General features: G+C 35.3%; 2 protein-coding genes across 3 annotated transcripts in view; one reads left to right on the top strand and one right to left on the bottom strand.

Annotated features, from left to right (window-relative positions):
• Positions 1-22,421, bottom strand: part of Tmx3 (Thioredoxin-related transmembrane protein 3) — a 234,963-nt gene extending 212,542 nt beyond the window's left edge. Inside the window, exons 1-2 of one of the 2 annotated variants that reach the window (XM_089100129.1) lie at positions 22,263-22,421; positions 522-570 (exon numbers count right to left, since the gene is read on the bottom strand). In XM_089100129.1, coding sequence (XP_088956255.1) covers positions 522-570; positions 22,263-22,302 — 89 coding nt within the window. In that variant the 5' untranslated portion in view covers positions 22,303-22,421. The remainder of the gene's footprint in view (positions 1-521; positions 571-22,262) is intronic. The other variant, XM_089100130.1, reaches the window with a different exon arrangement.
• A 15,587-nt stretch (positions 22,422-38,008) lies between these two features.
• mRpS21 (mitochondrial ribosomal protein S21) lies at positions 38,009-60,769 on the top strand. Its single transcript, XM_089100232.1, has 3 exons — positions 38,009-38,167; positions 55,311-55,377; positions 60,570-60,769. The coding sequence occupies exons 1-3, from the start codon at positions 38,070-38,072 to the stop codon at positions 60,681-60,683; spliced, it is 279 nt and encodes a 92-aa protein (XP_088956358.1). The 5' UTR covers positions 38,009-38,069; the 3' UTR covers positions 60,684-60,769.
• The last annotated feature ends 11,320 nt before the right edge of the window (positions 60,770-72,089 follow it).

Genomic DNA, 72,089 nt, shown 5'->3' with positions numbered 1-72,089 from the left:
TAAACCTTACAAAAAGAATATTTGTCAAACTTAGAACACAAAAATAAAAAAAGTCAACATGAGAATTTGTAAAATAGGGCAGTAATTATAGGTTTTACTTCCCACCTCATTTAAACTTTCCTACAAAACCTGCGTAACTTTAAACCTTATACTTTGGTCCCAAAGGTCTATATTATTACCCCTATCCTTGAAACGTTACTGATAAATTTTCAATTATGTGCTGATCATAGCTTGAACTTTCATCTCTATTACACGTTTTAGAACTCTGAATACTTTAATTTTAGTGATTTTTGAGGATGGTTTTATGGATTGTATACTAGTCCTATTTAAATGTGAAAGATTATACTTAATGTAAGGCAGCTTAAACACTTAACATTATCCTGTAAAGACTATACTTAACATTATTTAACCATACTGTAAATAAAAAAAAATGATTCAAGCAGTACTTTATGAGGAATCATAGGCTAAATTCTTCAAAAAGAAATTCCATTTTATAAGAATCTAATATCCAAAATACTTACGAATCACCAAGCTCCAAAACTTTAGTAGAACCAAGGGCTGAGGTATAGCCTGAAAAAGATATAAAAGGTTATATCATTGATAAAAGGATCTTATCACTAGAAAAAGGGCAGCAATCCCCAAGATAAAAAAAAAATTCTATAACACTCTTAGTATCAGTAGTATAACAATGACAACATGGAGTTTCAAGTTGGTACTGTCCATTAATAGCAGTGACCTGATTAAGTAGGCTATTACAATATTGGATTCTACTTTTATTTTTTTTTTACAACATTTCAATATTCAGTCAAAATTTTCGATCAGTAATAGTTTTGTCCAATGGAATTTTAACAGTAGTTTTACTTATGAATTAGGGACAGACGGGGAGGAGGATTACTAATCAGACATCAGAGTTTCTTCCAAAAATTACTTTCCTCATTAAGCTCCACTTGGAAGTTTTGCCAACATTGCCTAAACTAGTCTCAAATTTGTTTTCTGCATTGGGGCCAACCTGGTCAACAAACATGCGACCATTATTTTCAAGCCAATAGTAAAGTGCTGGCTGATCAGATGTTGTGTCTTAACTATTTCGAAAGAAACGTTTTGGGTCCATTTATGGATTAAGCAAATTACTTAAATTTTTTTTCTGTGAATAAATATCCCATTGACCAAATAACTTGTGCATGTAAGTTTCATGTGTTTCAGAAAAAAAAAATTATTGTTCTTTTCTGGACAAAACTATTTTTAGGAGAAAAAGAAATGTTTTTTGCATTCTTTTCCCTTTCCCTAAACATAATATTTAAAGTCACCTCGCCCTTCCTTGAATTTTTTCCTCAATCAAAGTTCCTCTGGAGCTAACAGTCCCAAAACTTTTAGGAGGATTGGAGACACGTGTGTATTGGCCTTCCACATCTGCTGTTTCAACATAAAACATAAAGTCCTCTTGCCTCCGCCTGCCCAAACAACACTCTGAAAATTTCTACTTAATTCTCTGAAGCCTTTCCTTAGATATAGCATATATGTAATTTTGATAGCCTATATACATGGTTTTGTTCTAATTACCTCTGCCTCTCCCTCCAAATCAAAATTCAAGGTCCAGCCTCCCCCCCCCCCCCCAACACTCCTTGGGGAATCAAAATCGATCCCCAAAGCCATACTCAGGATACTACATATATGACGTTTTAATCACCTAGCAATACATAGTATATACGGATCTTAACAAAGAATATATATTGGTTAGCCTATACTTAACCAAGAACAGAGTACAAGTCCAATAAGAATATGTAGTGCAAAAACATTTAGGTAGACAAAGAACCTTTTTAACTCCCTCCCACCCTCTTCTTTCTCGTCTCTCAAGTAAAAATTTGAGGTACACCAGGCCTCCCTAACCAACCCTGATAGTTTCATATTGATACCCCAATCCATTCCCAAGATATTGCAGATACCCTATTTTGATAACCTGGTACTACACACTATCTTCTGATTTACCTTACCATTTAGACATGAATAGATTCTGATTGTCACAGGGGGTTGTGCAAAAACGTTTAAGTAGATCAGAGAGATAAGGCTTTCAGCCGTTGAACCCCCCCCCCCCTCCCCCACCCGAAAAACAAAATATATAAATATAATCTATTTCCAGTAAAATACAAATAATATCCTGGCTTTCAGAGACCTTAGAGGAAGGGGGAGTAGCCCAACTTTTATTTGTAGTAATTTATGTTCGTCCCATGTTTTGTTTAGGGTTCAACCCAATTTGGGCTTATTTATGGTTCATTTATTCACTCAAACGAATTTCTATTAGTTTTAAGTTTGAATCAGTATATGAATTTACTTTCGCTTGCTTTAGGTTTTAAAATTTTCTTTGATTTTTTTTTAAACACTTAATTTAATTCAATTTATAATGGCTCTTTGCTTGGCAGAGATTCATTATTGGTTAATTGTAAGAATATATGTGAAGAATTTTTGGTTTTCTGCTTAAGAACTAAATATTGGAAATAAAATTAATTTTTTGGCAAAATCATAATATTCAGTCATATCTTTTTAAAATAAATCCTTAATAATATATTTACTCCTAAATCTGGGGTGCAGATATGCTATATTAACCACCTAGGTAGGTGTATTGTCTAATAATTTATCTCAACCCCTCCTCCAAAGTCAAAATTTCAAGCCAACCTGGGCCCTCACTATTCTCTAAAAGTTTAAAATCAATCCCCCTTGTCTTTCCAAGATATTGTTGTTGGTCCTCAAGTGAAAGAGAAAATGCTTAAAATCAATTTAGATATTCTGGTTTCAAACAGTGTCTTTGGATTTACATTGCTACATTGCTACTTCACCAGGAAAATATTTCAAGGAGGCACACTTGTGCCTCTATAAAGAGTCGACCCACCACACGGTTAAGCGATTTCAGGTCCGCGAGGTCGCAGAGAGACGGTGGTAATCGCATTTTGTAGCCCAAGCTCAAACTAAGAAACTTGCAAAATTTCATCCTCCTCCGACTTTATCTTCATGGGGTAAACTGGGCCGGAAGTTTCGACCCTCCCACCACAGCCCCCCTTTAACGTTGTCCGATTGGGCTGAGGTTAAGCTTTAGAGGTTAAGCTTTCCTAAGGCCCGGGAGCTTATCCTCGAAATTTCAGCTCAATCTGATCACTCCTTCCCTATTTTCAAAAAACCAAATATAGTCACTTAAAATTCATCATTTCTTTTTTTTTCTTATCCACGCCTACAGGCCACAGTTGGCAACTGATCCGGGTGAATGAGGACTTATCGAAGCAGAATTTGACCTGTTAGGGCGTTTTGATATTTTCAGACCGAAAAAATTATCCCCCGAATTTACATTTACGAAAAACCTCGTTTTCCTATAAGAACCCGCTATAACCGGGCTCTTATCGTTTTCCTATAAGAGCCCGCGAAAACGCAGGCTCGTTTTCCTATAAGAGCCCGCAAGCCCGCAAGCTGTCAAATCAGCTAACAGTTAGTCAAGCAATAATAAGTAATAAACTGTACAAAAACGTGCAGAAATTATTTGAAAAAAACTATGTTTTCTAAAGAATTAAAGAGGCTGAGTTACAAGGTCGAACCTTAAAACGTACAGGGATTAGAAGGCACAGTTGGGGGCTGCCGCCCCCAAACCCCCGCTTTCGCAGCCTTTAAATAAAAAAAAATTCTTTAAACTGAAAGTAAGGAGCGACATTAAATCTTAAAACGAACAGAAATTATTCTATATATGAAAGGGGCTGTGCCCTCCTCAACGCCTCGCTCTTTACGCTAAAGTTTGACTTTCTCACAACTCTTTTTTTAAACAATAAAAACTTTAGCGTAAAGAGCGAGGCGTTGAGGAGGGCACAGCCCCTTTCATACACGGAATAATTTCTGTTCGTTTTAAGATTTAATGTCGCTCCTTACTTTCAGTTTAAAGAAATTTTTTTTTTATTTAAAGGCTGCAAAAGCGGGGGGTTTTGGGGGCGGCAGCCCCCCAACTGTGCCTCCTAATCCCTGTACGTTTTAAGGTTCGACCTTGTAACTCAGCCTCTTTAACTCTTTAGAAAACGTAGTTTTTTTCAAATATTTAGACCTAAAGGGACTTAGAGTTCCAAAAATGTTAATCAGATTGGAGTTAAAAAAAATTATTCCCCTTTCCATCAAGTCAAGATTCGTTTGTCCCCCACCCCCATAAAAAAAATCCTGAAAATTTCAACTTAATCTCCCAAGTCATTCACATAAATTCCAGAAGCATTGTTTTGATAAATGGGCAACAATTCTGTTGATTTTATCAACCTGGGAACTTTACCAGGAATAAAGTCCAATTTAAAGTTTATAGTGCAAAAACGTTTAGGGGGTCAGATAAATGTTTTAGATAGATCAAATTTGTCCTCAGTATAGATGCCTTGGATGACGGAAAGTCAATGCCAGATATAAAACCACTTCTCAAACAATACATAGTTGTTTTCTGGTATTAGAAAAACATAAGGTGAGTGGAAGATTCACCCCAAGGAAAGGTCTATGTGAGCAGTATATCCTGCTAGGAAATGGCCTATTGTGATGCCAAAAAAATTGAAACAAGAGCTGGATGGACTTGAAATTTTGGGAACAACAGAAAATCTGAAAGAACCTACTGATTGGGTCGACTCAATTGTAATAGTTGAAAAAAAGGGATGGAGGTGTGAGACTTTGCCTTGATCTGGTTGATCTCAACTAGGCCATCAAGCACCCTCACTTCCTGATCCCAACTTTCAAAGACGCTATTGCTAATCTGAGAGGTAAAGAGTGCTTCTCAAAGATTTTTGCCACCTTAAGGTGTTGTTTGCTTGTGCAAAAAAAAAACACCTTCAGACCTCACATCATTCAATGCAATCTAGGACATGTACCTTTGGAGTAGATACTCTTTTGGGTATATGCCCAGGATGAGTTCGAGAGGAAAAGGTGTTTCAAGGCTTGCAATGTCTATAAAAACTCAAAGACAACCTATTTATATAAAGAGAGCACAAAAGGAGACTTACAGACATGCTTGAAAGAAAAAAATTAATTTACTACATTGCTGTCTATTCAGTCTTCTCCTTAATTGCATCTTGAGCAACACTGACATCAGACCATACTCTAAGAAAATCTGCACCATCAACAAGATATCAACTCTAAAATCGAGGGAGGAGAACAAGATTCTCCTTCACTGAAGAACTTTATCCTAAGATGTATCCCAAATCTGGTGACACAGATACAACCATTAGAGGATCTGAACAAAGCTAACGAGTTTTAATGGAAAGAACTCTGCACTAAATGTCCGAATCTGCTCAAAGAGTCCATAGTAACTGATATGGCTATCTTCAACAGCTCCAGCCCAATCCTTGAGCTTGCTTGATGTTAATGCCTTGAAACATTGACTAGGAGTAAAAATCTCAACAAGTGACAAAGTCTTTCCTTATGCATCAGAACAAATCTGAACAAACCTACTCACACCTAGAGAAAGAACTCTTTGTCATAGTCTAAGACAGCTGCTATTTTCACCCCCACAATATGGAAGGAAAGTACAGGTCATCACAAATGATCAACCAGTCAAATCAATACTAATCAAACCTCTCCATAAAGCATCAACAAGGACTCAATGCCTCATGATGCATTTACAACAATATGACTTGACTTTTAAGTACCAGGCTGCTATTAAATCCCTGCTGCAGATGCACTCTCAAGACTATATCTTCCAGAAATTGATGATAAATAACACAAACAAATCAAAATCTTTCTACATTTGTTTGTAAAATCCATGCCTGCCACAGACAGCAGACTTGAGGAAATTAGACAATGGACCATGGCGGATCATGAGCTCCAATAACTGAAGACTGTCATCTTGGAGAGATGACCCAAAAACATGAGACCATGCCCAAACACTATACTCTAGTACAGGAGTATTTCCCAAATATCTCAATGTGAAATTGCCTTATCTTCAAAGGTTTGAGAATCATCATTCCTACCACTGTGCAAGATGACATTCTAAAGGACTACATTCTATTCATTTGGTCAAAGTATCTAGTGATACCTAGCAGTCCTAGGAAAAGGAAAACGACTGTCAAAAGGTGCTTACAGCCCCAAGTATAAACAGTTGCTAAAGATGACAAACTGATGGTCCAAAATAAGAGGGTTAGACTTTCATGTAGGAAATCAGATTGAGCAATCCATTCCAAAACAGATTACCTAAATGCAGAAGCCATCAAACTCCAAGATGGTAAACAAAATCAATCAAGCTTGGCAGCTTGGTTTTCAAGCCCTACCCAGCCCACACCAAATGCAAAAAAGAGTCCCAAAAAAGGCACAGTGACACAAAAAAAAGCTGATAGACTAATGATCTAACCCACCTGGTTAGACTTATTAGGAAAACAGCATCCTCAGAAGAAGGACAATGTAGCATTCCACTGAGTTTGTGCTTAATAGTTTTAGTGGTGCCTTTGCTATGTGCTTACATTTAGTGCTGTCTTGCTTTGCTCTACTTTTGGGCATATATTGTTGTATTTACAGGTGCTTGGGTCATGTTAAGCAATTAAATCAACTTTACTCTTAAGAATTCGACAGCACTTTACAGTACAGAGAATAAGCAAATAATTAAGGCAACAGTATAGGGGAGCAGCTCTTCTGAAGTAAATGCTAGAATAACAAGAGAGTAGTTATATTACTACTACTAATACTACTACTAACAACTCACAGTATCACTAAGCTGCCTGAGGCCAACACAGCTATGCAAGCTCTTCCTCCACCCCAATCTATTCAAAGCCTCCCTTTTTACACCCTCCCACAATGTTCCCAATTTCCTTTAAATCTTTCTTTCTGACGTACTCCCACCCCAGACGAGGACAACCTGCTTTCCGTTTAGTCCTAGACGGTTGGCCAAAAAGAACAATCTTTGGCAATTTGTCATCCTTCATCCACACAACGTGCCCTAGTCACCTCAACCTTTCTTTCATTATAGCCCTAGAGAGCAGTATTGAACCACATTTTTTGTATAGCCTATAGTTTGAAATATGGTCAGTCAGCTGGGTACCCAGAACAATCCTTAAGCAATTTCTCTGGAAAACATCTAGCAAGTCTTCATCCGTTTTACGAAGCTTCCATTCTTCAGAGCCATATTTGACCACTGTCATCACTGTAGCTTCAAATATTCTAATCTTGGTTTGCAGACTTATCTTCCTATTCTTCCCAGCCTGTTTAACTGTGAAAAAACACCCTAAGTCTTGGCTATTCTACTTTTAACAACTGCTCCCACCATCTTTCCTAACTTTTAACAACTGCTCCCACCATCTTTCCTAATAATACTACCAAAGTAAGTGAAGCTGCCCACCTGATCAATCTTTTCATTACCCTACGTCACCTTTTCATCTTCACTTATTCCTAGCCTTAATGACTTAGTCTTCTTAACCTTAATTTTCGAACCTATTCTAGCACCCTGAACTCGCAAAACCTCTAAAACTTCATTCATTTTGCTCACTTTCATCTAGGATGCTTAAGTCATCAGCATAATCTAAGTCCAGGAGACTTTTTCCTCCCCATTTGATCCCGTGGCCTCCCATTGCCTTTCCTGTGCTCCTTAAGACAAAGTCCATCAAAATAATCTATATAAAGGGGAATAGAAGACAACCCTGCTTAACTCCTGATTTAATACAAAACCAGTTGCTACTAATCACTTTAATGTATTTGCTGGTATACCATAGAAGGATAAAACCTTTACTAAAGCCCTTCTATCAACAGAATCAAACGCTTGCTCATAATCTATAAAACTGAGGACCAAAGATGTTTGAAAACTCAGGCACTTCTCAATTATTAGCCTAAGAATGAAAATTTGGTCAACACATCCTCTAACTTTTCTAAAACCGCACTGTTCTTCTCTTAAAACTTTGTCTACAGCATCTCTCAGTCTAAAAAGTATCATATTACTAAGTAATTTACTAACTACAGAGACCAGACTAATGCCTCGATAATTACCACACTCACTCTTATCACCTTGCTTATAAATTGGCTTAATTAAGGTTCTCCTAAAATCATTAAGTACTACCCCTTTTCCAAAAATCATATTCATAATCTTCAGTAACTTATTTCTAACATCAGAGCCCCCATATTTAAGAAACTCATTTACCACCCTATTAGCACCTGGAGTCTTATTATTTTTATTCCTTTTAGTGCTGTTGCTAATTCCTCCTCATAAAACAAATCTTCCTTCACATCCAAGGTATCACAAACTTTTTCGTTTTCCTCTATTTCTTTTCCTGTAACTCTATCTTGGTTAAGCAAATTCTCAAAATGTTTGGCACATCTCTCTTTAGTTTTTTCCTTATCGCTAATTGCGGCCCCATTCCTATCTTTAACTGGACCAAGTCCAGATTGACTACTCCCTCTCAATTTGTTAACATGCCAGTACAGTATTTTATTATTATACCGCCTAGCTGTATCTTCCAGATCCTCGGCAATTTTATCCATGGCCTCCACTTCTCACCTCCTTAGTTCATATTTTAATGCTTTCTCCACTTTCTTTACATTCCTTTTGTTTTCATATGATCTATGAATCAGATAATTCTTGTACAAGTCCTTTCTCCTTTCTATTAAACATAGAGCCTTTTCACTAATATTCTTAGCTGCAGTTCTAGCTTTCTTCCTTAAGACACCTTCAGCAACTTCAGAAATTATTTTTCTAAAATTATTCCAACCATCTTCCACATTATCCACATGTTCCTGGAAAGTTTCTCTCAAATTCTTATCCTGGAGTCTACCAACATCACAACTTCCTGGAGGTAGTTACCCTTCTGATATTTCAGCTTTAAATTAACTCTTGACACTACTAGATGGTGATCTTTACTTTTAACATCAATAACGGCACTCCTTCTATATACCTGGTTCCCTAATTGATACTTTCCAAATATTACTTTCACTGTTCTGATAATACATCTTATCTCCCCACCCTAATGGTCTCAGATACAGCCCTAGGCTAAATGCAAAACTAAAAGATAAGCAGTGTTTCTATTTACCAGAAACCTGTTTATGGTTAGTTAACCTTTTCCTCCCATTTTTTAAATAATATGTCCATTCAAATGATCTCACTTTTTTGAAATCCAATAATACTTTTGATAGGTTAAGAATACAACTACCCATTAACAAGGAAATACAATGCATAAAGAAAAGAGATGAAAAAAAAACTGAGAAGCATACTCGTTAGTGCTATATCTTAGACTATGTGGGCTTTGAGGGTGTGGTGCATTGTCAAAGTGATGTATATCTATCTTATTAAAAGACAATAAAGGTATATATATATATATATATATATATATGTATATATATAAATAACCCCCCAAAGAAGTTTCCATTTCCCATAAATATTTCCTTATGACATCCTCTCACCCCATTTGGGGATGATTTGCTTTTTGTTTGACCCTAGGCCAACAAGCAAATCTTTGACAATCTGTCACACTTCCTCTGCAGAATGTGTCTCAGCATGTCATCCTTTATCTCATTATAGCCCTAGAAAGCAGAATTGAACCACAGTTTTCATTCAGCTTACTATTTGAGATATTGTCAGTTAGTCATGTACCCAAAACAATCTGTAGGCAATTTCTCTGGAAAACATATATAGATTGTGTGTGTGTGTGCATGTGTGCGTGTGTCACAACTACAGGAAAACTCATTTCCCAGCCCCCCCCCCTAATATTTTTCATAGATTGTTTGCTGACTGAAATTATAGATACATGAACATAAATATTTGGAATAAATGGCACTAAGGTGACTTAGCCGAAATCTTACCTAAGCTTTTTGGACAGGTGATAATTGTAATCAGATACCACAATGAAGACAACAAAGTGGTTTCTTTCTGAAACCATACTGTATTGATAGGGGACTTGAATCCACAATCAAATGGTAGGATCAGGGGACCAAGCTTCATTTAATGAAAAGAAATACGATTTTTTCTTTTTTTACAAAACAACCTTAATTTCGCCTATCACAGAGACACTCTCTCCTGGCTTTACTCTACTTAGCCATGGTTCTCAAACTTGTTCATTTCTGCCAAGTTGATTTTAATTCAAAAAATTTAAATTATTTTTGATGGTCATGATGGTCATACATTTTAAGAGGCCTAATTCAAACAGAAATTAAAAGTTCTTGTGTCCTTTTTATGTGACCAAACATATTATTGGGCAACTAGACCCCTTTCACCCTCCTTTTCCCCCGAAAGACATCCAATAAAAATTTTGAGAGGGACATCTTGTTCAGTATAGTTAAAAAAAAAAAAACAATTATGCCTCTGCAGATGATATTTCATCAGCAACCCCCAGTTGCTGATGAAAGGTAAAATGCAATTTGCCTATTGTATACATATAGTATTTGTCATTGGGGAATGTATTGAGATTTTTGGAGGGCGGTAGGTATTCAGCAGGGGGGCAAAATTCAGTGGGGGGGGGGGATTTCCACATTTGGAGGAAAGTTTCCTGGGGATTTTTCCAGGGAAATTTTTACATGGGGAGGAATTTACCAGAATTTATATATTGAATTTGTTTTATTTGTCTTACTTTCTTTTTGCCACTCAATTTTACATCTGGAGATGTCCCAGGATAACTGTCATAGGGAAGATTTTCCACAGGGTTGGAATTGTCTAGGGGTATTTTCCTTGGGGGAGGGGGTTTCCTGTCGTAGAAATTATCCATGGAGAATTTTCTACAGGAGAAATCCTCCATGGGGCAGTTTCACGTGGTGGAGAATTTTCTATTGGAGGGGGGGGGGGGAAAAATTTCCCAGGGAGGTGGACAGAATTTCAGGTACAACTTAAAAACAAGCAGAAATTAATAAATAAAAGGTTTTTTTCAAATGAAAGATATAAGAAAGTTATAAGAATAAGAAAAGTTAGAAGAAAGGTTTGAGGAGGGGACAGTCCCCTTCATATACAGGATGATTTCTATTTGTATTATATTTTAATATTGCTCCTTGCTCTTAGTTGAAAAAATTACTTTTATATAATTAATTTTAAAAGCTTTTTCTACAAACCAAGAGAAATTACAATAAATATCTGAGTGACACTCAAAACAAGCAAAAACCAGAATATAATTTGCACTTTACTGAAAAGCAAAATGATTATGAATTTTTAGTTTAATTTATATATATGGACATTTATCCCTTAAGGATTTGATAATTTTTTGTTTATTAGGCTAAAGTAAAAAAAAGTGAAAATATTTAAAACGTATTTTGTTTTCAGTAAAGTGCAAATTATGTTCTGGTCTTGAAAAGGCATGGGGCTTATTAGCCCTACTCACATTAATTTTTGCTTGTTTTGAGAACTCAGTTATTTATGGTAAATTCTCTATTTTACAAAACCTATTTTTGATTTAATTTTACAACTCCTGAGGTTGACCTGAAAGATAAAACGTAATATTATTTATTTATTTATTTTTAACCCACTGTACAATAAATGTAAAATAGTGTATTAATAAAAAAAAAAAAAAAACAAAAAAAACGACAATCTAACCACAAATATAATCACTAGTAAAAAAAAACGGATAAGACTGTGATGTGGGCCCAACCGAAAACTAGCATCCTGACTGATCTTTGCTTGCACCGCTTCAAGCGAGGACAGAATTGCTGTTGCACCATAATGACCAACAAGGCGCCTATTGCACACAGCAAGCAGCAAATACAATAGGAACTTACAGTATCTAAAATAATTAACCTTCATTTGTTTCAGATCATGCTTAGTAAAAAGCAGATACAGCCCAGAAGCGGATAAAATCGCATGGTCACAGAAAATACAGTAGAGTTTAGCAAGACCATGCCTATTAAAACGTCCACGGTTTGCAACTATTTTCGCATAACCAGCTTTAAGCTTATCCTTCGAATCACAAATAAATTTACGCTGGATGGTTCCTACGGATTCACATATAGAAATACCAAGCCATTTGATAACAGGGACACTAGGTACCATAAAGGTGTTGCAAGCAAGGGGAGTAGCAGGGGGATTAACAGCGTTGAAGAGTAAATATTCACATTTCGAAGTATTTAATGATAGGCTTATTTCACTAAGCATAGATCCAACCATGCTAACATTCCGTTCAAGCCTCCTTTTGGACCGACTAATCAGGAGGAGGTCATCAGCATATGCTAAATAAGACACTTCCGAAAAACCAAAAAAACAACTGGAGGGAATCTTATTAATCACACTCGAAATACAAGCATTAAAAATATGAGGCGAAAGAACTCCTCCTTGCCTAACCCCGCATTTAACAGGAATATTTCCAAAAGCACATCCATTCGATCTCAATCTCACATATGAATTCGAATACCAAAAACGTAACAGAGAAATAATCGATGGGTTTATACCAAGCTGATGTAAAGAATAAAAAGCCTGAGGGTGCACAACACTGTCGAAAGCTTTAGATATGTCTAAAGCACATATATGTAATGATTGACCTTTTGTTTGTGCATCCTTAAAAAGGAGAGGAAGCACCCGATGTGCATGTTGACAAGAAATCCCCTTTCTAAATCCAAACTGATTAGCATCATAATTCACAAAATCAATAATGTAAGGAAGAAGCACATATTCAAAAAGTTTGCCAATATTGCAGGCAACAGTAATAGGCCTATAAGAATCACATTTATTTGCGTCTTTTCCTCTCTTTACAATTGAGGTAACAGTACCACATAGGAAACTATCAGGCACTAAAGAACAGCAAAGACACATTTGAAAAAGTAGCTGCAAATGTTTTACAAGTTCCTGAGAATCTTTCCGTCAATGAAAAACACTTATACCATCAATATCAATAGACTGAGACTTCAGCAACCTGATCGAATCAGTAATTATCTCAGCTGACACAGGAGGGACGTGCTTTTGTTGCATTTTTTCGGGAAGGCACACTTAGCAAGGAGTTGGGAATATCGGCTATGTACAGCAAAATTAACACGGGAAAAAATATTAGAATAATGTTGGATCCAAGCTGAATGCAGAATATTATCACTCTTATAATCAGTAAACTTAGAAGAATTCGTCACAAACTTCCACTCTTTCGAACTGTTTGGAAAATTAACTCCAGCTTCACGGACGGGCCGCAGTTGTCTTTTATAAGCTGTTTTCGTTTTACGTTTAATATCAAAAACAGTACCACGAGAGGGACGCCCACAAGCAATCCAAATCCGTAACCATAGCTTTGCCTGATTTTTCACTTTTTTCAAAAGAGGGTCATAATTCCAAACAAACTTTCGCGTGTTGGACCGAATACATTCAATTGGGACAGCTACTTGTTCAGTTTTTTTCAAACATAAAATAATTTGATGATAATACGTATTCAATTGCAAACGAGCACTGGGTGAGGTAACTCCGCAACAGAGAAGGTTATAAGGCACATTAATGGTACTCAGCAGGCTTGCAAGCGTGGCCACATATAGAGGCCAATCACAATGATTCCAATTTCAATGTTGAAACCACTTTTTTTCTATGGATTGGGGAGCATTTATTATTAGTTTAGATGTGACTGACACACACAGAGATATGGATATGTGGTCATAATCTCTTTCATCTTCATCAACGTGGACAGTTGAAGTTGTAACACCAGCATAGCATATACAGTGGTCGAGGTTAGACCAGGAGCTGCTGGCATGTATGTAAGTAAATGGAAGATCTTTTGTCAGAATCCGAAAACCAAGGGGGAGGCACTCGAGCAGTGAATCGGATTGGGGGAGGACATTGTCATGTCACAGTTCATGTCACCCATTAGTAGCCAATCATAACCAAGTTTCTCAATACCTGATACCAAATTTTTCAATTTTTTGCACTCTTTAACAAAATGGGTGAATGACGCAAGATTATTCTTATTATGTGGCAAATAAAGATTGACTAGTACAAGATCACCAATCCTGACGGCTAAATAAATATCATCAGATCCGTAACACTGTGGGGAAAGGGAAGAGAGTTTCCGATTCAGCAGGCATGCCAACCCACTGGAGGGACGACCACGAGTTCTTCGGGCATTTGTAGAAAAAACAATGTGGCCGGGGCTACATCGAAGGAAATTTACGCTCACAGCCGGCAATAAATGTTCTTGAAAAAGGACTACATCAAATGTATCAAGAAGATTATCAATACAAATGTCCTTATTTTTGGTCCCATTAATATTAAAAGAACAAATAGAGATAGGCAAAGATATCATTTGGCAATACCTTTGGTAGCAATAGCACATTTAGGGGACAACTGACAGGGAGAGTCCTTTGATGATTTGTGTGGATCGGAGCATTGGGAGCATTTCACGACTGGGCTTCTGCAGTTGGCAACTACGTGGTCAGGAGAACGGCATCTATGGCAACAACGCGGGATCTGAAAATACTCAAAAACGCGCAAAAATTCATAATCAACTTTCAATCCAGTTTTAATGGTATTGATCTTAGTTGCAACATCTAAAAACGAAATTCTGAGTACATGGGAAGTTCCAAGCCTTGTTACGTCAGAGACTCCAGGGTATTCAGTAAGGCGAGAGATATCGTAATCAGTGCCTATACCCTTTAATAGACCAAAATATTTCTTTTCAAAAAGTTTGGCTTTAGAATTCGCTAAAACTGAGGGCACAGCCTTGCAAAAATTATCAATTCTTACAACAAGCTTATCGTTAGATGACCATATGCTGCTAATTGCCTCATGACCGGAGATCTTGTCAATTACCTCTCTATGTTTTGCTGGGTTATTCAAAACCTTAGGCACATTCGAGATAACAACTGTACTAGATTATCATTTGCAGGGACAGTAGGTAATGCTGGGAAATTCATATCATAATTTGTGAGCTTAGAATCAATAACTTCTAGAGTTCGGCCAATTTTATTAATCTTGGTAGCTAAGCGTGAATATGCTACAGCCGGTATGGTAGGAACTTTGGTTGGAAGTCGGATCACATAAATAGGAATAGTTATGTTCTCAGAATCACATTTCCGGATTAAATCAATCATATCTCTGATATTGTTTGTAATTGCTTTATTACCAACGCGCTTAGGACAACAGTCATCTGGAACTGTAGCTGAATAAAGTTCAATCTTTGCAGTTGAAACAGCCGAATTCTCTAAAAAATCAACTGCATGCCTCACGATGATATCGTCGTCAATTCCCGCTTCAAAATTCACTTGGATAAAGTTCAAAACAGGCGAATAAACATACCTGTCATTATTGCTTGCAGTTACACTCTTACACTCTTTTTACTTATTTAAATTGTAGGAGCATAAGTAGTAATAGTAGAAGCCCCAAAAGTTTCAACTTAATAGCCCCAGTTGTTCTCAATATATTGCTGAGGTGTCCTAATGGCAACCAAAAACACAATGCCTTTTGATTTAGTTTAAAACAACATTTAGTTTTAAAGCATAATAGGCCAATTACATGACTGTGGGGGGTTGAAAAGCCCAATATCCCTAAAGAAATAGTTGCATGGACTGTTCTACTATACTGAACAAAATAGCTATCCCAAAATTTTGACTGGATGCATTTGGAAAATGAATGGGCATGAGAGAAGGGCTGCTTGCCCTCCAATCTCTGTTTACCCTTAAAAAGCACATAAGAACTTTTAATTTTGAATCAAATTAGCTCCTTTAAAAGTTTCAAGGATATTTTTAGCTATTATAGGGTGGTGCTGCCTATGATATTGCTTATTTGCCCTTTTGAAAACCTATATACATACAGGTTTTTTGTTTAATTGAAACTTATCCTTAATATTCCCTAAAAGTTTCACCTTAATATCCTTAGCATCATTAGTTACAGTAACTGTAGTGGTAGCATTAAAAGTACTCACATAGTGCCTAATGGGCTATTTCAAAATCCCAAACAAATTACCCTTAAAGGTCTATGATAAAAAGTGCCCTGGTAAAAAACAAAAAAGAATACATTGTGCCCATATTGCTCTTTACTTGGGCAGTGCTACCGCACTGCCTATGATAGTATAAAACTCAACAATCTACCTACTATATAATCATAAATATCAAAGTTGGAAATACATTTTTTTTTCTTCTCTTTAATAAATTCAATACTCCTTTCAGGGATGAATATGGATGCAAAGACTTTATTCAAAAGAAACAAAAAAAATTTCTAGCTTTTGTTTCAGCAATTTTTAGAAACACTTTTCAGCAGATTTTCCCAATAATTTTGAGAAAAATGTTGGCTAACAATAAATATTAGTTTCTGTAGCTTCAAGCTTACTACTTTCATTTCAAAACTGTTTCAAAATGGAGTAATGGCCTAAGTATTACTTTTAAGTATGGGACTCCCCCCACCAATGTTTTTGGTCACTTGGTAAAAAAAGAAATCAGTAAAATTGTGAACCATTGCATGACAACTTTTCTGACACCTTTAAATTCTTTGTTTGGTTGAATAAAGACCAAACAAATGCTGACATGTCATCAAAAGAAATTTTGAACTTGGTTGGTACACACAGCAGTTTTACCAACTCCTGCCATGATTTTACAGATGGTGCTACAATTTTCCATTTGGTCAAATAAACAGCATTAAAATAGTGACATGAAAAGTACCAAAATCTGAATCTTGGTTGGTAAATACAACATTTTTACTGTATTCAAAACAGACGGTATGCTAATTTTTAACAAAAAGTCAGTAAAAATGACCAGCCAGTTGGTAGGCCTAAAATCTCTTCCTCCCCCCCCCCCCAAACATTTTGGCTAATAGCAACCCTGACAGGCAGTCTACCTAGGTTATTGATCTAGCTAGGCAAAAGACAACCATCAAAACCTCCCCCATGCCCATTACATTGTTCAGTCATCCTAATGCACAAATAAACCATTAAAACAAAACATAAGGAAAATGCCTGAGGCTACTAGGCTAAAAACATGTGATTAGGCTTTAAAAAATTTGGGAATTGTAATTTAGATCATTTTAGAAATTGAATTAATACTTCATTTGGGATGCTTTTCTTTAAAATTTGACCTTTAGCTTGTTTTGCTGCCCTATAGGTGTGCTGCCTGAGATGCTTGCCCTCTATAGCCCTGTCTCTACTAGATGCAGCTCTGGTACAAATTTGATTGTTTCTTGTTATTTTTTAGTTTTATCCCTTATACTATGACTATATAGCCTAGGATAATCAGAGGAACTGGGAATGAGCTGTCAGAAACATAACTTTAACTAGCCTAGGCTAATAAAAAGCATAAGAAAGGGTAAATTTTTGGCACTTCATATTATTGACTTAAAATAAAGTGAACATACCACTTGATGCCTTTTTTTATGCTGTTACAAATATAGTAACTGTTCCACTCAGAAATTCAAATTTACCTACTCCCACCCCCTAATGTGCAAATATATACCCTGAATTGGAATATACCATGAATTGTCAATGGCAAAGTTTTGAATTGCAAAATGTAGTGCTATTTTTGTCAACAGCATTTGAAAAACATGAAACAGCAGGAAAACATTTTATATTTGAGTTGCCTAATAAATAAGGTTTGAATTGTTATAAATATGAATTTTTGGAATATATTACAGGTAAACAACTTATTCATAAACTACAACTTTTCAATAGCTTAACTATTGTTGATAACTTCTTTGTGTGGTTACAAAAATGAAATACCTTTGGGGCCCATGTAAGTACTCAAGATGCAATTTGCAGCAGAAGCAATTATTGACATATGAAAGAGCATAAAAAAGGCATCAAATAATTGTTTCACTTTCATCCTAGCTAGATTATATTGCCACCTGCAAATTTACCATAAGTTGTTCAATGAAAGATCTTAACCCGAACTGGCCAGCCATGACAAAAAACCAACAAAGAGAAAAATCTATAAAAAAAAAAAAAAAACGAGATTGTGGCCAGTGGAGAGAAAAGAAAACAACAGAAACAAAACAACGCGGATATTTCGCCTGTATACAAACAAGGCGTCTTCAGCAAGAAAGACACACAAGAAGAACAAGAAAAAAAAAAATTAGCCGATTCTGTAAATTATTATTTGTCTTTATTTAAAAAACGTACAAATTTATTAAATTCAAAAATTTTTTTAAAAAATTGCAAAAAGGAATCAGTAATTCCGAAATCTATTAACATAGGTAACTATGTTGTAACTGAACATGAAATAAAATTAATAAATAAATTAAGCCTAATAGCTTTAAATCACTTAATTTAGGAACAAAAACAAAGACGTTTTCAACTGTCTAAGGACTTAAATTATGTTGAAAACATTTTAAGAAATAAACATCCATTTGACAGTTTTATACGAATTAAGGAAAAGGCCATTATATCTTTTCGCCATGATTTTCATTTGTCCAAGGTTTGTTTGGTTGACAAGTTCAATAAACTTTTGTTTGAGAATTTCCAAGATTCAGATTTTTTTTATCCTCGTCAGTGTCTGGGTCCCGCAATTAATAATTTTTCTTCTAAGCATCTTAGTATTCAACAGGAAGCCCATTTGTCGAAGGGTTCAAGTTTTGTGTTCCAACACCAGTCTCATCTTCAAAAATAATTTCAAAGGTGTAGTCAGGACTTATGGCTTCTATAGATAAGGTTTATACTCCTCAAAAACTCAAAGCTGAGATCGTAAGAAAACTAAACACCTTTAATATGAACTTAATTGGTAAAGACATTTCACAAAAAAATGGCATTAAAATCCTTTCAGATTTGAAAAAGGATAAATTACTTACTATCACCAGAGCCGATAAGGGAAACATATTCGTAATTATGAACACTGAAGACTATAATAATAATATGAATTCCATTATTTCAGACACTATTACATACAAAAAACTTGACTTTGATCCTACAGATAAATATATAAAATCAACAATAAGGGAATTAGAGTCAATGGAAAGTAATTTTCATATCACCCCACAGTTTTAGAACAAATATTATCATAGGGGTTGTTCGGCACCCAAGATCTATGGTCTACCTAAGATTCATAAGACTGGGTCCCCCTCCGCCCCATTGTGTCAACTTTTCTGTCACCTGTTTCAAAATTAGGAAAATGGTTGTCGGTTGCTTTGCGTCCACTTTTGGGAACACAAAAATCATATTTAAAAAATTTGAATGATCTTACTAATAAATTGCGAAATTTCACGCTGGAGGAGACTTCAATTCTTTGCAGTTTTGATGTTGTGTCCATGTATTCAAATTGTGATTTAAAAAGGTGCGAGGATATTTTAAAAAGTAAATTAGAAAAACACTTTGATTTAATACAGGATGTGACGTTAGCCAGTTTGGATATTGATGTCATTATGAGACTAATTATTCTGGTAAATGAATTTTCTTTTTATTTTGGTTTTCGAGGGGAGTTTTATAGACAAATTTTTGGGTTACCTATGGGGGTTTCCTTTTCTCCTTTATTGGCAAATCTATTCATAGATGCCATTGAAACCTCCACTATAAACAGTTTTAGAACCTCCCCCTGCTTCTGGGGTTGGTTCAGGGATGATGTGGTGTGCGTTCGGAAACATGAATGGGACTCATTAGACCTATTAAGTAAGAATTTAACCAGTTTTGAAGATAGTATTAATTTTACAGTTGAGTTTGAGAGTAATAATAAATAATATTTTATGGATATTTTATTAATTAAAAGGGATCTCAATTTACTTTTCTCGATTTACAGAAAACCAAAACACAAAGATAGGTATTTAAATTTTCATTCTTTCCACCCTCTGTCGTTGAAAAGGAGGGTTGCAATTCTACTAGTGGATAGAGCTTTTAGAATTTGTTCCTAGGAATCCTCGGATTTATAATTACTTTACTTGAGGGATATTTTGTTTTGTAATAATTACCCAATTAAGTTCATTGATAAAATAATTGAAAATAGACGGGTTAAACATAATAGTAGGGTTATTGAGGTTTCTCAGTCTTTAGATTTAGTTGTATCAAAAAGCTTCATTTCATTACCATATGTACCTGGTTTGGGTGAGAAACTTTCACGGGTTTTACGTAAATTTGGTATTGATACATGTTTCCAATCGTTGAGGCCAATGGGTAGTTTTTTTAGTTCTGGTAAGGATTTAACTTGGGGAAACTTAGTAAGTAGGATATATAAAATTCTGTGTTCTTGGGGGAAGTTATATATTGGTAGGACTCACCAACATTTTGTTAAAAGGTTTCTTGAACACTAAAATTCAATAGAAAAACCCTACAATTAAGCAAGCCTCCAGAAACTTTTATTTCAGCTCTAGCAGAGCATATTTGGTTTCAACCAGATCATTTTGTAAAATTTCATGAAGCTTTGGCTATTTCTAATGATAAGGGGTACACCCAATGGGCCAGGGAAGCCATAGAAATTAAAAAACATACGTTTGCTAACCTTTCCATAAATAGGGATACGGGTAGTTTAAATATTGACCCAATTTATGATAACCTTCTAAAGAATGAATCAACAGTCAATAAGGGAGTAAAGATTTTAAATAATCACCAGGGAACTATTTTACCTGCTAGACCAAAACGATTTGCTTCAGTAATAGCTAACAAAAGGATTATTTTGCAACTGAATAATTAAAGTAATTTACAGTTTTTTTTTTCCTTAGTTACTCTGTTGTCCTCAGTGAATTAACTATATATTAGTATTTTTTCTCGACTTGGCTCAGTTTGCGGCGATTGTACATTTTTTTTTTTTTTTTGGTGGTGTTTTTTGTGGTTTTTTGTTTTATCTTGTTTTTTTTTTTATCGGTGGCTGCGGTGTGTGCGGGTTTTCTGTGTTATACTGTGGTTGTAAATTTATATATAGAAGCGGTTGGGTTTGTCGTGGTTTGTATTTTATCTAAACTGGCCACAGTCTCGTTTGTTTTTTGTTTTTTTTAGAGATTTTTCTCTTTGTTGGTAAGTTGTTCAAAAGTAACATCTTCCATAAATACTTATAAACAATTTAATATAAACCCTTTTTCCTAATGTCTCAAGCTTTTCAGATGCTGTTGACAAAAGTACTGAATTTTGCAATTTTAAGCTTTGCTGTCAACAATTTAGGATATATATTTGCACATTAGGGGGTGAGGGTGGGTAAATTTCATGGTAACTTTGCAGTAAGCCATGTCATTTAGCCAGGAAGAAAGTGAGAACACCATTTGATGTTTTTTTATGCTCTTTCATAATTTGTATAAAATACCTTAGGAACCCCTATAAGGGCTCAAGATGCAATATGCAACAGAAGCATTTATTGAATTATGAAAGAGCATAAAAAAGGCATCAAATGATATTTTCACTTTCATCCTAGCTGAATTATATTGCCACCTGCAAATTTACCCAACTTATTTATAAACTAGTTAAATGTTTTTAAACACATTTCAATAGTTTAACTAGTGTTGATAACTTCTTTGGGTGGTTACAGTTCAAGGTATATATTTGCACATTAGGGGGGTAAGTGTGGGTAAATTTGAATTTCCAATAGAAGCAATTATTATATTCATAAAGAGGATAAAAAAACGTCATTAGGTGGTAGGCTATGTTCACTTTATTCCTAAGTCAATAGGCTTAATATGAACTGCCAAAAATTTACCAAAGAAAGTTTTGTCTAGGCTATAGTTTAAGTATACTTATGGGATCATTAGGGGATGGATTGTTACAAATTTGACAATAAACATCACAGGGATACCACCAGATGGCTATTTTGACAGTGTATAGGCTATATATACAAATCTTTAAATTAGCCAACCAGACAACCAGTAGGCTATTATAAGCCTAGGAGTCCAGCTGGACATAAGGAAACATATTAAGAAAACAATTCTTACTCCATAATATGCAGAATATCCTAGCTTAGTTAACACATTTTGCAGGGGGAGAACCTTTATCTACACTTCTTTCTGTGTCTTTCTAAGAAATTCATGAATTTCTTAGAACCTATATATTCATATAATATATACCCCCCCCCCTAATGTGCAAATAGCCTAGCCTATAGGCCTATACCTGGAATTGCATCCTCAAGCTAAATATAACATCCATTTGCATCATAAATGAACTTTACTCCCATATTAGCCATATGGTGGATGTCCAACATCACAAAGAGCATAAATGAAGAAATGTACTGATGCTAGGTCAAGTCTAGCCTACTCTTTATATTTTATAATATTCCCTCTCAATAGCAAATTGTATCTGGATATACTCTCAAGTATTTTTAAATTATAACATATTTTAATAATGTTCTTTTTAGCAATTCTAATTGCTTCTTAAATGCCATAAAAGTAGCCACCTAACATCTAGCCTAGGCCTACTTCATTAAGCTTATTGAGCATGAGGAGGTTTTGGTCCAAAAGTGGTCTTGCACAAGACTGTCTCTTCATGAAATTGCTGAAAAAAATGAACATTTAGTTCCAGTGCACTTACTACAAATTGAAACTGAAAACAAAATGAAAAAATGTTGCATTTTGAAGAAAGAAAAAGTTTGCCAGAAGCCTAAGTTTTTGAAATCCTTAAAGCGGCGTTCACAAGCGTGTCTAGCTAGAATCCCATGTCAAACGACTGTTCACAAGTAAAATTCGGCGCTTAGCTAGACACGCTAGACAAGGCGCTTGGCTAGACATTGAGTTCTAGCCTCTAGAACTCAATGTCTAGGATTTTCGATTACAGCCAATCAGAATGTATTAAGATCCGCTATTTTCATAATATTTCTTTACATTTGTAACTGAAATTTAATTTTTGTTTTCTTTTTAATTGTTTTTTTTCATTTTAGGCAAATATACAACACCAGACATAATAATGATGCACGCTAAGGCAATTGTTTTGCTTATCTCATCCATTAGCTTGTGACAGTGAAAATAGGGATTATAATATTTGATAGTTTTTCCCGCATAAGCTCTGTTGATTGGTTAGAAATGACACTTTGAAACTAAATTTGTAGTTTTAGCTAAGCACCGAATTTTACATGTGAACGGTCGTTGCCCAGACATTGGATTCTGGCTAGACACGTGTCTAGACATGAGATTCTAGCTAGACACACTTGTGAACGTCGCTTAAAGGTTTGGAAACCAGACATTAGCTGCGTTCGTTTTCGTCGTTCTATGGAAATCAAATCCTCGGTTTTACAATTAAGCCGTTCGTTTTCGCCGTTCTATGAAATGTTTCGTTAATAAGCCGTTTTTTTAAATGCCGTTCTTTGTTCTTCGTACCGTCGTTCTTTGAACAACGAACAGAGCCACACAATCCGATCAACAACTTTAGTTTTACTTTTGGACGCCAAGTTTTAAAATAAAAAAAACATGACAGAAAACAAGTTTATTGATTTATTTAATTTTGTAGATTTTGTTGATGGGGTCGTTCATTTATAAAATGGTAGTGATTTGTTTTTCGTATATGTTTTTCGTTAAGTTAACCCTCTTGTGATTTCTAAGTGTTAAAAATGTGCTTACTTGACAAGTCTCTTTCCTAACCTATTGAAATTTTGACAAAAGAAAATTTTATAGGAATTTTCAGTTTTTCTTTTTCTCTGGTTTTAGTTCTTAAGATGCAGCTCCTATTATTTTATTAAAATTTCAAGCCATATCAATATTTTCTTTTCAAAACTCAGGAAATGTATTTGCAGATCCTTAAAACCTCATAAATTAGGATTGAGCAAAGTTGTGAAGCTGAAAACAGGCTTTTTGTACTTCATTTAAGCAAAAGACCTTTTTTGCACGGTTCCACTTTTATAACACAAAAATCTTTAAAGGTCAGCAAAAGTCACTGCCCTATAGAGGGAAAAAGAGTGGAGATAGATACTTGAAAACACCTTACCGGAGCATACTTTAGCATATAGACCCATCCCGTAAAGTTTTTTTTTCCTAACAAAACCCCTTTCCGAAATAGGAAAAAAGTTGCTGAACTAGACTTTTACCAAAAATTTCCATTTTCCTTGTGTCCAATAGACCTTGTGTAATAAAAAAAACACTGAATAAACTGCCTTCTTAAAAAAAAATTCAATGGACAAGGGAATAAAATACGTCCAGACTTACTTTTCCTATCTCTAAGTCACCATTAGCAAGTGCAAAACATATCTGTGATCTTCCTGATATAAAAACATCTTCTGCCACAGCTTTCAGTAGGAGCTCATTGTTAGAGTCCCTTTCCTTTAGTAACTGCATTGCTTGTTTTTCTACATTCGAAAGTATATTTTCCATTTTTGTTGTGCTGGTTGATTGAAATTTTATCTGTGGCTTTGAAATTTTATCTGGCTAAGGAAATCTCTCATAAGCCGCTTTTTCAGTTAAAACGACGTTCTTAGAACGGCGAAATAAAACGCAATTTAACCCTAGGTTCACACAGATGCGATTTTATGCAAAAATGCGCATTTTTGCACGACCCGTCAAGTTCCATGCGTTGTCCGATGCCCATTTCTGCGTTATGACGGCTTGACGCATGCATTAAAATAATTCAACTTATCCGGCAAAACGCAAACAGCAAAGTTTCAAAGATGGAATTCACTGAGAAACTTATTTTAGAACTAAGATGAAAACCCATTATATATGATAAAAGGCATCCTAATCACTTTAAGCGCCATTTGTTGACTAAAGCTTGGGAAAAAGTTTCAGAGGAAGCTGGTATAAAAGGTAAGAAGGAAAATTTTACTAGGCAAGTCTAGCCTAGCTAGACTTTTTGGTGAATTAGTGCAGATTATTTTCCCCAGTAAAGGTGGAGATTAGGCATCCCTGTAGAGTAGGGTACAGAGGCTCTACCAATAGAATCAGGATATACACTAGGAACTGATTTGTTGGTAAAGGTTCAGATTAGCTACCCTTAATGAAAACAACCTATTTCCTACTGTTTGCTATTCAGACACTTGGCCTGTAAACTTGCAAGGATATTGCCCAGTATAAGCACAATTAAAACAAATCAGTGCATGCTGTGTATCCTGATTCTATTGTTAGAGCCTCTGCACCCTACACTACAGGGGTAGCCAGTTTGCACCAGTATAAATTTTTTTAAGTTGTGCATCTACTGGATAGTATCTGTGCAGCTTTACTGTCTATTTTACTGGATAATATATAGTAAGAAATAGGTTGCTTTTATCAAGGGTAGGTAATCTGAACTTTTACTGCTCCCCCTCTAGAGAGAGGATGCAGAGACCCTCCAACACAACTAGGATAAACAGTAAAAAGTGAGTCATTTGTATTCTGCTTCTACTGAAAAGTAGCTATGCAACATTACAGCCCAATGAACTGAATAATTTACAGTTAAAAATAAGTTGTTTTTGTCAGGGGGAACTAGTCTGCACCTTTATCTTTTCAGATTTTTGAATTAAAAAAAACCTAGCTCCAGTTTAGTTTTTCGCTCACTTGACGTTTGTGGTGTAGGCTCCTTGGTAAACTTGTTATAGAGCTGCCCATGTACCATATGGTGCAGGTGTACTGGCCAATAGAACCAGGATATACAATGAGAAGTGATTTGTTTATATTCTGCTACTACTGGACAGTATCTGTGCAACTTTACAGCTCAATTGGATGTATAACATAGAGTAAAAAAAATAGGTTCTGTTTACAGTGGGCAGCTTTACTACAGGTTTGTGTCCTTGACCATTTTGATTTATAGTATCAGAGTAATGAATATTCAGAAGAACTGACTATTGCATTTGGACAGAACATTAAATTTTCAATTGAAAAGTATATTTATTTCTTATCTATTTTATTATGGCCCTGTGTTCCAAATTTATCAATTTTTCATTGTTCCCTGTCACCATCATGTCACCATGCAGTGGTTGCAAGAGAGTAAATATAAAGGAATTTGCTACCTTTTAGATCAAATTCCATTTTGTATTGTGATAACTCTACACCATATACTGCAGGGGTGCCTAATCTGTCCCTGTATCAATGATTGAAGTAGCATCTCATAGCCAACAAAAGCTTTAGGTCCTCTTGAGCACATTAGCTTATGTTTTTTTTTAATAAATAAGGATATAATCCTAAACAACGCAGCCCAACCCTCTCATAAAAGAGCAGTAGGGAATCTGGTTTGGTACCCATGCCAAACTATCTATTTTAAGATCTCTTGGATTAATTTGTATATATTTATTATTTTTTCTTGTTCTTGGCATCCACACTAAGACCTGTGTTAATTTGCAGTTGCACATAGGTTCCAGGCTTCTACATTCACGTTGAGTATTCTCTCTTGATAAGATCTGTGTTACTGGCCACTTATTTGTTGAAATGTAAATTATGTTTTACCTCATAGAGCATTTTCATCATCTAGTTAGTGAGCAATTAACAAAGAAAATGACTGGGTAAGGCTTACAAGCAGAGTTTCCCTAGTCACATATAGTAGGGATTCCTCATCCAATTGCAGAATAAAATTTGATGATGTAAAAATGATGAAGAAGATTGAATCTATTAAACTAGTGTGAGGGGAAAATGGTGTTTTCATAACTGTTTTAATTAAAGTTAGAAGACTTCAACAAAAAGTTCAACATAACCCAAATAATTTCATCATTTTATTAAATGACCCCTAGTTGAGATCAACTACATTTTCCTTGTTCTGTGATATTGATAAAGTTCACATGTCTTCTAAAACCATATTTTATGAAAAAATTATACAAATCAAATTCTCATCCAGTTTTCTTTCAGTTGAAGACTGTCAAAAACAGTGGAGATCCCTTCGAGATGGCTTCAAAAGGGAGAAAAAGGCCCAAATGTCCAAGAGTGGGTCTCAGGGAGGAAGAGACAAGAAGCCTTGTAAATGGTTTCAGAGCCTTCTGTTCCTTGAAGATCACATTGCAGATAGACAGACAGAGTCAAATTTTGCAGAAGTGCTAAATGTAAGTATCTCATATTGCTGATTGGCCAGGCAATATTTTAGTATACTTAGTCAAATATTAAATTAGCAAAGGTTGCAAGTTTAATGTTCCATCAGCCAATCATGCCACACACACATACTAATGCTTTTACTCAAAGATGGTGGGGAGTCTTCCCTCCTATTAGTCAAGGAGTCCAAAAAGTTTTAGTTTATGGAGCAAAGCTTTGCAATAAGAACATATTCCTTCTATTGATTAAATTAAAAAAAAACAAGTGAAAGGGGTTGGCCCCTCCTCAACGTCTTGCTCTTTAAGCAAAATTTTTTCATTTTTAAAAAAAAAGCTTTATTCAAGCATTCTCGTCAAGAGTATGGGGTTGTGGAGGGGACAGCCCCTTTCATGTACGGAATAATTTCTGTTCGTTTTAAGTTTTAACGTTGTTCCTTACTTTCAGTTAAAAAAACTTGTTTTTTCTAATTTAATTTTTGAACGTTTTTGAATTAATGCAGGTTTTGATTTTGACTCACCGTACATGAATAATTTAAAAAAAATTGAATGTTAATTTTACTTTTGTTTGGTTGAATGGCTTTTTCGAAACCTGTTGAATTTGATTCACTAACATTTTAAATAGTAATAAATATATATTTATTACGAATGAACTTACGTAACGAAACTCTTCATTTTTATATTTTTAATGCGTAAATGAGAGGGTCGCCCCCTAGTTAAGACCTTGCTCTTTAATCTAAAGTTCGAATTTTGTTCCAATTCTTTAAAAATGGCCCATTAATAACAAATGCCGTTACTTAGAATAAATGCTCTTATGAAAGTATTAACTAATCTTTGGCTTAAAGAGCGAGGTATTGACTAGGGAATGAACCCAATCATATACGTAATGTTTTCTGTCGTTTTAAGTTTTGATGTTGCTCCTTACTTTCAGTTAAAATATTTGTTTTTTTTTATAATTTCTGATCTTTATTTAAATAATGCTGGGAAATCTGGCGCCCCCTTCATAGCAATGTCCCTTCTCCCATGAAACCTTCCTTCATGGTAAGATCCTCCCACATAACCCCCGAATCACCCCCCCACCCCCCACTCCCAGAAAAAATCCCCTCTGAAAAAGTCTGTATACTTCCCAATCACCAATACTAAATGTTAACTTTGGGTAAAATACATACCTTTCAGCCCTCCCCTCGGGGACTTTGGGGCAGTAAGTAATCCTAAAAGGCATAGTTATGATATTTGTGACCATGCTGAACAAAACGGCTATCTCCAAATTTTGATCGGGTGACTTTGGGAAACAAATGGACATGAAACTGGGGCCTAGTTGCCATCCATTTTTTTGGTCACTTAAAAAGGGCACTAGAACTTTTAATTTCCGTTCGAATGAGCCCTCCCACGATATTCTAGAACCACTGGGTCGATACGATCACCCCTGGGGAAAAAAATACAAACAAATAAACATGCATCCACGATCTTTCTTCTTGCAAAAAATGCATAATTCCACATTTTTTATGTTTATTTGTCATTTTAATATTGTTGGCAAATGTGTGTTTGTTGTCAATAAATAATCACAAAAAAAAAAAAATCAAGATCAAAATTATGAGCTGAAGCATAGACAGGTAGAAAGTATGACTTCTTTCAAATAACATCCCTCCCCTTAAGAGTACCGGAAAATAATACTTAAAATATAGTTTTTGAACATGGAGTAGCATGAACATTATCCCATCCCCACAAGTCCCCGAAGCCGCGCCACGCCGAAATGACGGCGGCGAATGTGTGATTCAGTATCGGCGGCGGCACGCCACCTGGCGCGCCGAAATTTTTTTGGCGGCGCGCCCCCACGGCGCGCCGATTTTTCTAATTAAAAATAATAATAAAAATTCCACTTCACCAAGCACGTTCAACCTCGATTTTAGTAAGAATTTTTAAATGGTTGGCTAAAAACATACAAGAACAATATAAAAAAAAAAGAATTTTTTGGACCGTGCGGAAAGTGTTTATGTTCACCGTCTATCAGACCAAGTAGAATTCTCATTTTTTGCAACTAGACCCAGGAAAACCTATGTTGTGTTTATGTTTAACATCGCATTGTTCCTATAAAATCCTGTGTTTAGTCATTTCCTTCTTGTTAATGATTTGGGCTAATGTGTGTATAACTTTCAAAGTTTGAAGTTCAAACATCTCCTGTTCATCAAATACATACGAAAAGGAAGTGAAAAAAAAACAAAAAAACAAATAACATCGAAAAAACACTGTATACAAATCAGATACCATGGCTTAACAACACCAACAATTTTAAATCAGCGGTTACATCACTTCAGTTACAATTGATGTAACAAAATTCAGTTTGTTCACTCTGCCTGGAGCCATTGATCTTTTTGCAGTCACTATCAGTCCTTTCGTGCTAAAAAGCCGTTTAGCTGGGGCACATGTGGCTGGTACAGCCAGAACTTGACGAGCGTAAACTGCCACTCGCGGGATCTGATACTAGTACTGGACCTTGGGGTCCCACAGAATCCCACAAATGGGCTTCTTCTTTGTATCTGCTGAAATAAGTTGTTTTATAAGGGAGAACAAACCTGCACCTTCACCATAGGGCTCCTACGCACTACACTACAGGAGGAACTAAACTGCACCTTTACCCTCTTTTCTTATCAACACGGAATAACCCTCCTAAATTCTTTTCTGAAAGAATTGGTCAATATATAACGTTTCAAGTCAAAGTTTAAGGCTACTTCAACTTCAGTGTGCTATGCTAACTGTGCAAAAAAATGTAATTCATTTCTATAGATATATTTCTATACTAGCTCTAGATAATCTACCAAGCGGGAAACTACCGCAAATCAGCATCGATAAATAAATGAAACCCAAAACGAACAATAATAACAATAAATAACTGAGTCAAACTAAAAACAAGCAGAAATTAACATAAGTTAGGCTCAAAACCCCTATGCCTTCCCACGGCCAGAATATAATTTTCACTTTACTGAAAAAATATACATGTTTTTACTTTTATAACTTTAATAAATAAAATAATGTTAACATTTTGGTTACTAAATATCAGTATATGTATATTAAACTGACAATGCATATCCATTTGTATTTTTTTCAGTGAAGTATAAATTATATTCTGGCCTTCGGAATTCATAGGGGTTTTGAGCCCAACTTATGTTAATTTCTGCTCATTTTGAGTTTGCCTCGTTTATTTATTGTAATTTCTGTTCCTTTTGGGTTTCATTTATTTATCGATGCTGATTTGTGGTAGTTTCACGCTTGGTAGATTATTTGACTTTAATTTTGCTCATTTTTGGTTTAATGGAGTTCTTTACTTTTCTTTGAAAAAACTTATTTTTTGGAAACAGTTTCTTTAATTAATTTCTGTTCGTTTTATATTGACATAGTCTTTTCAGGGAAAAAGAAAATCACACTTTAAATCTTTTTGTTTTTTTTAAGAATTTATAGTTTGGCCTGCTATTTGTATGCTGGAAAACAATTTTCAGCAAAATTTAACAACATAGACCCTTATAAAAATCTAGACACAAATAGTAGTGTTTAATTTAGTTTCATACCTCCTCTAGTTGACCTGAAATGGAAAACTTGATAACAGTCGCAAACAAATTTGTTTACTTTCTTTGATAGCTTGGATACACTTACGCTATTTTGATTTGGTCAAATTTTAAGATCAGAAGAAGCCCTGAAAGTTTGAACATAATACGCTCAGTCGTTCTTGGGATACTGCTGAGATGCGTTATTGGGAATAAGCATAAACACAGTGCATTTTGATTTTATCTTAAGGCAACATTTACTTTTTAAACATAAAGGCAAATGGGAGGGTGGGCGTGGGAGGAGGATTAGTTTCCCTCCAATCACTTTCGACTATTAAAAAGGACATCTGCCTTTTCTATTTTCAATCGAATGAGCCCTTTTCGAATTTCTACGACAACTCCTTCGATACGAAGTGGCCTGGTCTAAACAACAACAACAACAAAAAAATGATACATTATACTCACATCGATCTCTACTATAAAAATGTCAAGCCTTCCAATCACTTTCGATTATTAAAAGGGCACTAGACTTTTCGATTTTCAAACTAATGATCCCTTTTTGAGTTTCTACGACAATACTTTCTATAAACACCTTATATGCCCCCAAGGCATAAATTACAACCCTTACCCTAAGGGCTGTGAGGGTGGTTGTCATCCTTTAAGACCTAATTTCCAGAACTTTCCACTACGTTAAACAAAATGGCTAGCTCAAAATTTTGATTGTATGTGTTTCTGGAAGGGGTGTTAGTTGCCTTCCAATCATTTTGGACTATTAAAAAGGGGACAAGCCACTCCAATCTCTAATTGAAGGAGCCCTTTTCGAAGTTTCTACGACAACTTCTTCGATATGAAATGCCCTGGTCTAAAGGAAAAAATAATAAGTAATACAATGTGCCAACATCGTTCTTATATACCTCCAGGGCATAACTACAAAACCCTTGCCCTAGGGGTTGTTGGGGAGTAACCTCCTCAGAAAAAATATTTTCTCTCTGGAAATCAGTTACTCTGAACAAAATGGCTATCTTAAAATTTTGATTGGATGTGTTTGGGAACACGGGGGGTATGGATAATATATGAGGTACTTTCTACACTCTTTCATCTATTAAAAAGGTAGCTTGCTATTCGAATGTCCAATCAAATGCGTCCTTTTTGAAGTTTCCGTATCAAATCCTTTATTACGAATTTTTACGGTATGGAAAAAAAAAATAAAAAAAAAATAAATAATGCCTTTTGCAAACATTATTCTTTACTTTGACATCGCGATTGCGCTGCCTATGATAACATCCTGAATTGCCTAATGCTCTTTTACCTACCTCTTTTCATTCGAAAAATCAGAAAGAAAAATGAACAGAATTTTAAAGTGGAAGGTAGAATCTTCTTCTTCTTCTTCTTCTTCTATTTAACAGCAGGCGGGCTTTTCAGTAAAACTCTTTAGCCCTTTTCCTTTTGCTTCACTCTGTGGGCTACAGAGCTACTGGCTTGATTGCCTCATATTTATTAGATATATTCAGATATCTTTCAGCAGATCTTTTGACTCTAGGAGTTCAAATATAAGATGATAGATGTCGATTTCTATGCTCTGTGTGCAGGTATAGTTGGCTAGGCTCTTGGCTGATAGTGGGATTTTGTGGTGTTTGAAGTATTTTAACAGTTTACAAAGCAAGGTATGTTGTGCAGACGTCAGCATATTACATTCAAATAGACAATGGTCAATTGTTTCATTATTCATATTACAATGCCTGCAAAGAGGGGACAGGGGAATTGAGCCACTTGAATTAGAAAGCTTATATGAGAATGCAAGGAAATTTAGTCCATTTGTTCCAGAACAAATTCTATGATAAATTTTAGAAAGATGCTTATTGGGAAAGGGGGAAAGGATAGGATTAATCTTATTAAAATTAATATCTGATAGCCTCCATCGGTAAATATCTCTAATTGGGATTGGTCTCCCACTTGGCTGGTCAATATTTATAGCATTTTTTGCTATTTCATCAACCTGATGATTACCACTTATGCCAGAGTGGCTAGGAATGTAATGAAAGTAATTTTTTATGCGACTTTAAGAAAGATTATAAATAATACTGAGACAATGATAATTGTCAATGTCCAACTTATATTGAGGAGCTGAGGCAAGCAACTCAAGTCTTGATAAAGAGTCGGAATAGATGATAATATTATTCGAATTTTCAATCAAAGGTTGGTTTTGCTTAAGGTGTTCTAATGCCATGATTATGGCATTTAACTCAGCAGACATTATAGATAAATTATTAAATAATCTCTCTCCCATTGCAATTTTCAGGTGAGGAAGGAAAACACCACTTGCAACCTTCTCATCCATTTTTGACCCATCAACAAATATTTGGAAGTGATTTTTATAAGTAATTGTATTAAGTTCTGCAAATTTTTTCTGGACAAAAGCAATGGGGGTTAAATCTTTATTCCATTTTGAAAATTCAGTATTTATTATGGGAAATGACCAATTCCATGGAGGGGATTGGGGGAAAGTAGGTGCAATAGACTTTGCTGGTAGAGGGAACTTCTTTTGAATATTGTCATACTCATCTGCAATACCTCTATACATGGCTGGATTTATTAACCAATTATGTAATGTGTGTGAGCTATTTGATTCAATTTTTGTAAGATGTTTTATCAAGAGTAAGCTACGTCTCTCCCTTATTGTTGTTAATCCACTCTCCATAAGCAGAAACTTGGTGCTTGTGGGTTTCCTAAGACCAAATATGAGACGTATTATATCATTTTGTGTTGTTTCAATTTTTTGCATCTGGGTCTTTGCACATGCACCATAGACAATGAGCCCATAGTCAATATGGGGTCTTATATGTGATTTAAAAAACTGGAGTAAGGTTTTCTCCTTACAACCCTAGGGTGTGGAAAGAAGTCTTTTTAGTATATTTGCTTTTCTATAACATTTTTTTATTGTGTTTGAAATGTGGAGGTGGAAATTAAGTTTTTGGTCAAGCATGAGACCTAGGTAATTAATATTATTATCTTCTGGAATAGTTGTTTTAATTAGAGTTAGTTTTGCATTAACATGGTTTCGCTTCCGGTGAAATTGGATTATTTTTGACTTGGTGGGTGCAATGGGTAAATCTGAATGTTGAGAGAATTTTTCAAACTGGAAAAGTGACTTTTGCAGATTTGACTGTGCTATCTGAAAGGTGTTGCCAGATGACCATAGCACCAGATCATCAGCATATTGTAGATTCGTGTGGGGTAGGTTCATGTCCCACAGATATAGGGCAAAAAGGAGGCAACTGAGGACTGCTCCCTGAGGTAGGCCTTTGGATATTGTCTTTTGGGGTGAAGAGGCTGAACCAACACAAACAATGAAACTTCGCACTTCTATGAAGGATTTAATAAAGGATACTAGCTTAGGAGGTACTCCAAGGTTTGCAAGTTTATTTAAAAGGATTCGGTGGTTCACATTGTCATAAGCTCCTTCAAAATCTAGTAAAGCTGCCACTAGGATATTATTTTTTGAGAAAGATTCATTTATTGCATTTGTTAGCAAAATGAAAGCATCTGTCGAGGAGTGGTATTTCCTGAATCCAGTTTGAGTGTGTGGGATCATGTTATTTTTCTCAACAAACCAGAGGAGTCTGTGATAAATCATTTTCTCCATTATTTTCCCCATCACAGGTGTAATCATTATGGGCCTATAAGACTCAGGGTTATCTTTTGGTTTATTTTTCTTTAGGATTGGTAGGAGGGACGAACATTTCCATATATTGGGGAACCTAGACGATGCCCAAGCGTGATTATAACAATTTAGCAGTTCTTGTTTGTATGAAGGTGTGAGATTCTTTATCCATGTAGGGTGTATATTGTCATAGCTACTGCTAGTTTTGGACCTAATATGATGTATTGCATTATTCAATTCCTGGATTGAAAATGGATTAGTTATGTACTCGGATCCTGGGTGTGGTTGGTAACTAGGGTTCATAGGAATTGTGGACAGCTTGCTTTGATTATTTGATGTTAGCTTATTAACAAAAAGAGTTGCAAATAGGTTAGCCTTTTCGTTATCATTGTCATAATGGGTATTATTATGTATAAGCTCATACAGGAGTGGGTTGGGAGAAGCCTTTTTCCCACATATGTGGCATATGACTTTATGTATAATTGGCTCATTTGTTTCTCTGGAGAGATTATTTGCAAAATTATTCCAGTATTTATATTTAGCATCTATTATAGTCCTTTTTAGATTAGATTCTGCTTGTAATTTTTTTAAATATGTAGTAGGTGTTGGTTTTTTTATGAATTCTGTCCTAGCTGCCTTTTTTATCCTCCATTTATTTAGGCACTCATTTGTCCACCATGCTTTAGGAATTTGTTTAGGGAATGTTTTCTTAGGTGTTGTCCTGGGGATAGCATGATTAGCTGTATTTATTAGTAAAGATGTCAATGCTTCAGCATGTGCGTCAACTGTTGTCTTAGAAATGCATGAACTTTGGGTGAAACTTGTAATTTCATCATTTAGCTTATTTTGGAAAATAGACCAATTTGCTTTAGTGTTGATATATTTGGATGTATAAGATAAAGTTTCAGCAGGTTCATTTAGGGAGCAAACTATAGCAAAGTGGTCTGTACATAGACTATCAATTTTATTTATGTAAATTTTGTTCAAAAAATTTAAAGACACAATTTGTAGGTCAATTGTGGAGAAATTGCCACTTTTGGGGTTGAAATAAGTATTCAGGTTTGGAGGGGTAGCAACAACTAATTCATTATTATTTGAAGTCATATGCTCAATAAATTTACCAGCTTTATTTGCTGGTTTATTCCCCCACAAAAGGCTGTGGGCATTGAAATCTCCACAAATAATGATATTTTTTAACATATTAGAATTATTTATATAATTAAAGAAATCCTTGGCATCTGTAGTTTGGCCATTAGGGTTATAAAAGCTTATTATGTATGTTTTTAAATTGTTCAGCCAAACACTTATACCAATTACATCAACATCATTTTCAAAATCTGGAAAATTGATGCCACAAAATTTTATATTATTATTAACTAATAAAGCTACACCACCTCCTTTTCTCTCTGAAGATCTATCCTTTCTCAGGATAGTATATCCCAGAGACTTAATTTGTTGATTTTGGGTTAAATGAGTTTCTTGGAGGCAAGCAATATTAATTGAATTATTATTCATAAATGATGTTGGTTCATTTAGCTTATTTTCTGTGAGTGATCTTACATTCCATTGGAGTATTGATAAATGTTGTGTTGTTTATTTATTCTTCATATGGATGTGTATCAATGTTCAGCTTTGTTAAGAGTAAAGCAAGATTGTTTTTTGCTTTAATGAGCATATCATCTGGGATGTAAATTTTTGCCAATTCTGCAATAATTTTTGTATTCTGTAGTTGATGTATGTTCATGGCCTGAACTGCATTACAGTTTAGAATGAATAAGCATATATTTGGGGATTGCATTTTTGGTAGTGCATCCTGTTTGTTGGTTAATGGATTAATTCCTGGTAGTGTTTCTGGTTTGTTTCTTCTTGGGAGGGAGGGCCAGGCTGGCCTCATCTCACCGGACAAAGAGGCTTGTTGGCTTGGTGATTGCTTCTGATAGGGATTTGAGCTAGGGGGCTTAGAAGATGGTGTTTTATATGGGGTGCTTGATGCATTGGGGGCATTTGACTTGGGGGTTTTGGTTGGTTTCCTTACAGGCTTTATTTGGTATTGTTGGGCAGCATTTGCTTCCATTGCTGCAAAAGGGTATGGGATTGCCTTCTCTGTTGATATTTGGAGTGTTAGAGCTCTTTTCTTGTATGCAGGGCATAATGATTTATTTGTAGATTCATGTGGGCCTTTGCAATTGATGCATGTAGGCTGAGTGTTGTTGCAAGTTGTCAGCTCTTTAGGATGGAAAGATTTACAATTACTACACCCTTGGAGAATTTCATTGCATTTGTTTGTTGTGTGTCCCAGTTTGAAACACTTCTGACACTGAATAGGCTTAGGTTTGTATTCCTTGTGTGGTTTGATTTGCCCAAATAGGAATAATTTTCCTGGGATATCAATTTTATCATTCAGTGTGAATAAGAAGGATCTACTAGTTTTTAGGCCATTAGAGTTGGGTTTTCCAAGTTGGGTAACATCCTCAACTGGGAGTGTGTTTCCAGCCCTATCTGAAAGGCCTTCTTTTAACTCCTGAGTAGATATCTCTGGGGGAACATTATAAACTACTATTTTTGTTGGTGATTGTTTTGGGTTCCAATTAGATGCAATAATTGGGGTATTCAGAAGGGATTTAAGGTTAATTATTGTATCTGCTGATTTCTGATCTTTTACAGCTATTAGCAAAGATCCATCACGGTTAATGTTAAGAGAGAACATTGATTTTAGCAATTTAAAAATTGCAACTCTTATTGCAGTGATCATTTTTATTTCAAAGGGGGTAGTGGGAGTAATTTTAAAGTAAATTCCTAAGTTTTTGGAGGGATAATCTTGGGCAGGGAGAGGGGAAATGCTTTTAATTGGGGAGATTTTTTTCCTTTTTTTAGAACTTCTAGAGAGGACCTCTTGAAACCCATTATCATCGTTTATGGTTACATTAGCCCCTACACTTATCATTGTCATATTCTCAGAATTGGAGCTATCATTTGAACTTTGAATATGTGTGCTTGACCAGCCAAGATGGGTATCTTTCACTATGGCACATTCACTGGAATTTGATTTGGGATCTGGGGGGACATTTTTTTTTGGAGGACTTCTAAACATTGCCTATTGGAAAAAGCTTTAAACAGAGAAAAACAAAACTAAATCAAGAAGGTAAAATGGAATGATATCAAACCGTCTTCACTATACTATGGGGAGGAGAACACCACAGTATAGCCCTGAGGATGAGTTGAGCAGGATTGGTTTGGTATAACTGCTGATTAGAAGCGATAATAATTCACAAGAAAATTTGTTTTAATTTTCTTATAGAGTTGCTGTTGTGAAAATTTCAGGTGCTGTTGTAGAATTTTTGTTTCAAGAAAAATTTCTTCTTCTCCTTCCTATGAACCGATATACTTGGCGAGCCCAAGATGACAGTATTTAATTTTAAGAAACAGATTAGCCGGGATGACGGTCGAAGCCCGGAGGTCGATATGAGAAAAAAACGGCGGCGTATTAGTGACGCCGCCGCCGATAGAATCAGCGGCGGTGTCAGCGCGCTGATGCAAGCTCGGCGGCGCGCCTCTGTTTTTTTTGGCGGCGGCGCGCCGCCGATTTTCGGCGCGGCTTCGGGGTCTAATCCCCACAAAAAAAAAATAAAAAAATTGGATAGACCCACTTTGAAAGAGAATTCTGAGATTGGCTAAGATGCACGTTACCTGCTCCTGCAGTATAGGGTGCAGAGGTACTGCCCAACTGAACCAGGATAGGTAAAAAGTGAGTGGTTTTTTTTATATCTTGTCGCTACTAAAGACTGTCTCTGCACCCTATACTGGTGGCGTAACTAATCTGCAACTTTACCTTGAGATTTATACACAAGGTCAAAATTCAAAACAATGCCAAAAAGTAATACTTGACTTCTCTTCTTGAGTAAATATAGAGCTAATAGTTTTTTCTGCTTTTTGCTCAATCCCATAGTTGCGCTAAAACGGATACACTGGACAGATTTGATGTGAACAGCTTTACGTTATTGCTGCACCTCTAATGTGTTAGCCGTTTTGCGTGAGAAAAAAAAACCGGATCTGTGTGAACCAAGGGTTACCCTTGGTTCACACAGATCCGGTTTTTTTTTAAGAGTAAAACCAAGAAAATATTCTTAGTACTAAGAACGACGAACGGTGAAAACGAACGCAGCTATTGTGAAGTTTAAACAGAAGCACTACTTTATTTTAGTTATAGCAAAGTATTTGAATAATTGACAATGCTAAAACCGCTGAATCCTCACAATATCAAATATATTGCTAGAACAGTTCTAGTCAAAGACAACAATGTTGATGATGCAATGAAAATAGTTAACAGGTAAGAATGAAATCATTAAGTCAATATTTGAGGTTTAGCCAAGCCTGGTAAAACCAGACATTACTAGCCTAGGCTATATTAAAAGAATTGACTAGGGCTAGGCTACTTACATCATTCCTAAAAGAGTAAATTTGCATTTGGCACTATAATTTAGCTAAGATGAAATTGTAAATGTGCATTTAATGCCTTTTTTATGCTCTTTCATAATACAATAATTGCTTCTGTTGCAAAGTGCATCTTGAGCCCTTAAAAGAACCCCAAAGATATATTATATGGATTATGAAAGAGCATAAAGAAGTGGTAAATTTCTACCAAATCATGTTATTGAATTATGCATAAAGTGAATATACCACTCGATGCCTTTTTTATGCTGATTACAAATATAATAATCATTTCTTTTGGAAATGAATTTCAGCCCCCCTCCCCTATAGCCTATATGCCAATTCAGGGTATATATTTATACATTAGGGGGGGGCAAATTTTGTAAGTAGGCTAAATTATGTGGGTAAATATCTACCAAATCATATTATTGAGTTAGGACTAAAGTGAATACAACATTCAATGCCTTTTTTTATGCTGATTACAAATATAATAAGCATTTCTATTTTAAATGAATTTCAGCCCCTCCCCTATATATGCCAATTCAGGGTTAGGTTAGGTTAGGTATATATTGGGGGGGGGGGCTGAAATTCATTTCCAATAGAAATGCTTATTATATTTGTAATCAGCATAAAATAAGGCATCAAATGGTGTATTCACTTTATTCCTAACTCAATAATATGATTTGGTAGGTATTTACCATTATATGGCCCACTGAAAGTTTACCTTGAACATTACAGATCCTTGGCAATTTTATCCATGGCCTCCACTTCACACCTCCTTAGTTCATATTTTAATGCTTTCTCCACTTTCTTTACATTCCTTTTGTTTTCATATTATCTCTCACTCAGATAATTCTTGTACAAGTCCTTTCTCCTTTCTATTAAACATAGAGCCTTTTCACTAATTAAATAAAAAAAAAGTTTTTTAAACTGAAAGTAAGGAGCGACATTAAAACTTAAAATGAACAGAAATTATTCCATATATGAAAGGGGCTGTCCCCTCCTCAACGCCTCGCTTTTTACGCTAAAGTTTGCCTCTGTCTCACAACTTTATTTTTTAGAACAATAAAAAAACTTTAGTATAAAGAGCGAGGTATTGAGTAGGGGACCGCCCCTTTCAAGTACGGAATAATTTCTGTTCGTTTTAAGTTTTAATATTGCTCCTTACTTTCATTTTAAAAAACTTGTTTTTTTATTTAATTTCTGATCGTTTTTTAGTTAATGCAGCTTTTATTTGCATCAAAATTTTACTTTTCTTTTGCTAAATGGATGTCTTTACAAATTAACTTACGTAACTAACTTCTATATTCGTATATTTTTCTTCTGGCAAAAAATACAAAGTTGCAGATTTTTGCAGATATGAGCTTGAAACCTATGTAATAGGGTTTTCTGATACACTGAATCTGACGGTGTTATTTTCATTAAAATTCTTTCACTTGTAAGGAATGTTTCCCCCCTCTTTAAAAAATTGGGTAAATTTTCTCAGGCTTGTAGCCTTTGATGAGTAATACTAAACTTAATAAAATTTATATATTTAGAATCAGCATTATAAACACATTCTTTTGATACATTTATTGACATCAAAATTTTTAAAAGTTTTGATTACTATTGAGCTGTATTGCTTGTTTTTTTATTGTTTTTTTTTTATTATATATATGTTATTACATATATGAGGGGGTTCTCCCCGTAGTCAATACCACGCTCTTTACATTAAAAGTTAAAAAAAATTTTGATTCACAAACCCCTGAATCACAAAGGCCGTTTAATTAGAATAGATAGCTCTTTTGAAAGCACTAAAAAAAAAACTGAAGCATAAAGAGCGAGGTATTGACTTGGGGGAGAACCCCCTCACATACATTATAATTTCTGTTCGTTTTAAGTTCTAATATTCCTTCTTACATTTCAGTTGAAAAAACTTGTTTTTTTTATTTAATTTCTGATCGTTTTTTAAATAATGCTTGGAAATCCGGCTCTCCCTTCATAGAAATGTCCCTTACCCCAAAGAAACATCCTCCACGGAAATATTCTCCAGATTAACCCCCTCCTCTAGCCCCCCCCCTCCAGAAAAAATCCTTCCTGAAAATGGTTGTGTACTTCCCAATAACCAATAAATAATGCTGGCAAGTCCGGTGCCCCCTTCATGGCAATTTCCCTTCCCCCATGAAAACTTCTTTCATGAACAGATCCTCCACCATAACCCCCTACCCACCCTTCCCACCCACTGCCATAAAAAAAACCTCCGGAAAACTTCTGTATGCTTCCCAATACCCAATACTATATGTTAACATTGGGTAAAGTTCATAACTTTTAGCCCTCCCTCTGGGAACTTCGGGGGATTAAGTCATCCTAAAAGACATATTTATCATATTTTAGACCATGCTGAACAAAATGGCTATCTCAAAATTTTGATCGGGTGACTTTGGGAAAAAAATAAGCGTGGGAGGGGGCCTAGTTGCCCTCTATTTTTTTTGGTCACTTAAAAAGGGCACTAGAACTTTTAATTTCCGTTCCAATGAGCCCTCCCATGATATTCTAGGACCACTGGGTCAATACAATCACCCCTGGGGAAAAAAAACAAACAAACAAACAAATAAACATGCATCTGTGATCTTTCTTCTGGCAAAAAATGTAAAATTCCACATTTTTGTAGATATGAGCTTGAAACCTCTACAGTAAGGGTCTCTGATACGCTAAATATGATGTTGTGCTTTTAACTAGGGTTATGAAACTTTTAGGAGGTTTTCCCCCCTTTTTTTGAAAATCAGGCAAATTTTCCCAAGCCTTTACCTTATGATGCGTAGCATTAACCTTGATGAAACTTATATATTTGAAATTAGCATTAAAATTCAATTCTTTTGGTGTATCTATTGGTATAAAAAACCCGTTTTCTAGAGTTTCAGTTAACATTGAGCCGGGTCGCTCCTTACTTACAGTTCGTTACCACGAACTGTTTGATATTCTTAGCTGCAGTTCTAGCTTTCTTCCCTAAGACAGTTTCTAAGAAACTAAGAAACTTTCCTGGAAAGTTTCTCTCAAATTCTTATCCTGGAGTCTACCAACATCACAACTTCCCAGAGGTAGTTACCCTTCTGATATTTCAGCTTTAAATTAACTCTTGACACTACTAGATGGTGATCTTTACTTTTAACATCAATAATGGCACTCCTCCTGTATACCTGGTTCCCTAATTGATACTTTCTAAATATTAGTTTCACTGTTCTGATAATACATCTTATCCCCCCACCCTAATGGTCTCAGATACAGCCCTAGGCTAAATGCAATACTAAAAGATAATAATAACACACTGAAATGTTTACTAAGCAGAGTGTTTCTTTTTACCAGAAACCTGTTTATGGTTAGTTAACTTTTTCCTCCCATTTTTTAAATAATATGTCCATTCAAATGATCTCACTTTTTTGCAACCCAATAATACTTTTGATAGGTTAAGAATACAACTAGCCATTAACAAGGAAATACAATGCATAAAGAAAAGAGATGAAAAACAAACTGAGATGCATACTTGTTAGTGCTATATCTTAGACTATATGGGCTTTGAGGGTGTGGTGCATTGTCAAAGTTATGAATATCTATCTTATTAAAAGACAATAATGATATATATATATATATATATATATATATATATATATATATATATATATATATATATATATATATATATATATATATACCCCCCAAAGAAGTTTCCATTTCCCATAAATATTTCCTTATGACATCCTCTCACCCCATTTGGGGATGATTTGCTTTTTGTTTGACCCTAGGCCAACAAGCAAATCTTTGACAATCTGTCACTCTTCATCTGCAGAATGTGTCTCAGCATGTCATCCTTTATCTCATTATAGCACTAGAAAGCAGAATTGAACCACAGTTTTTATTCAGCTTACTATTTGAGATATTGTCAGTTAGTCATGTAGGCTACCCAAAACAATCTGTAGGCAATTTCTCTGGAAAACATATATATAGATTGTGTGTGTGTGTGTGTGCGTGTGTGCATGTGTGTGTGTGTCACAACTACAGGAAAACTCATTTCCCAGTCCCCTTAATATTTTTCATAGATTGTTTGCTGACTGAAATTATAGATACATGAACATAAATATTTGGAATAAATGGCACTAAGGTGACTTAGCAGAAATCTTACCTAAGCTTTTTGGACAGGTGATAATTGTAATCAGATACCACAATGAAGACAACAAAGTGGTTTCTTTCTGAAACCATACTGTATTGATAGGGGACTTGAATCCACAATCAAATGGTAGGATCAGGGGACCAAGCTTCATTTAATGAAAATAAATATGATTTTTTCTTTTTTTAAAAAAACAACCTTAATTTCGCCCATCACAGATAAACTCTGTCTTGGCTTTACTCTACTTAGCCATGGTTCTCAAACTTGTTCATTTCTGCCAAGTTGATTTTAATTCAAAAAATTTAGATTATTTTTGATGGTCATGATGGTTATACATTTCAAGAGGCCTAATTCAAACAGAAATTAAAAGTTCTTGTATCCTTTTTATGTGACCAAACATATTATTGGGCAACTAGACCCCTTTCACCCTCCTTTACCCCCAAAAGACATCCAATAAAAATTTTGAGAGGGACATATTGTTCAGTATAGTTAAAAAAAAACTAACAATTATGCCTCTGCAGATGATATGAACCCCCCCCCCCCTCAGTTGCTGATGAAAGGTAAAATGCAATTTGCCTATTCTATACATATAGTATTTGTCATTAGGGAATGTGCTGAGATTTTTCGAGGGCGGTAGGTATTCAGCAGGGGGGCAGTTTTCAGTGGGGGGGGGGGATTTCCACATTTGGAGAAAAGTTTCCTGAGGATTTTTCCTGGGAAATTTTTACATGGGGAGGAATTGACCAGAATTTATATATTGAATTTGTTTTATTTGTCTTACTTTCTTTTTACCACTCAATTTTATATCTGGAGATGTTCCAGGATAACTGTCTAGGGGAGATTTTCCACAGGGTTGGAATTGTCTAGGGGTATTTTTCTTGGGGGAGGGGGTTTCCTGTGGTAGAAATTATCCATGGGGAATTTTCTACAGGAGAAATCCTCCATGGGGCAATTTCATGTGGTGGAGAATTTTCTATTGGAGGAAGGGGGCATGGGAAAAATTTCCCAGGGAGGTGGACAGAATTTCAGATACAACTTAAAAACAAGCAGAAATTAATAAATAAAAGTTTTTTTTTCAAATAAAAGATATAAGAAAGTTATAAGAATAAGAAAAGTTATAAGAAAGGTTTGAGGAGGGGACAGTCCCCTTCATATACAGAATGATTTCTGTTTTTTTTATATTTTAATAAGGCTCCTTGCTCTTAGTTGAAAAAATTACTTTTATATAATTGATTTTAAAAGCTTTTTCTACAAACCAAGAGAAATTACAATAAATAGCTGAGTGACACTCAAAACAAGCAAAAACCTGAATATAATTTGCACTTTACTGAAAAGCAAAATGACTATGAATTGTTAGTTTAATTTATATATACTGACATTTATCCCTTAAGGATTTGATAATTTTTTGTTTATTAGGCTAAAGTAAAAAAAAGTGAAAATATTTAAAACGTATTTTGTTTTCAGTAAAGTGCAAATTATGTTCTGGTCTTGAAAAGGCATGGGGCTTATTAGCCCTACTCACATTAATTTTTGCTTGTTTTGAGAACTCAGTTATTTATGGTAAATTCTCTATTTTACAAAACCTATTTTTGATTTAATTTTACAACTCCTGAGGTTGACCTGGAAGATAAAACGTAATATGATTCTCAAAAGATTATATCTACAGTCTTTGACAACCTGGATACACTTACACTCTTTGTGCTTATTTAAATGGTAAGAGTATAAGTAGTAGTAGTAGAAGCCCCAAAAGTTTCAACTTAATAGCCCCAGTTGTTCTCAATATATTGCTGAGGTTTTTTTTGGAAATGAAGGTTTTCATTTTTGTTGGAAATGATTTTACCCCCACCCCTATATATATATATATATATATATATATATACATATATATATATACCAATTCAGGGTATATATTTGCACAGTAGGGGGGGGGGGTAGGGGCAAATTTTATTTATGATGTAAATAGGAGGTACGTTTCAACTTTACTTTAACCCCTCTGCCTTAATACACAAATATGTAGCCCAAATTATATATAATCAATGAATTTTTAATAGCTTGACTCTTTTTTTTTTTTATCTAATAGCAAACAAGTAGGAGGAAGAAAAGAGTCACACTAGAGAAAGTTCATTGAGTATACAAAACTCAGGCTTTGTATTTATCCATTGGGTAAGGGTAGTGTAAAGTAATGCACCTTTAGGAACCTAAGTAATTTCAGCATGTTCTGAAGTAGTTTCAAGAATTTTATTGTGTTTCCTTATGAAGAGTTGAACCACTAATATTTACTGCATTAGATAGAGAATCAATTGGTATATGTTTTTTTTTATCTGGTTTCCGCCATATAAAATACCTTCATTGCAAGTTTTAAGGCTTCTGCTTGAATTCGTAGTTGGTTCATATTAGGAAATGCTTTGAAGTATTCGTAAAAAAAAATACATCAGCAAACAAACCCTCAGATTAGGATATGACTGTTTTCCTAATCAGATTAGAAAAAAACAAATAACATTCAACTCCCTATTCTGTCCTCCTTCCAAAGAGAACCATCACTACTATCACTATTACATCCCAGCCTCCTCCTTACTAATGGTTGTATCTCACACATTGGTTTGAAAAAGATTCATCCATTATTTCAAAATCAGTTGTGTTAGAGATGTAACCAAACACAATAGCAGGCTGTCATTCTGAATTCTAATATTTTTTTGGATGAGATGATCAGTCTTAGTAGTATATGACACTATGTAACTGACTGATGAAGATAGTAACAACTCAAATGAATTTTACTTATAGCCAAAGGGACAAATAGACAGGATCCCATGTAGAAATATGGTATTTTAACTAGGGGATTATGATCCTCAGTTCAGTAGAAAGAGGGATAGATGATATCTTGGCCTTGGTAAATTTGGTGTAGGAAAAGAAAACATTGATGATTATAGACTGCTGCAATTTTGTTGGTACAACAATCTAGTTATTCTCAATTCAGTATTTGGTCATAACATGGCCTAAAAACTGAAATGACACACACAAAATGGTAAGGTGGGCAAATTTATTGATTATTTTATAGTAAACTGACAACTGGCAGGATCAATATAAACACTAGTACATATAGGGGTGCTGTTATTGATGCTAAATGCTGAAATTTAGGAAGGGTATCCACATTTGAAGAAGCTATGACATTGGTAGACTCCAGGCTAAGAATTTAAGAAAAACTTTCTTGGAACAGTTGGATATTAATCTGACCTATAAAATGGACTAACAGGAGAGTCTGAAATTGGACAGTGTAGAAGGTGGATGGAAAAATGTGAAGAAAATAGTTTGTGAAGTTGCAGATGGTGTCTTGGACAGGAAAAGTAGAAATGCAGCTAGGAATATTAGGGAAATTACTTGTACTGTAGTTATAGTATAGAGGAGGAGGGGCTTGTACACCAAATATTTGATTGATTGATCATATGAAAATAAGAAGAAAGTAAAGAGAGTAGAAAAATATATAAGTTATGAATTAAGAAGGTGTGAAGTGATGGTCATAGATAAAATTGCTGAAGTTCCAGAAGATGCAGCCAGATGGCATAATAGTATAGGGCTATATTGGCATGTTAAATAATTGAGAGGGAACAATCACTCTGGACTTTTCCCATTCAGATTCACATTTGCCAATCTTGGGAGCTTGAGCTTGAATCAAACATGATTTGAGGGCAACAAGCCCATCCCATGCCCTTTTTAGCATCTGCTTCCCCTCAACACCCCAAAAACATCTGATCAAAATTTTGAAATGGTCATTTTATTCAACATATAGAAGGTTCCAATAACTATGTCCCTTGGGATGACATGAACCCCCCCCCCCCTGCAGCCCCTGGGACCAAAGCTGTAATAGTACTTTATATAAAAATAAGATTGCTAGAGTTAAGTAGTTAAGAAAATGGTGTTAGGTGCTGGTTTTGTATTGAATCAAGAATTAAGCAGGATTTTGTTGTATCCCCTTTTAAATGTATCATTTTGATGGACTTTGTCCTAAGCAATACAGCAAAATCTATGGGAGAGCTTGGAACCAAGTGGCAAAGTAAAATAGTGACTTCAATTGTGCTGATGATTTGAGCATCCTAGATGAAAATTTTTGAAAAGTTAATGAATTTTTTGGATGTTGTGAGAGCTTAGAGTACCAATTTAGAAAGCCTATCTTCAATACACTTGAAGATTAATGTTAAACTAATTTGCTTAAACTGGGAATATGTGAAAAATAAAAGAGGTTATGTTGGGTAATGAGTTTTTGTCTGTTTTTAGTAGTACATCAGATACAGACCTACCCACTTTTGAACCTGCACAAATCCACCTTCCACTGCAGACTATTGAGATTTATAGTCTAGACATCCTTAAGCAATTTAAGTTTGTTTTTAAACAACTTAAATTGCTAGATGTCAACAAATCATTTGGGCCAGATAAGTTATATCTATGTCTTCTGAAAGAAGCTGCTAAACCAATGCCAGGCCACTCACCCAATTATTCAAAATTTCCCTCTCTACCAAGGAAATGCCAATGGTTTTGGAAAAACAGCAGTTGTAACTCCCTTGTTCAAAAAGGAAAATAAAGCCAGCCCAGAAAATTGTCATCCCATTTGTATGGTACTATTGTCCAACCAACATGGATTTCAACCAGGAAAGTCAGTAGAAAAAATTTGCTCGAGATTTATGATGCAATGATAGACCTGATTGATCAGGGCTTACCTATGGATGTCCTGTTGCTTGATCTGGCCAAATCATTTGACAAAGTTCTACATCTGAACCTGAAAATAAAACTCATTTCCTGTGGAATTAAACTGGATCTGGTGGAATAAACATTCCTATGGAGATGTGAAGTTACTAGTGGTGTTCTGTTGGGTAGTGTCTTGGGACCTATCCTGTTCAATATCTATATAAATTATGTTTTTCAACTGGCTATGAATTGTCTCACTCTCTATGCTGACGATTCAGAGCTGTTTGGTACAGTCAACCATGAGTCACTACAAGCAGATCTCAGCCATATTCAAAACTTGTTTCAACATTGACAAATATAGTGTTAGGCATTTTGTCAAGTTCAACCCAAGTTCTTATTATACTATGGTCAATTCAGCTGTAAATAACATACAAGTGCTGCAAAGTGTGGATGAAGAAAGGAATCTTGATATTGTTGTCAACATCCAGTATGAATTCCGCCCAAACTGCAAGAATACTCTGTCAGAGGCAACGCTATGGCATTGCCTATAGTAAAGGCCATATAGCTCCATGCCAACCAGTTCCCCAAACACATCCAATCAAAATTTTGAGATTGTCATTTGGTTAAGCATAGTTGATTTCCAGATAGAAATTATGTTTTTGAGGAGGACACTTTCCCACAGCCCTCAGGGAAAGGGGTTGTAAGTTATGCCCTGGGGGCATAAAAGGTTTTTATAGAAAGCTTTGTCATGGAAACTTTAAAAAGGACTCATTGAATTGGAAATTCAAAGGGCTAGTGCCTTTTTTAATAGTTGAAAGTGATTGGAGGGCCACTAAGCCTCCTCTCATGCCCACCTTTTCCCCAAACACATCCAATCAAAATTTGGTGCTAGCTATTTTATTCAACGTAGTTGAAAATTCAGGAAATTAGGTCTATGAGGATAACCCCCCCCCCCCACAGCCCTCGGGGCATATAATTATATGCCCTGGGGGCATATAATTTTTTATTGAAAGTATTGTCTAGAAACTTCAGAAAGGACTCATTCAATTGGAAGTTTAAATGGTTAGTTCCCCTTTTAATAGTCGAAAGTGATTGGAAGGCAACTAACATCCATTCCACGCCCACCATTTCCCCAAACACATCCAATCAATATTTTGATATATCCATTTTGTTCAATGTAGTTGAAAGTTCTGGAATATATATGTTTGAGAAATATAATATGTATGGTTCTTATGGAAGGAATGCTTGTATAAACTTCAGAGAGGGCTCATTTGATTGGAAATTGAAAGTTCTAGTTCATTTTCTAAGCATCAAAGATATCAGAGGGTAACCAGCTCCCCCCCCAAACCCTTTTTTCCCAAATGCATCCGATAAAAATTTTAAGATAACTATTTTGTTAAAAATAGTTCAAAGATCATATAACAAAAATTCCGGTGTCGACACAACCCCCCAGGGCCCGGGGGCAGGCGTTGTAAGTTATGCCCTGGGGGCATATAAGGGTCTTATGGAAGGGATGCTCGTAATAACTTCAAAGAGGGCTCAATTGATTAGAAATTGAAAGTTCTAGTTCACTTTTTAAGAGTCAAAAGAGATTGGAGGGTACCTAGCCCCCCCTCCCCTCCACGCTCTTTTTTCCACAAACCCATCCAATAAAAACTTTGAGATAGCCATTTTTTTAAAAAAAATAGTTCAAAGACCATATAACAAACACTCAGGGGTCGACACAGCCCCCCAGGGTCTAAGGGCTGGCGTTATAAGTTATGCCCTGGGGGAATATATGGTTCTTATTGAAGGGATACTCGTAAAAACCTCAGAGAGTGCTCATTTGATGGGAAATTAAAATTTCTAGTTCAGTTTTTTAGAGTAAAAAGAGATTGGAGGGCCCCTCCCTCAAGCCCCTTTTTCCCCAGATGCATCCAATGACAATTTTGAGATAGTCATTAAGTTAAAAATTGCTCAAAAGTCAGATAACAAAAACTCAGGTATTGTCACATCCCTCCAGGGCCCGTGGGCAGGCATTGTAAGCTATGCCCTGGGGCATATATGGTTCTTATGAAAGGGATGCTCATATAAACTTCAGAGAGGGCTCATTTGATTGGAAATTGAAAGTTCGAGCTCACTTTTTAATAGTCAAAAGAGATGCAAGGGCAGCTAACCCTCCCCCCGCCCACGCCTTCTTTTTCCAAACCCATCTGATGAAAATTCTGATGTAGACATTTTTTTAAAAATAATTCAAAGGTTGGATAAGAAAAACTCCGGTGTCAATACAACCCCCCAGGGTCCAGGGGGAGGCGTTCTTAGTTTTCCCTAAGGACGTCTATGGTTCTTATGAAAGGGATGCTCATATAAACGTCATAGAGGGTTAATTTGATTGGAAATCGAAAATTCTAGTTCACTTTTTAAGAGTCAAGAGAGTTAAGGGCAACTAGCCCCCCCCCATGCTCTTTTTCCCCCAAACCCATCCGCTACAAATTTTGAGATAGCCATTTTTTGGAAATTGTTCAAAAATTAGATAACAAAAACTCCCCCGTGGCCCGGGGGATAGGCGTTTTAAGTGCTGTCCTGGGGGCGTATATGGTTTGTATGAAAGGGATGCTCGTGTAAGCTTACAAGAGGGCTCATTTGATTGGAAATTGAAAGTTCTAGTTCAATTTTTAAGAGTCAAAAGATATCCAAGTGCAACTAGCCCCCCCCCCCCCTCACTCATACACCCTTTTCCCCCAATCCCATTCAATAAAATTTTTATAATAGCCATTTCATTAAAAATAGTTCAAAGGTCAGATAAGAAAAATTCCTGTGTTGACGTAACCCCACAGGGCCCGGAAGCAGGTGTTATGAGTAATGCTCTAGGGCATATATAGTTCTTATGGAAGGGATGCTCATATAAACTTTGGAGAGGGCTCATTTGATTGGAAATTGAAAGTTCTTATTCACTTTTTAAGAGTCAAAAGAGATTGGAGGGCAACTAGCCCCCCTCCCCTCCACGCTTTAAATGCATCAGATAAAAATTTTGAGATAGACATTTTGTTAAAAAAAAGTTCAAAGTTCAGATAACAAAAAACTCCAGTGTCGACAAGCCCCCCCAGGGCCCAGGGGTAGGCGTTGTAAGTTATGCGCTGGGGCATATATGGTTGTTATGGAAGGGATGCTTGTATAAACTTCATAGAGGGCTCATTTGATTGGAAATTGAAAGTTGTAATTCGCTTTTTAAGAGTCAAGAGTGATTGGAGGGCAGCTAGCCTCCCCCCACACTCTATTTATTATTTTTTTCCCAAAGGCACTTCATATAGAAGGCGTCGTCATATAAACTTCAAAGGGGGCTCATTTGATTGGAAGTCGAGAGTTCTAGTGCTCTTTTGAAGAATCAAAAGTGATAGAAGGGCACCTGCCCCCCCCCAAGCCGCTTTTCCCCAAATACATCTGATAAAAAATTGAGGAAGCTATTTTGTTAAAAATAGTTCAAAGACCATATAAAAAAAACTCCTGTATGTATGGCCATTTCGTTAAAAATAGTTCAAAGGTCAGATAAGAAAAACTCCTGTGTTGACGCACCCCCCCCCCCCCCCCCCAGGGACCGGGGCAGGCGTTGTAAGCATTGCTCAGGGGGCATATATGGTTTTTATGGAAGGTATGCTCGTATAAACTTCGGAGAGGGCTCATATGATTGGAAATTGAAAGTTCTCGTTTACTTTTTAAGAGTCAAAAGTGATTGGAGGGGAGATAGCCTCCCCCACACTCTATTTATTTTTTTCCCAGAGGCACTTCATATAGAAGGCATCGCTGTATAAAATTCAAAGGGGGCTCATTTGATTGGAAATCCAGAGTCCTAGTGCCCTTTTTAAGAGTCAAAAGAGATCGGAGGGCAACTAGCCCCCCTCTCCACACCCTATTTTCCTCAAACCCATTCGATAAGAACTTTGAGAGAGCCATTTTTTCAAAATAGTTCAAAGGTCAGATAACAAAACGCCAGTGTCAACACAACCCCCCAGGACGGGGGGGGGGGCAGGCATTGTAAGCTATGTCCTGGGGCCCTATTTGGTTCTTATGAAGGGGATGTTTGTATAAACTTCTGAGAGGGTTAATTTGAATGGGAATTAAAAGTTGTAGGCTAGTTCACTTTCTCAGAGTGAAAAAAGATCAAAGGGCAACTAGCCCCTCTTGCCCTCCACGCCTTTGGGTTCATTGGATGGATAAACCCATCCGATAAAAATTTGAGGTGACTGTTTTGATAAAAATATTTCAACCATCAGATAGTAAAACTCTGGAGTCAACACAACCCCCCAGGGCCCAGGGACAGGCGTAGTAAGTTATACTCTGGGGATATATATGGTTCTTATTTAAAGGATGCTCATATAAACTTCAGAGGGGACTCATTTGATTGTAAATAGAAATTTCTAGTTCACTTTCAAAGAGTCAAAAGAGACAGAAGGTTAATTAGTCCCCCCCCCTATGCCCTTTTTCCCCAAACACATCTGATAAAATTTTAAGATAGCCATTTTGTTAAAAATAGTTCAACCATCAGATAATAAAAACTCTGAGGTGGACACAAACCCATTTTTTCACTTTGATATTGTTACTTTGATACCAGTTTTGATACTCTGATGAAGATTTGATTTTTATAAAAAAAAAGTTTGATTTTGAAATAAGAAATTTTTAAAAACTTGGAACTTTTTGTAATCAAAAACAAATTTAATTAAAAACAACTTTCCGAAAAATAAGTTTTTCAAAGAAAAGTAAAGGCCGTTTTAAACTTAAGCTCAGCAGATACAAATACCTGTCAAAATTCAAACTCAAAACGACCAGAAATAACTATTAAAGAATAAATGAAATCCAAAACAAAGAAAAATTAAATAAACAGTCATAGCAAAAAACATACAACAAGTAATAATATAAGTGAATAAATAGATCTTAAAGCGATTAATGCTTAGATTGAAATTGAAAATTAAGCTTAAAATGAACAAAAATACTTTCCTATTGAAGTATAAATTAAGCTTAAAACAAACAGAAGTTAAATAAACAATCAATGCAAACAAACATACAATAGGTATTAATATAAATTAATAAATAAATCTTAAAACAAGTGAAACTTAAATTGAATATGCAAATCAAGTTTGACACAAACAAAAATCACTACAAACAAGAGTTTGGGTATCACTTCCTTCTCTCACTTTAAAAGTCTAAAAACTACTGCGTCATTGGCACTTAACTGAAAACTATATGCCTCTTGAACAGTCTTGGAAAGTATAAACAACATCAAATTGAATATTTGATGTATAAATGATATTAATTGTTGAAACATCCATCAGTTCAAGAATTTATTTCACTGTAATTTTATTTTTATTTTCAATGCTGTAAGAACTGGGAAAGAAAATGTTTGTACTAAAACCCATTTTCAGTTAAGCACCAATGACGCAACAAGCTTGTGTTATGTATTTCCAGTAAGGAATGAGGCAGTATCCAAACACTTGTTTGTAGTGAAACTATATTTGTCTTGAACAACTTTAAAAAGATCTAACAAATTAAACTGAATATTTGATGGATAATTATATTAATTGCTGAAAGTTCATCAGTTCAAAATGTTACTATAATTTTAATGTTTATTTTCAATATTAAGTACAAAATAAAATATTTGTCAAAAAATTGGTTTTCAGTAAAGTGCCAATGACGCAGTAGGTTTTAGACTTTTACAGTGAGAGAAGGTCATACCCAAACTCTTGTTTGTAGGGATTTTGTTTCTATTCAAGCTTGATTTGCATATTCAATTTAAATTAGACCTGTTCTAAGATATATTTAATAATTTACATTAATATTTAATTTACGTCTATTCACATTTATTGTTTATTTAATTTCTGTTCCTTTTAAGTTTCATTTATACTTCAATAGGAATTTTTTTTTCGTTTCAAGCTTGATTTTCATATTAAATCTAAGCATTATTCGCTTTAAGATCTATTTATTCATTTATATTATTACTTGTTGTATTTTTTTTGCTATAATTTTTTATTTAATTTTTGTTCGTTTTGGGTTTCATTTATTCTTTAATAGTAATTTCTGGTCGTTTTGAGTTTGAATTTTAACAGGTATTTGTATCTGCTGAGCTTAAGTTTAAAATGGCCTTTACTTTTCTTTGAAAAACTTACTTTTCTGAATGTTGTTTTTAATTAATCTTATACATACTCTGTCCTTGGCTTTAGAATAGCACTATTTCCAATAGATCTCCCTATGTTTTCGTGGAGTTGTACAAAGCAATTGTTAGACCAGTGCTGGACTTTGGAATGTGCATAGTGTCACCAGTGTACAGGGTTAACTTGCGTCTTGTGGAGCAAAGGAGAGTTACTAAGGTAGTAACAAAGGTGAAAGACAAGTCTTATGGTGCAAACTCTGTCCTCCGCCTCTAGAAGAGAATTATTTTCAGTAGATCTCCTGTCTCCTACAAAGTTATAAAGTTATACAAAGTTATGAAGCTACACAAGGCCCTTATCAGGCCAGTGCTTCTCTTTGGAATGTGCATCTCTTTGGAATGTACAGCTGGTATTCTTATGATCTCTAAGCTAACCTCATAACCCCCCCCCCCCCCAATACACTTAATAACTTCGCAAAATATTGGCACTGATAAAGGGGACATTCTAAAGAGCTGGTAAATCCATCAGTCCAAATTCAACACTGTCAACAGTTTTTCTCCTACTATGCAATCAATAATTGGAACAGTCAATCAGATTCAACAGTCTCAGTTCCCAATGATGAAGCTTTCTAGAAGGTACTTGATGTTGGAGTAGAATGGTATTCCCTGGAAGTACCAGGGGGATGTATCTGATGTTTGATCAACCACATCATTAAATATGGAGCAATCGTCTGATCAAGATGGATCCTAATTTGCTCTAGAGTGCAAATTGAGGTCATGAGAGTATTAATCAAGTGGATAGCTTGACTAACCCAGGTAGAATTATTAGTTAAGATGGTGGATGCACTGAAGATGTTAAAAGCAGAATAGCCAAGGCACAGGGTGTTTTTCACAGTTGGAAAAGTTTGGAAGAATAAGAAGATTAGCCTCTAAACCAATATCAGAATAGTTAAAAGCTACATTGATGACAAAGGTAATGTATGGCTCCGAAACGTTTGTGCTCCTAAAGACAGGGAAGAATTTATTATATATTTTCTAGGGGAACTGTATACAGTTTTTTTTTTTTTTTTTTTTTTTTTTTTTTACCTGTATAAATGATCATATTTCAAACAGTACACTGTATGAAAAATGTGATCCTGCTTTCTTGGGCTACAATGAGCAAAAGGTTGAGATAGCTTGGATAGAATATGCTGATGAAGGATGACAAATTTATAAAGATCATGCTTGTTGGCCAACCATCTAGGGCCAAATGAAAAGTGGGTCGTCTCTGAATGGGGTGGGAGGATGTCGTAATGAAGGATTTAAGGGAAGTTGGAACTTCCTGGGAGGGGGCAAAGTGAGAAATATCAAATAGATTGAGATGGAGGAGGAACATGCATGGTCTTTTTGGTCTCAGATGGCTTGGTGCTGCAGTAAGTTATTAATGGTATTAATATTATCTTTGATCAGATTTATTAAAAAAAAAGCATGTCTTTAGAATATTGGTTTCATCAAAATAAAATACATTTGCCATCAGCAAAGAATTACTATTTGAAATATTAGACTTATCCAGTCGGATGGAAAAAAAAAGTGGAGAGTTCTTTTTTAAGTTTGTTCTCAACATGAACTGCCATATCATCAACTTGCTGCTGTGCTTTGCTGCATCCTAGGGGCAGTATTTTTAAAGTTTGGGATACCGTATATCAGGATACATTGCTTTTGACCTAGATCCCTTTATGTAAGATATTTCTACAATACTATAGTTTTCATGCTTTTTGCAATTAATTGTGCAAAAACTATTATCAGTTGCAGTTTCTTATTATAAATATATAATTTTTGCCTTAAGTTCCTGCTATGAATAAGTTGCATCAGTCTTAACATTAGTCTTGCCAGTCTTGAAATAGTCTTCCAGGGCTGGATAATAATGTCAAGACTGATGCAACTTAATTATTGTTGTAATTTCAGGCAAAAATTGTATATTTCTTAGCTCCCAGGCTGCATCAATACTAATAATCAATGTTTGTTTCCATATTTTCTTGTCCAGTCAAATTTAATGAAACTTTAACATGTTGTTATTTTAATCTAAATTATTGTTACACACTTTTAACATGCTCTTTTATTATTCAGAATAATGGGATCTGAAGGCTTGTTAGATCAATTCAGAAGAACACAAAGATATGAGAAGCCTTTTCAGGTGAGACCTCTGATTGTTCTAAAACTTTTAATTTTGCTACTATTATAATTATTAGTCTGTTTTTGAATGCAGCTTTTCTATTCCACATTTTTCTTCCTTCCATAAGAAACGCTCTTGTATTGTTACTTCTAAAACTGCCAATGCGTGTACTTTTGCTATTAAAATATCAGAATGCATTTCAGAAAGGGATATTCAACTATGCAAATTTAAAGTCTACGGGATTTCTTGTGTATATGGTACTGAAGCCATCCTAACCCCCATCCTGTGGACACCTTTCAGCATAGATGTGTTTTAGTCAACCATTTTATTGAAAGGACCTTTTCATGTTCTGTTTTGTTGTAATTTTTAATATCTTTAAATAACTGTGTGTCTAGATCATTTATAAAAACAGTTCTGTTTTGTTGACTTTAAAAAAAAAATTTTATGTCTTTTTATAAAATAATTTTTACTTTGTCTTCTACGTAGCAAGATATACAGACCACCATGAAGGTACTTTCATCTCATAGGGGTTGAATAAGGACCAGCTATTCTGACTGGTATGGGAACCCTAAAACTAATAGATTATCTTGTTCTTTAAGATGTTGAGAGTTTGGTTATAGATTTTAAATTCTGTTTGACAGGGGAAAAAGTGCTCACTAACAGACTAAAAGTTTTCTTAGATTTTTGCACCCTAGTAATATTGCTTTAAAAATTTGGAACTATTTATAGAGGATAGAGGTTCAAGCAAAATGCACTCTATATTTCCATCAGAAGCAGGTGATACTTGTCTGCTTTGTTTCCTCACATTTACAGATTGAAAATCCTTGAACGATTTTGGTTCAAATAAGTTGTAAAATACTCACCAAATTAGTTTACAGCTTGGATTTACCTTGTTTTGTGCTTTGTCGGGGTTTGAACTTTTTTTGCACTCCACCACCAAAGTTCTGCAACTTACACTTGGATTCTTTACACACTGAATCAGGACTTAGCTCATTTTTGTACCTTTTTTAGACATGATTTGTTTTCAATCTAAATTAGGGCTCTGCTAGTTCTGCACCAGACCAGAACTACCTGATCAAAGTTTTGAACTAGCCATTTCTTTGAAAATAGTCAAAGGTTCAATTAACATGCCTCTAGGGACTGCATAGCCCCCACAGGGACTGGGGTAAGGGCTATAAATAATGCAAATTATGGATTGTTTACAGATACGTTTTATAAAGGAAAAGGTGGTCTTTTATGATGTTTGGTTAGGAATTAATTTGAAACTTTTAGAGGTTTGTGTAAAAATGATTACACATTTGTTTATGTTCGGGGGAGGGCTGTAGAGGGCCTAAAATGGGTTAAAAAGCTTTTTTGTCGGTTGCAAGCAAGTAGGCTAGTTGTCCAAAACTAGCCTAAAATTTTTGAAAAGAAAATGCCCAAAACTTTTTTCCATAGTCATTCGTATGGAAGGGTGATTGCAGGAAGGTGGAATTTGAGAGTTTTAGTACTCTTCTTGAGGGTTAAAAGTGATAGGAGAGTAACAAACCTCCCTCCCATGCCCTTTTGTTCTATTTGACCCCTGCCTTAGATCCTTGTGATATTTGGATCAACATTTGGAGATCGTCATTTTGTACAAAAACATCGACAGGTCTAATTATTATGACTTTGTCGTTGGCTGTCACCCCCCATAGTCTGAGGAGCTAGTGGCCCTTAGCTAATTAAAGCACTCAATGCTTCCAGATAATTCTTTTTGTGGAAAAGGCAGTCGTGGTTGGTTTTGGATGTTCAATCAGCTAGCTGCTTTTAGGAATCGTTTGCTAGGCAAAGGTTTCTTGAGTTCTCTAGGGTTGTGCTCTGGAAACAATGCACATACCTGAGTAAATCAATAGGCACTGTTTAAATCTGTGTAAAACGGTGTAAATCAGCTGGGGGGCTGAACCGAAACTCTCAGAGAGTGTTGGGCGATCAAGTGAATCTCAAATTTTGACTTGGGGAAGAGGGAGAGGTAGTTCGCCAGACACTTATTTTGTCCAGGTCATATAAACCGCATATCTGTAATGTCTCGGGGGTGTTAATTGGGACAGAAGGGTGGGCTAAAAAAAATTTTCTTTTCATTTCATCCATTTAAACATTTGTGTACCATAGGCTGGTATGTGTTCACAGTTAAGCATTGACGTAAATCAAAAGATATTATGTTTTGCCATGCGATTAAAACAGTTTATCTGCAATATCTTGGGAGTGGCTTTTGGGTTCTAATTGAAACTCTCAGAGTGTGCTGGAGGCGGGGGGGGGAGGGATTAAGAAAACCTCGAATCCAGAATTAAGAGGAGGGGTAGAGGGGAATGTTCTGAAGTTTTTAGACTATGAGCCCCTGTTTGACTAGGATCTATTTCCGTTGGCGTAACAATATAGACGGACCATAAATTAAGCATAATTTAAGCCCTGGGGGCTCTGGGGGGAGTGTCCTTCTCAAAGGCATAATTTCTAGAAATTTCAACTATGTTGAACAAAATGGCTATCTCAAAATTTTGATTGGATTTGTTTGGGAAAATGGTGGGCCTGAAAGGGGTGTTAGTTATCTTCCAATCACTTTCGGCTATTAAAAAGGGCACAAGCCTTTCCAATTTCCAATGGGATGAGCCCTTTTCGAACTTTCTACGATAACTCTTTCGATACGAAGTGCCCTTGCCAAAAATAAATAAATAAATAATACATTGTGCCAACGTCATTCTTTACTTAGGCAGCGCTATTGCGCTGCCTATGATAGTAAATTTTTCATCTGATAGTGCTAAACTGCAAACGAAATATTTCACTTCATTCTAGTAGAGGGAGCTCTGTATTTTTTAGGTAGGGTGCAACGACAATAGCTTGCTTTATCACTGAATCTCTTGAGACCTTTTGCGAATTTTGTAGATTTATGGAGAACCCGATCTAAAATAACATGCTTAGCACCTACAAAAATTACCTATTAAAAACTTTAAAATTTAGTAAATCGAAATATAAAAGTCGATATAAGTAATGCTAACAACTAGTGTCAACCCTTAGAAAAAATAGCCAGTTTAGATGGCATAAAAATGTGCGTGTAGGAATGAAATGCAGCCATTTCAGAAAAATAATATGAACGCTTAGTTCATATGTTCTCTACAGTTTTAAGTACGGCGTGATCAATATTAGAGTCTTAGGTGGCTAAGCTAAAAGTAATGCGTTATGTAACTTTTTTTTCCGGCCCCTGTTTGGAAGGTATGATTGTAGAAACTAAAGAAGAGGCTCTTTAGGAGGGTTGAAAATAATTGGAGATCAACAAGTTCCCCTCTCGTGTCGGTTTTACCCTTGGCCCCTCCACTCAGCACCTCATGGAATCATACCAAAACTTGAGATTTTCATTCTCCCTATTGTGATACAGCGCAAATGAACAATAAGAAAATGATTGATGTGGCTTTACAAAATTTGTTTTATTTGTTTCAGTCACGTCAATTTGGGCAATCCCCCCGGGATTTCTACCCTAACCCCCCCCCCCCCCGCCCTAGATTTTGCAAAATGACTGTATTCGTTATACCTTTTCGTAATACCGTTTTTCTGGTACTTTCATTAAGAAAATTGAATAAACAAAAAATTGCCCCTTCCCCTAGATTCCAAAAATACATTTTTGCCCATTCTCCTGATATCTGTGAATTAACGCAGTAATCTTTTTTTTTTAAATAGTATCATACGTTTAGGATAACCAACTGTAAGTAAGAACGATTCAAGGTAATAGTAACCGAAACAAAAAAAAAGAAGATAACATTATTTGCGTCAAAGAGTCGACTTTTGTGGTAGATTCCAAATATGTAAAATTCATTAAGTTGAAACGTGCCCAAAATTAATGAGCTTGAGAAAATTTGCTAAAATTTAGAAAAAAAGGGAAACATCCAAAAAAGGTGACGTTTTTTGGTTCATTTACACCATCTTGGTTTAATTACACCATCAAATTCAGTTTATCAGAATAATCAATGGAGAGGTTCCAAATCCCTACCAACTAAATTATGTAATTTTCCAAGAAGGACAGTTGGAGACGCAATCTTTTTTCCAGGGTTAATCGTATCGAAATAGTGGTCATAGAATATGGGGAGAGGGGTTACCCAAATTGAAATGAGAAGTTCTGGTGCCCTATTTCTGTACCAAAAGAGATGGTGTCACAGAAAAGTAGAATTTTGTGTTGTGTGAGACAAAAAAAAATTTGGTCCCAAAAAGGCCACAATTCTATGGCAGAAATTCCGAGATTTCCAGTCAGTTTAAGACAAAGATGCATGCTAATTATGTGAAAAATAAATAGAATTTTTGAAAATCATAGCAGTTTTTAAACTTTGGAAGGGATTCCGTGTTAAGGCCCCCCGCATAGATGTTTAGGAGGAAATGAGCATACAGAGTTTTTCGAGGTGGGTGATCTCTTTTGGGGGGATGTGGGGGTACTACTCTGCTTAAAAACAAAGAATAAGTGAATTCTAAGGAACATTTGAGATACTATAGGAAAAAGTGTAAACATGTCAAGGTTTCGAGAGGGTTAAGGGGGATCCAAAGGTCTCCTCTCACTTACTTGTCTGGTGTGAACCATCACTGTGTCAAGCGTTTAAATTTTATTTCAAACTTTATTGTACCTTTTCAAACGAAACTAAGAGTGTAATTTATATTTTCTGGAACTAGCAAAGCAATTTCTAATCTAGATTCGGGTACAGTTTTCACTCACACTTATATTTTCTCTAATCTATTAGCAAAAAAAGTATTGAACAAAACAATTTTAGCTGACGAATCTGTAAAGTTAAAAAAGGACAAAACTCCCATCAGATCCCAATCCGAGCCTTAATGTGATCTGGGCTTAGGTATTCCCCCCCCCCTCCCCATTGTTTCCATTTGCTCCCATACAATTTTTTCGTGCTGAAAATGTTACTCCGAGCTGTATAGTATAATATAATGAGAAAAACAATGCGTCTGTTTTGTTGCTAACTATTTTTAATCTTCTGCTGTTGGTTGATTCAACCATCAGAATTCTGGCCACTCAACCATCAGAATGAAACAGTAAATGTGTGTGCTTCCGATCAAAATTCAAGGGGGGGGGGGGCTGATTCTCCAAAAATTTTGCTTTCCTTGTGTTATCGATTTTCTTTTCGTTTTTCTTTTCTCTTTTTTCAGTGTCTAAATGCTTCGAGAGTGAATATTAACTTGATTGACGACAATTCTTATATTTTTATTTCTAGACCCGAAGGCGAATAAACCATGAGCGATGCAAAGCTATATACAATGAAGACATGTCAAGAAAAATCCAGTTTTTAATGAAGGTTAATAGAGTTGACCCTTATCCTGGGTGTTAGAAATAGTGTCAGATATTCTTATTTTAAATGTCATTTCCTTGTATTCTTCTAGTTCGCTTTCGTTAATAAAGGAAACATAAGTTCAAGTGCAATGTTTGGAGACTAGACTTCGAACAAAACTAGCTTTCAAGGGATCTGCGCTCTGTGTTATTAAGTGGGGGCTAAGAGTTTGCTCATAATTAAATAGAAGAGTGAACAAAGGTTGGGTGTATCAACAAGATTTGTTTGAGAATACTCTTAAGAGAATCAGATAAGGGTAAAAATTCTTGAAAATAGTTGAAAGGAAACAAATTGCCTGTAATCAATGCAACTAGGTAGTAGAAAGATGTAATTAAGCGTATCAAACCTTTGCGAAGAAATCGTCAAACTAAAGGTCCAGTTCTTATCCAGCATACATGGTTTTCAGGTCCGGTCAGTGCCTTCCAGTACAGAAAAAGCTACACATCCTCGCTAGACCGCTGTGATTACTGCTAAGTTTTATCGGCATAGGTAATTTCCGATGACACTGGAATAATACATCAAAATTCTTCCCTCTTGTATAAATAAAACAACATAGACAGCTGTTTGGGCACATCAGAAAGTTTAAAACAAAGGCTTATGGTTAAACTCCCTAAATCCATTGTAATGTTAATTTTCCTATGCTATGAAAAGAGATCTAGCTCTCTGACCCGGCATGTCAGCAAATCAAATTTTTCCACAGGGGATCTTTGAAGAAGGATCTAAAATTTGGCCGTTTCTTTTTTTATGATTTAATTATCAAGAAATAGAAAAAAAATTCTAAAGTGAAACTTTGTAGCTTTTTTTGAAAAAGGTCTGGAGCGTAAAAAAAAGGAAAATTTGAAAAATTGAAAGTACCATAAATTAAAAAAAAATCTTTTAAAATTAATTGGCACATTTGAAAATTCTATTTTTTTTAAATTTATTCCTCCACAATTGTTTTTACGTTTTCACAATTTAGACTCTTGTAGGGCTTGTATAAAAGCGACGAAGTCGAAATTGACTTCAAGTTGTTGCTCCTTTTTTATTTAGTATATTCCAAGCTTTTTATTCCGAGTCGTTATTTTTATATCTATTTATTAAAAAAATTAAATTTTTACATTATTTCTACAGTTCTAAAAAAACCCACTAAAAACCCCCTGGATGGAAAAAAAACCAAGGCAAAGACGGGTCAGAAAAATTTTTAATTAGAGTTTGACTGCTGAGAGGATCGCATGAGAATGACTAGGAGAAAAAAGATCAACAAAGGATGGCTTAATCTAAAACATGTGCGGTAAGTACATAAATTATACGTAATTTATTGTATAAAATACTTAATTTATTGCATAAATTAAATATGCTCTGGGAGCATATTTCTAAGGTGTAGTTTTCACTATTTTGCTAATAAAGCATTCTCTTTTCATCATGTTTTTTTTTTCATTAGGTTAAATAGGTTTGGTTTGCTTAAAATAGGTTTGTTTAGGTTATGCATTTAATATAGACTATTCTTTACCCCCACCCTAATGTCCAAATATGTAGCCCCAATTTGTTTCTAAACTATTATATTTTCATCATAATTTTGTTTTATTTCATTTTCATTCACCAAACTTCACTTCTCGAGTGTGTTTTATATAATAGAAAAGTACTAAAAATGGTGTTATTTGTCTTGCTTTTTCCTTGCCAACTCAATTTTACATGTGGGAGGTATTCTGGGGACATTTTCCGGAGAAATTTTCACCTGGGTTGGGACTGTCTGGAATATTTTTCCATTGGAGGGGGGAATATCCGTGAGAAAAATTCTTCATGTTGAAATTATCCATGGAAGCATTTTTCAACTGGAAAGGGAGGATTCTTTTTTGGTTAAATTAAGAATTTTGTATAGTATTTGATCATTAGCGGCCTTAGACCTCATAATCTGGGAGGGGGGGGGCAGGCAAGGTATGCCACAGGAGAATACAAATATAAAATACAAGCGCTGCCCCCTCCCTGCCCCGACCTATAGCCGCCAATGTATTGGATTAAGCTAATGAGGGTACCCATTAATTAAATTTTTTTAAAAATCTTAGGGGAGAAGATAGGAGTAAGGAGTACTCATTTTGCGATGAGCAGCCTGTAATGGAAGGAACTAACCAAAACCTGATTCAAGGTCAAATTAGGCTTATATGGATGGAATGCAACGTGTAATGTATGGGCAGAAATGTATATAAATTACAAAACGACACAATCATTCTCCTGAACAAAATCATACTTGAAATTGTTGAAGAGGACAAAAAGTAACAGAGGGGAGTGGGGGAGGGATAATGAACCTGAAAAACAGAGCAATTCGGCCCAATAGTAATCGAAGCTCTAAAAAGCAGAATTTTTATAACAATAGACCCATAAAAAAGTCAATTTTTATGCTTATTCCATATATATAATACTCGTTAAGTTTAATATTATTTGTTTTTCAACTTTTTCCTCAATCTTTTTTTGGTTTTTATCCTAAGGGTCAAGTGCCATTTTTATTGAGGACTCACCTACCAGGTGACAGGAGGACCAGCGGTTCAGTCTGCCTCTGGACAAGAGTGAATTGCATTTACAATTCAGCTGGCCTAAATAAACAAAATGAATACTTTCATTTCTTTTCAAGAGGAAAATGATTATCTTCTTGTTATTTTTCTTATTTTTGCCTCTGATAGGTTTTTTTTAGGAAGTGGTCGCGAATGTGCTCTACTTTACTACTGTGTTATGTTAGAGACTTTTTTTTTATTTTTTAATCGGAATTCATCTTCAGAGTGCCTGATCCCAGTCAGAAAAGTAACAAATGACGTATGGTGTTATCCCTGATATAATCAAATAAAAGTTGACAAGAACGCAATTGACAACCCTGATTTGAAACAACAGGAGCTCAAGAACTCAGTTAATTTTTCAGCCCCCCTTTCCCTTTTTTACACATAAATGATTATTGATAATTACACTGTTCTAAATATATTTTATGTGCCACAAAGTTTAGCCTGAGTGGTATTCCTTTAAATATGGTTTTCGGGAAAACAGCATAATTATTTTCTTTTAAAATTGATTCTTCTTTCACTGCCTGTTCGATTACTAACTTCCTTTTCGTATTTCAGGTCCTACCTTCCAAGGGAAACTTCTATTGCTAATGATTCTGCAGATGATACGAGGGATTCAGTATCAGATGCAGGACCGGTTCTCATTGAGAAACAGAAGAAAATTCCCGAGGGTGTTGATTTAGGGAACATTCCGAATCTCAGCTGCATAGTGAACCTTCCATTTTTCGTTCAAGAGCTCGCAGAATTTTTACTGCACAAATGTCAATGTAGAGAAGAAAGCCCCGATATCCGCATCGTTCGTGTATATAAATGTTGGCTTAAAAACCACACTAGTGACAGAATGTACTGCCTGTAAATGGAAAAAACTAGTGAAAAATGAACCTGACCCACCCGTGATAAAGATCAAAGATTATTTAACATCTTTTTCCGAAGAAAATCCGAAAGAATCAATTGAACGTTACACAAATGTGCATGGAGACCTCAATTTGAAGGCTTCATGGGGTGTCATGGGCTCAGGAGGATGCTACGCAACACTTTGTGAGATTCTTGGTGTACTAGGTGTGTAAGGCATGTCACAAAATTTATTTTTGAAAACTCAACTTTCTGTAGGGAAAGTATGGATGGATACTTTGACAGATGTTTTACTGGAGAATGGAAAAGAATCCCTACAGCGTGCAATTCACGAAGATCGATATGTCGATGATACATACTGGACCAAAGTGGTTTGTGATGGTGGGTGGAAAAAACGGAGTAATGGGCATGATTATACAGCTAAGGGTTGTGTGGCTGTAACCATTGACGCTTACACAAAAAAATTACTGTACGTGGGCATAAAAAATAAATATTGCTATGTTTTTTTTTGGGGCGAAAAAAGAGGTAAAAACTACTCTACAACATTTGTGTTTTATGAATTATGATGGCCCGTCAAAGAGTATGGAGACGGATATTCTCATTGAAGGTTTTAGAGTGAGCGATGAAATGCATGGACTGCAGTACCGTCGTTTTATTGGAGATGGAACAGAACATCTCATACGGTCCTCTAATTGAAAAAGAAGAGTGTGCAAACCATGTTACGAAAAACTACACTTCGTATCTATATAATCTAGTGAAAATGAAGAAAGGTGCACATGCAAAATTTCTAAAAAGAGAGATTATACAAAGACTTACAAAATACCTTCGTGGGGCAATAAAAAAAATGCAGAATAGGAGTGTACAGCCGTTAATTTTAAAAATTCGCTCCAGAAAGGTCCCGATATTGTCTTTGGAAATCATAAGAAGTGTAGAGATACTTGCCCCCAAAAACGTTTACGACCTGATGGTTTTACATAGGATCGCTGGTACAATTTGCCGGCACAGGTTCTCCCGCATATAAGAGATGTGGTTGAGAACGTGTGCAAGAAAGCAGATTTTCTTCTTACCGACATAACAACGAACCTTGCCGAAAATTAAGATGTCAGTAGCTGCCTAGTTTTGCGAAGGCAAGCAAATTAGTAGGTCAAAGCGAGGGTCATATCATGCCCGAATTGGTGGTGCAAGCTTGTCCTACGCACTTGGTCCAAAGTGGCATGCTTATACATGAAAAAAAACATTTAATCACAGTCCAACAAATATAATGAAGAAATTCTGTAGTAAAACCGCAAACCACCGAGCTAAATCCAAGCGAAATCTGATACGGTATTATAGTAATAGTGGAGGTAGATTCCAGGCCAAAAGAAAATGCAATCAACAACTTTCTCTGAGTAACTCTGACTATTGACCAAGCTGCAATAGGCCTGATATGAAAGAAGAGGATCTAGAAATAGCTATGGTTACATTTGAGGAGTCCAATCTTAAGAGTAGTGACACCGCTTTGAAAGAACTTTACGAGAGAACCAAAGGTCAATCTTCCAATGAAAACTGAATATATGAAAGAAGTAATAGAATAACCAGCACGTACTTTCACAGAATAGCTACACGCAAACAATCAACTAAAACTGCACCGATTGTGAAAGATATTAGAAATGGAGGTTGTGGTTGCCGCTCAACAGCTATTCTGAAAGGTAGTCGGTTGGAACCTGTTGCTTTAATAGCATATGAAGAAAAAATTGGCGCGGAAATTACGAAAGGTGAGGATATTGGTCTTTTGGTTCACTCGACACACCAGTTTCTTGGTACTTCATTAGACGGGATTTTGCCAGATGGGACACCAATAGAGGTTAAGTATTCCAGAAAACAAAACTATAATTGATGCAGCTCGTACGAAAGGCCTTGTCAAAGATTTCTTTCTGCAGAGTATCGGCTTAGATATTAAGCTCAAAGCCACTCACAAGTATTATAGCCAAATTCAAGGACAGCTTGAAATTTCCAATCAAGAAAAGTGTTGCCTACTTGTCTATAATAACGAGAAGGATTGGGAAGTCCTTACGATTGAACGCAATAGAGAGCATTGGGCCCGAGTGTTCCCGAGCCTTTTAAGCTTTTGGAAGGAAAGTCTTTTACCAGAAATAGTCGATTCGCGCCTTCTCAGGAATTTAGAGCCCAGAGAACCAATATCTATTGGAACAGCTATGAAAACGTTGGGCTATAATAGCGGTAAGAGGCAGATTTTGAATCCAAATAACATAAACCACAAAAAGCAGAGAAAAGAAGAATTAGCAGCTGAAGAATTTTTGCCAATTATTTGGTCTGACTCTGAACCTGAGCCATAGTTTTTGCTTGTATTTCAATATTTATTTTTATTACAATTTAATGGGCGACGAACATATAAATCATTTATCAGTTTATTTAATATGGTTTTGAGTCAAATTTGATGAAAAGAAAAAAAAATCTTTGATAAAAATTCAAGGCATATCAGATTTATGATTCATGGTTGATTTGTTATGGTAAATACATACACAAAGGACGCTCCGGCTTTCAATGGGTTAAGAAGGCAGGCGGTCAAGGTCTTATTTGTGATAAGACCTGACTTTTCATTTTAATGCTTGGACCTTATGGGTTCCTTCTTTTATATTTCATTTATTTGATCATATCAATTTATGTTCATATTAAGTTTGACTTTTTATATGACTTTATTTCGGGTCATTTCAGGTTATGAAATGACTCTCTACTTTTCGTTGAATAGCTTATTGGAAAATGTGTTGTTTTTTTAGTCGCATTTATTGAAAGAGTTTCATTGAAGGTTAATCGTCAAAGTTTGTAGAGTTTCCACTGCTGGATTGTCATTTTTTTTTTACCAAAAATATTTGAATGCAACAAAGATTATCAAAATTAAAATTTTTTTACATTTTATCAAAATTTTCGATCATCCGTAGTTTTGTGCAGTACCTTTTTATTAATATTTTTTGCACGGGGAGGATGGGGAGGCTTTTAATTATACGGATTGAATATTATATTTTCAGTCTGGCACTGAGGCCGTTTCGACCCTTGGCTAGTAGAAGGCAGAAAAAGGCAGGCGGTCAATGTCTTATTTGTGATAAGACCTGACTTTTCATTTTAATGCTTGGACCTTATAGGTTCCGTCTATTCATCCAAAGTAGCATCTCTTATACTTATTTTTGATTTAATTATTCATTTAATTGATATTTGTTTTATATTTCATTTATTTGATCATAGGAATTTGTGTTCATATTAAGTTTGACTTTTTATACGAATTTATTTCGGGTCATTTCAGGATATATTATGGGTCTTTACTTTTTGCTAAAAAGCTTTCTGGAAAATGTGTTTTTTCCAAGTTTTGATATAATCATTAGTTTTAATTGATATTCGTTTTATGTTCCATTTATTGTATAATAGCAATTTGTGTTAATATTAAGTTTGACTTTTTATATAATTTTATTTCGGGTCGTTTCAGGTTATAGTATGGCTGTTTGATTTTAGTTGAAAAATTTATTGGAACAGGTTTTTTTTTTTTACTTAGCCTAGTATTCGCATTAATTGAAAGAGTTTCATTGAGGGTTAATTGTCGAAGTGTTGGTAGAGTTTTCCACTGCTGGATTTGTCAGCTGTTTTTTTTTTTTTTTTTTTTTTTTTTTTTTTTTTTTTAATCGAAGTTTAATGGAATGCAACATAGATTTATAAAATTATCAAAGTTTAAACATTATGTCAAAATTTTCTATCATCCGTCGTTTTGTGTAATACCTGTTCACTAATATTTTTTGCACGGGGTGGATGAGGAGGAGGATTTATAATTGTACGGATTGAGTATTATAATTTTCAGTCTAGCCCTGAGGCCGTTTCGACCCTTAGCTAGTAGAAGCCCTTGAATATACATTTATCTTTTTCTACTATTTATCAAGAGAATTGTTTCGTGTACTGTTTCGTCAGAGCTATTAATTTTTTTTTTTTTTTAATAGTTGCAAGACAATGTGATTTATAAAAAATCAGGTTTTGTTGTATTTAGATAAAATAAAGAATTCGGAATTCGCAAAAAAACCAAACTATTGTTTCTTGACTTATTTTTCTATTGAGGTTCCCATGTTATCATTTACGTTCAGTTGTTTTGTAGTTTTCAAACGAATTTGCTAGGAAGAATAGTAAGCTTTGTCTTACTACGAATCAATATAGCCGAATTTTTTCTTCTAAAATTCTTTATTTTTAGTTAATTTTATCTTGACCCGGTCTTATTGACTGTTTGATCAATATCAATTTAGTTGACATAAGAAAAATAATGTCTGTCCCATTTTGGGGTTTTGTAAATCAATACACAACAACTGACTTTTTCAAAAATTAATTTAAAAAACTTTTTCCACGACATAAGTTAAAAAAAAAATTAATCCATTAAACCAAAAATGAACAAAAATAGAGTCAAATAATCTACCAAGCATACAACTACCACAGATCATCATAAATAAACAAATGAAACACAAAACAAACATAAATCAACATAAATAACAAAGTCAAACTCAAAACGATCAGGAATTATTGTGATCAGGGTTCTAAATCCCTATGATTTCTAAAAACCAGAACATAAATTTTACTTTACTGGAAAAATGCAAATGAATTTAATGAAAAAAATGTGCATTATCAGTTTGATATACATATGCTCATATTTTTTCCTTAAAATCTTAATTAGTTTTGATTTCTTAAAGTTATAAAAATGAAAACATTTAAAAGAATTTTTTTCAGTTAAATACTGAATTTCTGAATATTCTGGCTTTTAGAAAGCATAGGGGTTTTGATTTATCTCCCTTCGTCCCTTTCTCATGCTCTGTAAGTTTCAAGCTAAAAAGAGGAGAATTTAAGGTTTTTAGAAATTCACGTGTCCCCACTTGATGTAACCGATTTTTATTAATACTTTCTTTATCTTTATACGCTGATTAAAGGGGGCTTCCATTGGTCCTGTCTATATGCCCTGTAAGTTTAAGGTAACTGGGAAAGGTTTTTTGGGCAGTTTTAGGCACTTAATATTGATACAACCAAATTTCTCAAATGTTATGTCTTTATTAGGGTCTAGTTGAACCTTTTTCACAAACACTGTAAGTTTCCAGACTATTTGAGACTGAACTAATTTTTGGGTTCATGAACTTATACAGCCAAAAATTAGTCACGATCTATGTAACAGTAATAATCTTATTTTTTATGTTTTTCTTTTTTCACTTTCCAGAATTGTTTTTCTTTCCGTAAAGACAATTCAATTAAATTTAGTCAAGTTTTTATTCCTAGGCTCTTTACAAAAACTGTACGGATGCAAGTGATCTCGGGACCAGGAAGCTGAAATCCTAATCGACCCGAGGCCTGATATCCTTTATATTCCGGAAATTTCTGCATTTTTCTTATTCAAATTATATTTTATATTTTTGTATTTTATTTTAGAGCCTTCCCCGAGAAATATTCATGCACACATCCTTCTCACTAAAAAAGTTAAATCACCAACCTGATTTGACTAAATCTACATATGATGGTGGGGGTGCATATTAAAACTTATAAATTAGCCGAACAAGTATGGTTTGCTTATTGATTGATTTTGCATAGATGACTTAATGATATTGAACCAACGGGATAAAAATTATATTGGGTCAAGAGATTTGAGTTGATTATAATTCAGAAACCTTTAAATGGAACTTCAATTTCAAATATAAAGTGAACAAGAGGTTTCCGCACCCTTGCTAATTCATTAACTAGATAACTGAATGACGACCATATTTTCATTGGCAGTCTGCAAATGCTATTATCTGGTTTTCAATGACTGTCCTGCAATTTATCATTGCTTTGATCTGCTTTCAGGAAATTATTGCTTTCTGGACTAGACATTATACTAGCAAAAACATGGGACCTATAGATGCATTCAACACTATTCCCATATGCAATGACTGCTACCGTGATAATACCGTATCCCAGATCCCCTCCAAAATATGGTTCGAGATAGCCCTAGTCAAACAGTTCGTGGTAACAAACTTTAAGTAAGAAGTGACCCGGCTCAATAGTAACCGAAACTCTAAAAAACGGAGTATTGATACCAGTAGATATATCAGAAGTTGAATTTTTATGCTTATTTTAAATATGTAAGTTTCATTAAGTTTAGTCTTACCCGAGGGTGATCGTATCGACTCATTGGTCTTAGAAGATCTTGAGAGGGCTCATTAAAACGGAAATTAAAAGTTCTAGTGCCCTTTTTAAGTAACCAAAAAAATTGGAGGGGAACTAGGTCCCCTTACAAGCTCCTTTAATCGCACAACGGTCTAAAACAAATTTCGAGATATCCATTTTCTTCAGCAGAGGTAGAGGGCAGAGGTGTAGATCCAGTGCTTTTATTAAGGGGGCAAACAAAATCCGCATCCAGAGAGTTAAGGAGCTTGGGCTCTATAATAGCTTTTTTTTCAATTTATTGGGGGGCAACTGCCCTGCGTGCAACCCCCAAACGACGCTACTGTTGAAAGGCCAAATAACAGTAGATTGTATCTATTGAATTTGCATAAAGCTATAGCAATTACCATGTTATTCTATAGAAGCTCTACACCTTTTCAAAGAGATTGAGTATCCTCTCACATGGCCTTATGCCCCTTCCATTGCTATTCTATGGGACCTCTACACGTGATTAAACACGTTATGAAACTATGCGCTATTTGCTTATGTCCCGTTGGTACCATTCCAAACGAGTGGGGATTCCCCGCCTGTTCCTAAACATTGCAAAAAAGATAACAGTATGAACGGGGATTCCCCGCACAAAATTGTTTCAACTCCAAGTTTTTCAACCAGACTGGTTTTTTTGAGCTGACACCTGTTTTTTAGGGAGCCAATCAGAGACAACGGAGGTATTTACTCCTCTCTCTCTCTCTATCTCAGACAATTTTTGTTGTTGCTAGCTCAGTTTCATTGTGGCTGTGAGAGTGTCAACACATGAAAAAAATGTTCCATTTATGTCCGCTATGTATGTACACACTGGGCAGCTGGTCATCATGTGAGAATTGCACAATGATTGATGAGTATGATGAAAAGTGTAGATTATGCAACCCATGTAAATTGCATAAAGGATATGCTGTACAAATTAAAGGCTGTAATTCCTGTCTTAAAGAGGTGTGTCACTCTCATCCTAGAGGCCACCTATGCTCCAATTGTCACTATGATAAATGTAATCAGTGGGAGAATACATATCCCGGTATGATTGGAAAGAATCCTAACCGTGATTTTAGTTTATTGCTACGAGATTGGTATCGTCGTGGTTTTAGATTGTTCTGGGAGGAGGAATCGGGTCAACGATTCAACTGTTGGAACAACAAAAGAATATGGTTTCTACGTCATCGTTGTGAAGACAATGACTACTATGATTATAAGCCCACTGATTTTTATTTGGCTGTGACGGAATGTGATTCGCCACTTGAGGACACTATTTGTGACATTACTTCAATTAAGCAAACTGAAACATGTGAATCCTATAGAATGAATGAGAATAGTATCATTGACTATACAAAGAGATATGACAAGAGTGAAGTTACACTCTACTGTAGAAAATGTGACCCTGATATTGCAGTACATCAGGATCAGTACACTGTGAATTCAGATAACCTACCTGCACTAGTTATTGTCAACAAATACCTATAACTAGTAGAAGATGAAATCTAAAGAGTAGAAAAGTCGTTTTATCATGTATATAAATTTTTATTAATAAACAATTTCACATACATTTTTAGAACATTTTATTCGTAGGGCACTAAAATCAATATTAAATACGCTTGTAAGTATGTTTTCCACTAGAAAGTCGTTCAAACGAGGGAAGTAAACGTAGATGTCGAGAAACTGCTTGTAGGTGTAGCCACGACATCTGAACATGAAAAAGAGTAGTGTATGAAAGCTACATGTCTTAGTCGTTAAATCCTGTACTCTTCGTTGATTTTGAATAATGGTTTTCCCACTGCTTTCAATAAAGTTGCTGATGTAGGGCGTGTAGAATTTATACGATAGGCCA

Source organism: Artemia sp. Qi Xiang Cuo, chromosome 14, assembly GCF_049724085.1.
Source record: "Artemia sp. Qi Xiang Cuo chromosome 14, ASM4972408v1, whole genome shotgun sequence".
Lineage (NCBI taxonomy): Eukaryota > Metazoa > Arthropoda > Branchiopoda > Anostraca > Artemiidae > Artemia > Artemia sp. Qi Xiang Cuo.
This window is presented reverse-complemented; position numbering and strand designations above follow the sequence as displayed.

Coding starts and splice junctions, on each gene's coding strand:
- mRpS21 (XM_089100232.1), top strand. CDS start 38,070: ATGCTAAAACCGCTGAATCCTCACAATATCAAATATATTGCTAGAACA. Junction 38,168..55,310: donor GCAATGAAAATAGTTAACAG/GTAAGAATGAAA, acceptor TTTATTATTCAG/AATAATGGGATCTGAAGGCT. Junction 55,378..60,569: donor GATATGAGAAGCCTTTTCAG/GTGAGACCTCTG, acceptor TTTTATTTCTAG/ACCCGAAGGCGAATAAACCA.